This window comes from Triticum aestivum, chromosome 3D, assembly GCF_018294505.1.
Source record: "Triticum aestivum cultivar Chinese Spring chromosome 3D, IWGSC CS RefSeq v2.1, whole genome shotgun sequence".
In the NCBI taxonomy this organism is placed as follows: Eukaryota; Viridiplantae; Streptophyta; class Magnoliopsida; order Poales; family Poaceae; genus Triticum; species Triticum aestivum.
Genome location: NC_057802.1, coordinates 300982657 through 301054745, shown reverse-complemented (window position 1 = coordinate 301054745; position 72089 = coordinate 300982657).

The window sequence follows — 72089 nt, the reverse complement described above, 5'->3', positions numbered from 1 at the left end:
GACTCTTTCACTCGCTTACCTTGTTCTTTTGGTATGGATTACTACTCTAACATTTTAAAAATCACTACTGTCAGGTTTTAGCTATCCTATTGAGTAAATCTCAATCAGTGTTTCCATATATGGCTAGGATCAACATTATCATAAATAGGTTCATATCTAGATGTGAGAGAACCAAGTTTCTATAGTATCGTAAAATTAAAGCTTGAAAAGCTTTTTTTCACATGTGATATTAGTTTCATCGCTTGAAAAATACTTAATAAGTGATCCAGTCCATTTGTTCAAAATTGGTGAAACAATATGCTCTGGGTAATAATTTACCGAGCAGAGCATTCCAGTAATCATATTTCAAGCATGGCTAGAGTGTGTTACAACTGAATAATTTCTTGTGTTAATACTTGGAGATCTGGATGCACATGAATAGTGAGCACATGTTATCCTCCACAAGTTGCACCACATGTTAACCTGATGCATGACAGAAGTGTAGCATTGATCTAAAAGTTGATCTTGCAATTAACATCTATCTTAATGGTAACATATTCTAGAGCTTATCCTTAACTTTTTTAGAATTTTGTTAAAAGTATTGCCTATTCATCATGTTTGTTAAAGATGGAGATTGAAAGGAAGGATAATTCTAATCATTAGTATCTTCATGGGTTCATTATCTTCATATTCATAACTTTAGATGACCAATTGCTTTCTTTAACTAGTAAGGATTATTAATTATTGCCAATGTCTTTTAACTCCCTATACATCATGTATCACTGTATTATGCTGATTTGAGACATAATGAGGTACACATATTCCTATGATTCATCTAGCAGTATGTGATTTCTTGACATTTTCCCAGCAATTTCACTTTGGTTTTCTTCTTTGCTTTTAGGTATTTGTGTGATTGATCAGAACTACATACATAACAATGCAAGGACACAATATAATATGGCATTTTCAATGCTAGCACATGGAGCGGCAAGAGGGAGGAGAGGAGCTACCATGGTGGCCAGGTAACTCTAGGATGGAGGGGAATTGGTGTAGAATAAGCCTGCACTCTTCAAGAAAATACATAGGATAATTATGAAACAAGGTATTGAAAAAAAACCAAGAAAATATAGGTGACCAAATACTTGAGGGGATGCAACTCTGCAAGACTGAAATTAATGAAAAGGTAAGCCTTTTCTTTTTTAGATGAACAAACAGCTAAGCCAGCTGAGTAGCGATCTCCAGTAGCTCCCCGATCGCCAGTGGTCAAAGATTGTCCGCTGAAAGATGAACAAGTGATCATGTTCTATCATTGTTGAAAGGAGTAGTGAATGCTGATGTATGTATATTTTTCGTTCAGTGTATTGGAAGGGTAAATTTGTATATACTTTACTGGCATTATTTAGTGGATTTTAACATATTTGATATATTGGATTTTATGTTGTGTTCTAATGGTGCTTCAAATATTTTTACAGAAGATATAAGAAAATACCAGAAACAAAATATTTAGCATACTATATGCATGTCTAGCATAGTAACTGAGGTGTAGCATGTCTGCATGTGTTTGTATATATGGTGGAGTTTGGTCATGGCAAGGTGCGACTTGCGGCGAGGTTTGTGGCTGGTGAGGGAGGCCTCTGAGGGGCGAGGACCTACATTGGACGCGTGCATGAGGGGAGTGTCTTTGATGTAGTCCGGGATACGCCTCGCGGAGGGAGGGGAGCGTGAAAAGTGGCGGATTGCAATTGTTTGGATGTACTCGATCTAACGACTGGTATGCATGCTTGAACAATAGTACATATGTTATGTGAGTAATGTATGATAAAGTGAAACATTGGTGGACATGGCATCGTGGCAGAGCTGGCGGAGAGATGTAAGGGGTGATGTTCAAGCCCACGGCAGAAGTGATGGCCAAACGGGGTTCCTTAGCGCTGGCGAGGAGGCCGATGAGTTCCGAGGACCAATGAAATATTGCAGTAACAATGTATTGGGTTCCATTTTCTGGCGGAGAAGAATTGATGAACGACATGTGTGAGATTGGTTTGTTCATTCATTTATCGATCCTTATTCCACTCAACTTAGATTCATTTACTTTTGTGCTTACCCACGGTTTGATGGATCGAGAAATTTAGTGATATTGATTGCAATGAGGAATATCATATATCCATAAACCTCGGATTTTTTCCCCGTAGAACATGATCATGATGAATCAGGAAGATTTAAAAATTCCCGTGGCAGCGCACGGGCATTCTACTAGTATTACTTGTAATCATCATGGTCTATTGTAGTGGTCCAGGTCTGAACTGAGACGGGGTTCCTCAGCCAGGACCACTAGGCCGAGAGTCGGTACGGCGAGGGACCCCCTATGTAGGACACCGTCAGTAGCCCCTGAACCGGTCTTCATGTTTGGCCGCAACTCAATTCATCAGAATTGCTTTGCTTTTTTAAGTGCCTATCTTGAAGCTGGTACACCGAAAGTACATCCTCGGTGTGCAGTCTAGGGCTGAGCCACTTCTGAAGTGTTTTGGACCTCCTCGGTTATGACGAGCGGCATGAAAATTTAATCCGAGGGCTTGCCAAAAATGTTCTCGCGCAGCTAGTCCGTGGGCGCGAAGTATTCCCGCGCATCGGGGTGGTGGTCATGTGGCCTAGTTCTGACAAGATAGACCAGTCTTGTCCATGGGCCCACCTAGCCATTTGCCATTTTAGCTCTGATGGTAAATGTGACATGTGAACGTGGTGTGGGCTCGGCCAAGGTCACGTCACGTCAAGTGAGATCATGCATATCGTAGCGCCCAATGACTAACTGGCTATCCCCTTGACTCCCGTGTGTAATTAATGTGTTAAAATGGGGAAACGAAGTGATTTACTACCACGTGGCGGTGTTATCCTGTCACCACTCCATTTCTACTCCCCCTATAAAACGGAAAGGGGAGACTGGGTGATTTTTTTATGCTTTCATTCCCCGCCTTCTTCATCCTCGGGCCTAGAACTCCTGCATCCCTCTCAGCACCTCACTCAAAAGCAGCGCCTTCCGCCCATGGTCACTCACGAGCCATGGCTGGAGACGAAAAATGGAGCAAGGGAGGGGAGGTAACCATGGCCGAGAAGAAACTAGCAACGGAGCCCAAGGCTCCTTCCTTGACCAAGGGCAAGTGGAATCCCTCCAACGTGGATTAGGCCCAACTGGACTGGTTGGTCGTGGTCGGCTGCTACTTGTGAGCAGCGTTGGGATTTCTTCGAAGAGGAGAGAATGAAGCAGTACACTATAGATAAGTATTTCCCTCAATTAAGAACCAAGGTAATCAATCTAGTAGGAGAACCACATAGAACCTCGTTAGCAACACCTACATACACAAAAAGCAAATTTTGCACCAAATGCAAATAAGGGGGTTGTCAATCCCCTCGGCAGTTATTTGCAAGGATCAAATCTCATAATGGTAGGTAAATAGGTAAATTGGAAAACAAAATAAAATAAAGAAAAGTGCAGTAAGGTATTTTTGTGTTTTTATATATGGTAAAAGTAGACTCAGGGGCCATAGTTTTCACTAGAGGTTCTCTCTCAAGCACATAACATACGATGGGTGAACAAATTACTGTTGGGTAATTGATAGAAAAACGCATAGTTATGATGATATTCAAGGCAATGATCATGTATATAGGCATCACGTCCTAGACAAGTAGACCGACTGCTGCCTGCATCTACTACTATTACTCCACTGACGTGGTTTGAATCTGCGTCGGTATTTCCCCAAAGAGGAAGGGATGATGCAGCACATCTACGGTAAGTATTTCCCTCAGTTATGAAACCAATGTTATCAATCCAGTAGGAGAACCAACAAACACTATGTAAACGGTACCTACACACAAAGAACAAATATGTCGGGGTACACGAACGGGGGCATATGTTTTCCCCTGACTTGTGCACGGACAACAAGCCACCACCCGGCAAGATTACAATATCCAAGACCAGACCAAGCACAAGAGATCAGCTCTTTGGAGAATTAGAGTGCGGATCAGGAAGACCAAGTCAAGTTAAAGAAGCAAGACACTACTAAGGGAAAACCTCCCTTGCCGGGCAGGAGAGCTTGGCGAGGTGCAGGTTACCCCAGAAGCCAACCTCAATACTGTCCCGGCAGGCCTGCCGGGGCCTACGGAGTTGAACTACCCCGCCAAGGCTCCACCGCACCACCTCACAACGACGCAAGTCATCGATCGGTGTGGTGTCAAGCCCTCAAGTGACTAAGTGGTTGTATCTTGCCACATGGCAGCAACTTCCTATGGAAATCACCTCCAAATGACACCCATCCACTGACGTGTCACGCAGACAGGAGAGAAGGTGGCCATGATGTGATGCTAAGCGGCGCATTTAATGCACTCTGCCCTTTCTGCAGAGTTAGGTATGATAGCACTGATCGCTATCTAATCAGCACACAATGACTGATTTGCCACTGTGGTGACCACTTGATCTATAAAAGAGGCCCATTGCAACCATAAAAGGGATTCAGACCCTTGTACGCTCATACGCGCGTAGTTGCTCTCGCCCCGAGGCAACCCTGCTGGGCAAGAGCGCTGCATTGCGACCACAATCCACCATCAATCCACCAAAGCAGGAGTAGGGTTTTATGCCTCGCGGCGGCCCGAACCTGGGTAAAAATGCCTGTGTGATCTCTGTCGTGTTGCGCAATGCTCTCCGGTCTTTGTGCTGTGCTCATCCCCCCTGCCGAACCACAAGGAGCTCATGGCCCCATAGGCGGCCGTGGTTTCCCATGACATCTTTGTCGCGCCAGGTAGGGGGATGCGCTTGCGCGAACCCGAGAAGCGTACGTAGCGCCTCATCTTCATCATCATTTTCTTCATCAACGGCTTCATCATCCGTGACACCCGAGAAAAGGCGGGAGGTGATGGGAACGGAGAGGGGGAGCGATGTCGCTTCCCCCACACCCCGTTTAATCTACATCGCTTCCCTCCGCTACAGCTGCTGCAGCGGCAAGAATCAATAATGGCGGTGGCAAACCAACCCCTGCAGTTCGGGCGGCGTGATCACCATGCAAGCCCCATCCAGGGGAAAGGGACAAAGTGCATAGGTACAAGGTTTCTCTTTCCGCCACCCTCTCTTATCAACGATCCAACCACTTTGGGTTTTAGCATCATCAACATCGATGAGTACCGCGCGAAACTCGGTTCAGTATTTACCCTGCTTAGGGAAATCCTGAGTGGAGCGCTGGTGCAAATCCGTTGATCGACTACCCGGCAAGTGTGCTCCGGCAAGGCCGTCCGCATTAGCGTGACTTCTATGCGAGCCGCCACCAGATTGTTTGAAAAGTATGGAGTGGGGGAGAGAAAAACTGGTCGTACCTTGCACCGCGTCCTGCCACCACAAGATACATATGATTTTCCTTATCGGCCCCTGCCGGGAGCCTGAGAGCTACGCACACGGCATCAATCCTTCCCGAAGCATGCAAACGCGGCAAGCGCTCGCTGAAGGGGATGGGAGGAAGCGAGGACGAAAGCTAAGTCCATGCAGTCATTGCTCTCTTATGAGTTTAAGATTCGGCATTTGTTTATCCCTAGGGTATTGAAGTGTTCGTATGAGGAAATCCCTCATGTGATGGCACCTTGATAGTTTCTCTGTTTGCTCCCTCATTCTGTTTCGAGCCTGCTCGTAGAATAAGCGGCTGCGTCGAGAATTACCAAGGAAAAACCTGCCGGGATGCATCCACGCCAAGATGGATGCTAAGGGCCTACCCCTTACAACAATCACGACAAATATGATATCGGCAGGCAACCAAACCATGTGTCAGATTCGGGGCTCCACAGACCCAAGAAAGGTTCGAACTCAGGATCGTGTGCAAACAACTCAACCTCTCCAGCCAACGAATCCGTCGCTCTCACAGCCTAGCTCAATGAACGGGAAAGGAAAGAGACACGACAGTTTACCCAGGTTCGGGCCACCTTGCGGTGTAAGACCCTACTCCTGCTTTGCGGTGTATTAGCCTCGTGAGGGGCTGAGGATGAACTAGTACAAAGGAAACAACCTCAGGAGGTATGTTCTTGTGTGGGTGTGAGCTAGTGAGGGTTCGGATTCCGGATCCCCTCTTATGGTGGTGGCTAAGCTGTATTTATAGTGGCCTCAATCCTCTTCCTCCAAAACGAAGGCGGGAAGGGATCCCACAGTGGCCAAGTTTGAAGGGAGACAAGTAGTACTTATTATCCTGACGAAAGGTGGTCTTCGCCTGCAAAGCTTCTGGTCGTGACGTTGTGGTGGGCTCGGTGATGAAATCCGTCCTAGCGGTCTTGGTCTGCTTTCACGGGAATGGAAACCTTTGGCTGATTCCCTGGGACCCCACGCCTGTGCTTGCCTCCTTACCACCAAAGAGGAAACCTGCTGCTCTGCTCCCGCTGGTGCCCGCCTGGCCTTGGTCGTCATGGCTTGCGTCACCTCAACCTCATGAGGTGAGCGCATGCATAGGAATCTCCGCTCCTCAGGAGCCAGCCTGGGGAGGCCGCTCCTCTGGAGGTCTTGGTGTCGTCCGCCTCATGAGGCTTGGCCCCTCGCGAGGGTCTTGTCTTGTCAATGTTGAAGATGGGCCGTACCAGGCCATCGATGGAGCCATGTCGTGGGCCGCAGGTAGGCAAGTCTAGGTACCCTGGTTCCCAGAACGCAGACAGTAGTCCCCGGGCCCAAGGCGCGCTTGGACTTGGCTTCGAGGCGAAGCCAAAGGGCAAGGGCGGAGCGTCGCGGGCCCCAATCGCCTGTGGACCGAGTAGACGTGTGGCGCTTGATGGGACGTGGGCGTCTCCACTTCCCCACGCTGCCTCGGCAACTGTTCGACTTGACGACTGCCTGCTGCATGCAGAAAAACTATCATTACTTGGAATCATGGGAGGGAGGCGGTTGGCCTCCCTCTGGCTATAAATGGGAGAGGGGGCGGAGCCCCCTGCTCATGTTCGTCTTCTCGCTGCTCACTCCTCCTTCTTCCGATTTGCCCCACCGTGTTGTCGAAGCATCCATGGCGCGAGTGAGGAGGTTTTCCGCTGCGGAGAAGGGAAAAACCCCTCGGGTGGAACCTGAGCTGCTCCCGTCGAAGAAGCGGCCCGATTGCTCCCGTGACGCCACCACAGAGCCCATGGTGACGCGACCTTGGCATGAACGGGCTCTGCCGGGCTTCCCGGTCCCCGTGCATGCCCGCGGCCGATGCCCCAATCAGCAGGGCCGTAGAGGAGAACAGGTGGTGGCTGTACGACTGCCTCACTCACGGACCCACGCTGAAGGCACGACCCATGAGTTTGTGGTGTGGGCGGCAATGCCGCCGCACACATGGATCCGGCTCCTGAGGTCTCTCGCAAGGGAGATACCGTCGAGGGGCCCATTGAGTCGTTGTTGCAGCACGACGGGTGTTGCGGCCAAGCTTCAGAGGCGGAAGTTGAGGTCGTCAACCCCGGCGATGTCTTCATGACTCGAGGATGGGGTGCGATCGCCTGCGCCTGCTGCCCGGAGGGAGGCCATGCCATCCACTTCGAGTATGACGAGGCGTCGACGCTCTTCTTCAAGGTCTCCGGCAAGGATGGTCGGCACCTGGAATGCTGCCCCAGGGGAGGCGATCGACGCGACGAGGCCGCCGGCGGGGAACTTGCCCTTGGCCTTGTCCGCGATTCTTCCGACAGCAGCAGCGCCTCCTCGGGGCACGGCTCGAGCGACGACGACAGCTACGAGCCGCCGTGCCTGAACCGCAGCAGCGGCATCAACCCGGCGTCGTCGGTGACGCCGCCAAGGCCGTAACTTCTTTAGGGGTTTTCCTTTTGCTTCATCTCTGCACGAAACCATGACGAGCCCTTGGAGGTATGTAAAAACTGTGATGCTTTTGTCTGGATGTTATTATTCCCAATCAATGTTGTGTTTATGTTTTTTGCTGTGGCACGGTTCCCCCTTTCATCCTTACGGTAGCTTAGTGCTCTACGTCGGTAGGACCCAGTCCCCAGGCAGGCTTCAGCCGTCGCTGGTATGCCAGGTCGCGATGCCGTGGTCAAGACCAGGTGGTGAGCGGCCTGAGGTCCGGTAAGAGCCCCTGAGGCGTGATGCTCAGGGGGTCCCCTTTGATGCGCAAGCGGTTTCCAAAAGACTGAAAGGGAAGTAGCCTTGACCGAGTGAGATCGCGAGAGGAAAAGTGCTAATCGTAAGGTTCACGCTCGCGGGTATGGGATGACTTATCTTGGCGAGCTTGTGATTATCCCCTTGTTGTGAGGGCAGCTTTTTGCGTGACGCCAGGCTGCGCCCTGGTGGTGGTGGTGCTCCCAGGCAAGACTCGTGCTGACCCCTTCTTACTCGCTCATCTAGATGCTCTACGTCCTCGGGTCCCGGCCCTCGAGAAAGGCTCAGCCGCCGCTGGTATGCCAGGTTGCGATGCCGTGGTCAAGGCCAGGGGTGAGGGCTCGAGAACCAGTAGGAGTCCTAGAGGCGCGATGCTCACGGGGGCCCCCTTTAACATGCAAGCGAATTGCGTGTAAAAGGAGTGGCTGGCCTCGCGAGGGTGCCTTGGAGGGGTCACGACTCGTGGTGCTGGCGGGGCCGCTCGTGGTCCCGACTCCGGAGGTCCCTGCGAGTTAGCTGAAGAAAGAAAACATACACTACTGCAGGATGGTCCAAACGCGACACTACGATCAGAGATCCTTCGACGAAACTGTGTGCGATGCCATAATCGCAAACAGTGGTGTAAAAAACCCGTCAAAAAAGGTGCAAAATGTTTGCGATGACGGATGCATCAAACACGGTTCAGATTTTAGTTGCATGTGCGATGCAGGGCATACGGTTCAGTTCTGTGGCTCGATCGTCTAGTCATCTACTTCTTGTGACGCTCCCGCCACTGCTCTGTGGCTCAATCCCTCGTCTGGGGCAGGAAGAAGACACTTCCTCATGTCAACGATCCGCCTGTAGATCTCGTAGCTTGTGTACGCGTCCATGGCCGCATACTTGACATGTTGTTCATCCAGTCTCTCATGCCACATACTGTGCCAGGCGTTCTTGTTCTTCTTGCTCTCATTCTTCATCTTCATGTAGTAGGGGTCGATGATGACCGAGGCGAGGTCAACCAGGGAGTTCAGTTTGTTTTTGTCGCTGCCCCAGACTTTGTAGTGGTGCTGGATGTTGACAAGATTCGGGCATTTCAAGTCCGATACCTTGAGCGCTTTTAGATCGTTAGTGGTGTCCACCGTAGCGAAACTGTAGTCGGAGCTGTTGATAAACCTGGAGAAATGCTCGCAAGGCCTTGTGGCAAGGTGGTAGTGGTAGACGAGGACGTCATGTCGCATGCACAACTGGGCGACGACAACCTTCTGATCGTACCCGGCGCGACCGATGGTGTACTCGAGGTCGAAGCCGACCACTCGGTACTTCTCCTCGGCAAGGAACTGCTGGTACTCTCCACCGAGACTAGATCGCTCGTGTACACCATCGAGAGGGCCTTCCCCCTCACGTGGGTGTCCACTATGTCATGCGTGGTGAACTGCCCGCCGTTGTTGTTGGCGGCCGCTGGCAGCGCCATTGGAACCGCTGGATGTCCTCTCTGTATGTGTCGTTGTGGGTGTGCTTATATATTGTGTTGTGTGACGCGAGAGATGAAGGTAAATGGCCACAGGAATAAATGGGGGCCGGGCAGCCTGGATTCTCTGCGCGTCCACATGACAGTTTTTGCAGCGGGTAACTACAGTGTGTTGATGATGAACTCCTTGCTCTTGTGCTTCAAATGATAGTATCCCCAACACTCAACTATATCTCACGGATTTGGATTTGGTGGAAAGAAGATTTGAGTGGAAAGCAACTTGGGGAAGGCTATAGATTAAGATTCTTGTGCTTGGATTGGAATGTCTTGGTCTCAACACATGAGTAGGTGGTTCTCTCTCAGAAAATGTATGCTGGAAGTGTAGGCACGTTCTGATGGATCTCCTCACGAATGAAGAGTGGGTGGAGGGGTATGTATAGCCTCCACACAAAATCTAACTGTTACACACAATTTACCAAATTCGGTGAGACCGAATCATGAAACTCGGTGAGACCGATTTAGTTCAAAATGTGAACGTTAGGCTATTCGGTCGGACCGACCTGTCAACTCGGTGGGACTGATTTCACTAGGGTCAGGGCATAACGTAATCTCGGTGAGACCAATCACATAAACTTGGTAGGACCGATTTCTGTAATAGGCAAACAAAGAGTTGGCCGGGCAAACTCGGTGGGACCGAATCTCTCATTCCGGTGAGACCGAAACGTTACGAAAGGGAAACAGAGAGTTTGCATTGCGAACTCGGTGGGACCGATCGCTCATCTCGGTTGGACCGAAACGTTACGAAGGGAAACAGAGAGTTTGCAATCCCATCTCGGTGAGACCGAGATCCCTATCGGTGATACCGAACTGACTAGACTTTCTGGCTATGGCTATGTCAAATGAACTCGGTGGCGCCGGATAGATCAAATCGGTAGGGACAATTTTGACTTTTGGTTTGAGACATATGTGGAAATGAGAAAGTGGTTGAGGGCTTTTGGAGCATATCACTAAGCATTTGAGCAAGCAAGCCATTAAGCAACACCTCATCCCCTTTTAATAGTATTGGCTTTTCCTATGGACTCAATGTGATCTTGGATCACTAAAATGAAAATGTAGAGTCTTGAGCTTGAGCCAATACGTGTCCTTAGCATTTTGAGGGGTCGACATTCCTAGTCCATGCCATGCCAATCATTGAATTCCTGAAATGATCATCTTCAAAGAACATTAGTTCAATGAGCTATATGTTGTTAGGAATTACTAAAACCACCCAGGGATAGTTGCAGTTTCAATCTCCCCCTTTTTGGTAATTGATGACAACATATAGATCAAAGCTTCAACAAATGATAATAAGAATTAAACACATTGTCGCTTTGAGAAGTATGTGATAAGTAGGAGCTCCCCCTAAATTTGTGCATTATTTAAAATTTGCTTTTGAATGCAAATGCACAATCGATTAGGATCATGGGTTACTCTTCCATGTCACATACATCTTGGTGGAGCGCTCAAAATGATAGAAAGTAAAAACATGCACTCATCACCAAGCAAAGTGAATGATCATACAAGAGATATAAAAGATAACATCATCCAAGCAAGCATTAAAGTAGGATATGATCAAACACATGATCATACAGGTATCTCACACACATAGACATAAAGTATTAAGCAAGCACACAAACGTATCAACCAAATAGCAAAAGAGACAAAAGAGGCAAAACACTCTCTCTCGAAGCCTATGATCTATACATTTCTCCCCCTTTGGCAACAAGTGACCAAAAAATTTGAAAATGCATAGTGCTATGCGTCTCTCTAGGCTTGATCTTCGGGAGGAGGTGTTGAGAGGACTACAAGGACGAAAGCATCTGTAGAAGTTGTTGGAGCTGGTGGAGGAGCAACTAGAGGTGGCACTGAAGCTGTGGCTGCAGGTGCTAATGTAGTAGCTCTAGTGTCAGCCATGGGCACTGCAGCAGACCTCTGACCTCTGGGCACTCTCTAAAAGGCATCTGTGGTAGCCTGCCCTTTCCTCTCCTCAGCTTCTTCCTGGAGCTGCTCAATAGCTGTCTGCATCTCTGTCACTTTCAGATCAAGATCATAGAACTTTGTCTCAATGATCCTCTCTAGGCTCTCTTGGTTCTGAGTCAGGGTGGCCAAGCCCTTCTCAATCCTCAAGGTTGCTTGAATCAGATAAGCAAGTTGATCTTGTTTGCTCTTCACAAACACTTGAGATGCCTCTTCAACACTTGGCATCTTTGCAGCTTTTTCAGCCTTTGACTTCTCTCTCTTTTCTTGTGCCCGCACAGATGTGGGATCTTCTTCATTCATGACAACAGTGTTGTCCTCAAAGTCTGGTCTCAATGGTAGATGCTCCTTATCCAACAATTAGGTGCCTGTGCCCATCTTGGAGTTGATGAGCACCTGAATATGTGGTGCATACCCACAAGATCTCTTCTGGCCTGCAGCTGTCCTCTTGATTGTTTCCACAATCAGGCTCATGATTTTGAATTTTTAGGGCACATCAAATATCTGCAGCAAGTTGATTGAATGACCTCTGATCATCATGTGATCTCCAGATTTTGGCAACAATGTATGCCTCAGAATGGTGTTGATTGTAGCTAAGCCAGACAACAAGTAATGAACAGACCCAAGCTTATGAGTTTCCAATGCTTTGTCTGGGATTTCTTTGTACATATTGGCCATTGAGTTGTGGTCTTTCTTCTTCTTGGCATAGACATCTAAGTCATCTTCATGCTCTTCAGGGGCACTGATCAATTTTGCCCACTCATCAACAGTTGATTGGTACTTTGTACCCTCAGACATCCAAACAATTCTACCATTTGGATAAAAATGAGCTGTAGAGTAGAATTGCACGATGAGTTCATCGTTCCATTTGGTCAGCTTCTGACCCACAAACTTTTCCACACCACATTGCCTAAAGCTCTCATGTACACCTGGAAAATGGTCTTCATTCTCATCAATGTATTTCTAGTCTGCCCACTTCATATCACAAACAATGGGCTTCTTGTCAAGCAATATGGTTTCATAGAAATCATGCCGCTCTTTGGTATGGAACCTGTAGTCCACAGCAGTCCTCCTCCTCACAGCATATGGATCACTTTGTATCCAAAGTCTGAGACATGCATCCTTCCTGATGCTCATATCTTCTGCCACTGGATGGTTGTCATCATGATCTGGAATTTTTGGTTTGAGCTTCCTAAGCACTTGGGCTTCAGCATCTTCTTCTTCCTCCATCTCAGGAACTGGGGCCTTGTTCTTTTCTGCAGCTGGAATGTTCCTAGTGCTCCTCTTGGGCTTTGAAGTCTTTAGAGCTTGATAAGAAGCTTTGGGGGCAGTCTTGGGCTTGGAAGGGGCAGCCCCAGACTTGATGGCACCCCCATCAGCTTTTGAGACTTGGGTGCTGGTGCAACATCCTCTTCCTCTTCATACTCAGCTAGATCTCTCTTCATAGAGGATCTCCCAATAACTCTGGCAATGGTCTTCTTGACCCTTTCTTTCCTCTTCTTGCCTTCACCAGCCTCCTTTGGTTCAAGAGTGAACTCCATGGTTTCTTGTGTTGAGGCTCTGGCTTTTGACATAGGAACTCTCTTGGCAGGTGCCTTCTTGTGCATTCCAGGTTTTATTGCAGCAGCAACTCCATATTCCTTCTTCAGCACTTTCTTCTTGGAGCTCACTTCCTCCTCAGCAGCCACATAGTCCTCATCCTCTAAGTCTGAGTTTCTCTTCTTCCTTGCTCTTGTAGCTACCTTGGGAAAATTGCTTGGAGTGCTCCTGCTGCCCTCATCATAGCTGCTTGAGGGAATAGTGCCCTCACTCAGGTTCATTTGCTCTTCTGACTTATTTTGGCTATCACTCTGATCAGACATATTGGCAAAGCAAACTGACAGCAGACCCTATGAATAGATATAGATGAGGTAGAGTGGATAAGCATCACAAAGTGCAAAGTTTTTGCAAAACAAATGAGTCAAAAACTTAGTTTTAGTTTTCCACAGAAAGCATTTCAGAGCTACCGATTTGTTAAACTCGGTGACACTGAAGCAACTTTTGTAGTCTAAACTAGTGAAATTGGTCAGACCGAGTCATAGTTTGGTGACTCCAAGATTGCTAGCGTTTCACAGAGAGTTGAACTCCGTCACACCGATTTGCAATTTTTGGTCAGACCGAAAAGAGCACGTGCAATGGCCTAAGCCAAATCGGTGAGACCGATTTCCACAACTCGGTCGGTCCGAGATGAGTTCGGCGAAAACCTAACCCTAAATTTTCGAATCTAATCTAATCAAAGGGATGTTCTTGCTAGACAGGATGATCTCATACGTGGTAAAGAACATGGCATTTGCTTTGTGCTAAGAATCGGAGGTAAGAACATCACAAAGTTTCGAACTCATACCCTAGTTCGGCGGTGAGTTTGCTACAGCGGCAACGGCGGGGTTGAATCCTGTTGACGGCGACGGAAACCAGTGGCGGGAGGTCGCTGTCGACGAGAAGACAATCCGAAGACCCGAGGCGGCAGAGCAGGACACGCGCGGGATGAAGGGTTTTGGAGAGATTTCCAAAATTCAACCTGTCGGTATATATATCCTGACCCTGTCGGTGTGACCGAGTGGAACTACTCGGTGGCACCGAGATGCAGAATCGCAAGCGGTTACTGCAACTCGGTGTGACCGAAAAGTTCTAATCGGTTGCACCGAGATTGAAAACCTAGATCAAATTAGTGAACTCAGTCAGACCAAAAAGGATGAATCGGTCAGACCGAAATGCAGAGAGAGGTTTTGGAAGTTTAAGTCTATGACGAATCGGGACTCTGAGTGCTCCTCACACAGAGTGTTCGAATCTGACTTGATCAAACTTTGTGATGTAGCATGAATAAAGTTTGAGACAAGAAAATCATAGATAGCTAGATGAAGTTCTTAGGCATTCTTGTCCATCCATTTGGCAAAAGAGAAAAAGCCAAACAATCAAAGCAACAAATGGATGTCCTCGAATGAGTAAAATATGCAACCAACATGCTCTCACAATAAAATGGCAAATGAAATATGTGACAAAGCATGCACAAACACTCTAGCATCTATCAAGCAATTGACAATGACTAGGTCATCTATATATGAGAATATTGACTTAGGAGTCAAATGAGAACATTTGATCATAGGTCATACTCATCGTTTAAGCTCAAGTGGGGTTACCACTTTTACATAAAGCGTTGTTGTGTTCATACCACTAGAGTTGCTTTAGCTCAATATTTAGAGTAAAGCTCCCCCTATATGTGATATCCCCCCTAAGAGGGATGAACTAACCTTGGGTTTTGTCGATGATGACTTCATGTAGATGTTGAAGATGTGGATGCTCAATGTTGATGTAGATCATTTAGAGCAATCCATTGGAGTGAGTTGCACTTTCAATACCTACACGGGTTAGTCCCACAAGGAACAAACAAGCATATCCATAGACATAGAGTGATGTTCACACAAGATGATGTCCATGAAAGCATTAGGTTACCTTGTCCCTTGTCTTACCAACAAGAGGGTTTGTGACTCCTTGAACTACTGTAAGATGTGGAAGTTGTTTGCACTTGTCCTCGCCAAGATGATATGAGTGAAGTATGTTGGCGAAGTCACCATCAAGAACTCTCTAGTTCTTCTTCTTTAGGATCCACATCATCTTGATGGGAATCCTTGGAGTTGTAGTCATACTTGATGAAGTAGAACTTGATGTAGTCTTGGGAACCCACTTGACCAAGGCCTTAGGAGCCTCTTCGAATGCATCAATCTCCTCTTGAAGCTTGTCCTTGCCCTTTTGCTTGTGGTGTTGTGGTGGAAGATCATCTTGAGCTTGCGTCCCTTGGAAATAAGTAGGATCATACTTCTCTTGTTGAGGAACAAACTTCGTCTTGGGGTATTGATCTTCTTCCCACTCAACTCCATTGGCATTGAACTTTCGTGCAAAACCAACACCTTGATTCTTCCGGTGTCTTCCTTGCTTGCGTACAATTTCCTCAAATTGCTTACTCCCGGCAAGGCTCTTGTAAACACCTTTCTCTATAATTCCCTTCAATAAGCTATTTTCTTGCTCAAGCGTAACTTGGCTAAGAGAATCATTAGTGGAATCATGAGAACTACTAGAAGCAACAACATTGGATTTAACATGATTATTTTTACTACTAGAGGAAGAATCTTTCTTGCTCTGGTTGCTAGATTTTACTTGTGGCATGTAAGTAGACAAGAGTAAACGCTTGGCAATGTAAGAAGAACTTTTCTTGCGAAGATCATCATTGATTGCTTTTAAGAACCCATGTTGTTGCTCAAGGTTGAGCTTGTCAAAGCGTAGCTTCTCATGAGTCTTTAAAAGTTCTCGATGATCTTCCAAGGTAGTTTCATGAGCTTACTTAAGAGTATTTCGTTCTTTAGTTAGTCACTCAATCTCCTTCTTATCATCATCATTCGTTTTATCTTGATTAGCATGATTAATAGCAAGTTCATAATAGTTTTCATCACTAGAGTTTTCAACAAGTAAATCATCATCACCTAGCAAATCATCTTCATCACTATTGAAATCAACATACTCGGGGTGTGACACCTTTGGGCCTTTAGCCATGAAGCATCTTCCAATTCCTTCATTTGGTGAGTCAAATATGTCATAGGAGTTGGTTGACACAAGTGCTAGACCAGCAACACCTTCATCTTGAGTATATTCGGAGTCGCAGTGATAACTTCTTTCAGAGTGATGGTCGGAGTCAAAGCCGGATACCCATTCACCAATGTGAGCTTGATGTCTTCATTTTTCTAGCTCTTTGATGATTTGTCCTTCCTTTTCGAATCCTTGCTTCTCCGAGAGGTTCTTCGTTCATAATGATCATCTCTACTCCTTCTCTCCCTTGGAGGTGATTCTTCTCTTCTACTTCTCCTTTTGGGTGAATCTTCTCTTCTTTTGTAGGGAGACATACACTCATTGGAATAGTGTCTGGGTCTTCCACAATTGTAGCAATTTCGCTCACAACTCGAAGATCTTTTGTCATTGTAGGACCTTGACTTGGAACTTCTTTCCTTGCTTCTACTCTTGTAGAACTTGTTGAAGTTCTTCACCATTAGGATCAATTCCTCATTGAAGGTTTGTTTCTCACTTGATGATGTAGGAGCATCACATGAGGCTTTGTAAGCACCACTTGACTAGTTGCGAAGCTCTTCCTTATCCTTGAGTGACATCTCATGAGCAACAATTCTTCCAATGACTTCCGTTGGCTTGAGATCTTTGTAATTGTGCATCATTTGGATCAATTTGCACACAGTATCATATTTTCCATCCAAGGCTCTTAGCATCTTCTTGATGATGAATCTATCGGTCATCTCTTCCCTTCCTAAGCCGACAATCTCATTTGTGATGAGAGCAAGCCTAGAGTACATTTCAGCGACACCTTCAGCATCCTTCATTTTGAAATTGTCAAGTTGACTTTGAAGCACATACAATTTGGATTCCTTGACGGAGTCGGTACCCTCGTGCATATCAATCAAAGTATCCCAAATTTCCTTTGCATTCTCAAGACGGCTGATTTTGTTGAATTCTTCGGGGCACAATCCGTTGAAGAGGATATCACAAGCTTGAGTGTTGTATTGCAGCATCTTCAACTCTTCCGCGGTAGCTTCACGGTTTGGTTCTCTCCCATCAAAGAATTCACCTTGCAAGCCAATACACACAATAGCCCAAACGGCGGGGTTATATCCAACAATATGCATTTTCATCTTATGCTTCCAACTAGCAAAATTAGTACCATCAAAGTAAGGACCTCTACGGTGATAATTTCCCTCGCTAGACGCCATACTCTCCTAGGTTGGGAAACCAAGGCTATGATCACCAAAAGCTATGGAAATCAAGGCAAATGGGGACCAAAGCTCTGATACCACATGTAGGATTCAAAGTATGTCTAGAGGGGGGTGATTAGACTACTTGACCAAATAAAAATCTATCCTTTTCCAATTTTAAGTCTTGGCAGATTTTAGCAACTTAGCACAAGTCAAGCAATCAACCTACACATGCAAGTCTAAGAGTATAGCAGCGGAATGTAAAACATTTTCATATGAAGGTAAATGGATGATTTTGGAGGGAGCAAACACAATGTAGACACGGAGATTTTTGGCGTGGTTCCGATAGGTGGTGCTATCGTACATCCACGTTGATGGAGACTTCAACCTACGAAGGGTAACGGTTGCGCCAGTCCACGGAGGGCTCCACCCACGAAGGGTCCATGAAGAAGCAACCTTGTCTATCCCACCATGTCCATCGCCCATGAAGGACTTTCCTCACTAGGGTAGATCTTCACGAAGTAGGCGATCTCCTTGCCCGTACAAACTCCTTGGTTCAACTCCACAATCTTGATGGAGGCTCCCAAGTGACACCTAACCAATCTAGGAGACACCACTCTCCAAAAGGTAATAGATGGTGTGTTGATGATGAACTCCTTGCTCTTGTGCTTCAAATGATAGTATCCCCAACACTCAACTCTCTCCCACGGATTTGGATTTGGTGGAAAGAAGAATTGAGTGGAAAGCAACTTGGGGAAGGCTAGAGATCAAGATTCTTGTGGTTGGATTGGAATGTCTTGGTCGCAACACATGAGTAGGTGGTTCTCTCTCAGAAAATGTATGCTGGAAGTGTAGGCACGTTCTGATGGCTCTCCTCACGAATGAAGAGTGGGTGGAGGGGTATATATAGCCTCCACACAAAATCTAACCGTTACACACAATTTACCAAACTCTGTGAGACCGAATCATGAAACTCGGTCAGACCGATTTAGTTCAAAATGTGAACGTTAGGCTTTTCGATGGGACCGACATGTCAACTCGGTGGGACCGATTTCATTAGGGTTAGGGCATAAAGTAATCTCGGTGAGACCGATCACATAAACTCGGTAGGACAGATTTCTGTAATAGGCAAATAGAGAGTTGGTCAGGCAAACTCGGTGGGACCGAATCGCTCATTTCGGTGAGACCGAAACGTTACGAAAGGTTAACAGTGAGTTTGCATTGCGAACTCGGTGGGACTGATCGCTCATCTCGGTTGGACCTAAACGTTACAAAGGGAAACAGAGAGTTTGCAATCCCATCTCGGTGAGACCGAGATCCCTATTCGCGAGATCGAACTGACTAGAGTTTCTGGCTATGGCTATGTCAAATGAACTCGGTGGCGCCGGATAGATCAAATCGGTAGGGCCGAGTTTGACTTTTGGTTTGAGACATATGTGGAGATGAGAAAGTGGTTGTGGGCATTTGGAGCAGATCACTAAGCATTTTGAGCAAGCAAGCCATTAAGCAACACCTCATCCCCTTTTAATAGTATTGGCTTTTCCTATGGACTCAATGTGATCTTGGATCACTAAAATGAAAATGTAGAGTCTTGAGCTTGAGCCAATATGTGTCCTAAGCATTTTAAGGGGTCCACATTCCTAGTCCATGCAAGGCCAATCATTGAACTTTCTGAAATGATCATCTTTAAAGAACATTAGTTCAATGAGCTATATGTTGTTAGGAATTACCAAAACCACCCAGGGATAGTTGCACTTTCAATGTGGCGTCACGTGAATGCTTAACAGAACGCACACGGTTTGAATTATACAAACGTTAGAGATATTAAAGTGGCAGCTATTTTTCAAAATGCCTTTGTTGGTTGTTCTTCGAGTGCGCCTTCTCTCAAAATGGACATGAAAAATAACACAGCAAGTCGGGTGCCATTCCATGATAGCGTGCCAAGTTTCGTGAATTTCAGACGAGTTTTTGATTTACTAGAATTTAAAAACAAAGTATCTCAATGTTTTGCCGGCAATCAACGGTGCCCTGTTGTTTGAAATTCATTCTTATTTCTTGCATGGGACCTAAGCATGCAACCAAGGACACAGATTTGAATTTTCAACCAATTTATATGCATTAGATCATGTGCATGTAGTTCAAATTTGAATTATGCACATAAATGCATTGAAAACTCAATTAATGCATAAAAATGTCCAAACGAACCCCGAAAAATCACAAAAATTGACACAACACTCCTGTTGTTCTACGTTGACTTGAGAATTTTTTTGAAAGCAATAAGAGGCAATGGATATCGTTTCATCCCCAAAGGTGGGACGTTCCCTACTGAAACCATCATGCTTGTTGTGAGAAGCACTGGTTTGTGAGAAGCATATACACAAACCTATCCCCAAATGGGACAAAATTTTTACCACGGCATGTTGATGCTGCTCCATGATAGCATGCCAAGTTTCATGAATTTTAGATGAGTTTTGGATTTACTAGAATTTAAAAACCAGGTATCTCAATGTTTGCGGCCGAGTAACGTGGCATGGTGTTTTGACATTCATTCCCATTTCTTGCATGTGACCTAAGCATGCAACCAAGGACACATATTTGAACTTTCAACCAATTTATGTGCATTAGCGCATGTGGATGTAGTTCAAATTTGAATTATGCACATAAATGCATTGAAAACTCAATTAAGGCATAAAAATGTCCAAACGAACCCTGAAAAATCACAAAAATTGACACAACACTCCTGTTGTTCTACGTTACATGAGAATTTTTTTGAAAGCAATAAGAGGCAATGGATATCGTTTCGTCCCCAAAGGTGGGATGTTCCCTACCGAAACCATCATGCTTGTTGTGAGAAGCTCTGGTTTGTGAGAAGAATATACCCAAACCTGCCCCAAATGGGACAAAAATTTTACCATGACATGTTGATGCCGCTCCATGATAGCATGCCAAGTTCCATGAATTTCAGATGAGTTTTGGATTTACTAGAATTTAGAAACCAGGTATCTCAATGTTTGTGGCCGAGTGACGGTGGCAGGGTGTTTGGAATTCATTCCCATTTCTTGCATGGGACCTAAGCATGCAACCAAGGACACAAATTTGAATTTTCAACCAATTTATATGCATTAGAGCATGTGCATGTAGTTCAAATTGAATTATGCACATAAATGCATTGAAAACTCAATTAATGCATAAAAATGTCCAAATGAACCCCGAAAAATCCCAAAAATTGACACAACACTCCTGTTGTTCTATGTTGACACTAGGAAAAAAATTGAAATCGAGAAGAGGCAATGGATATCTTTCGTCCCCAAAGGTGGGACGTTCCCTACCGAAACCATCATGCTTGTTGTGAGAAGCCCTCATTTGTGAGAAGCATATACCCAAACCTGCCCCAAATGGGACAACATTTTTACCACAGCGTGTTGATTCCGCTCCATGATAGCATGCCAACTTTCATGAATTTCAGATGAGTTTTGGATTTACTAGAATTTAAAAACCAGGCATCTCAATGTTTGCGGCCGAGTGACGGTGGCAGGCTGTTGGACATTCATTCCCATTTCTTGCATAGGACCTAAGCATGCAACCAAGGACACATACTTGAATTTTCAACCAATTTATATGCATTAGGGCATGTGCATGTAGTTCAAATTTGAATAATGCAGATATATGCATTGAAAACTCAATTAATGCATAAAAATTCACAAACGAACCCCGAAAAATCCAAAAAATTGACACAACACTCCTGTTGTTCTATATTGACACTAGGAAAAAAATTGAAATCAAGAAGAGGCAATGGATATCTTTCGTCCCCAAAGGTGGGACGTTCCCTACCGAAACCATCATGCTTGTTGTGAGAAGCATATACCCAAACCTTCCCCAAATGGGACAAATTTTTTACCACGGCAAGTTGATGCAACCAGGTATCTCAATGTTTGCGGCCGAGTGATGGTGGCAGGGTGTTTGACATTCATTCCCATTTCTTGCATGGAACTAAGCATGCAACCAAGGACACAGATTTGAATATTCAACCAATTTATACGCATTAGAGCATGTGCATATAGTTCAAATTTGAATTATGCACATAAATGCATTGAAAACTCAATTAATGCATAAAAATGTCCAAACGAACCTCGAAAAATCCCAAAAATTGACACAACACTCCTGTTGTTCTATGTTTCCACTAGGAAAAAATTGAAATCGAGAAGAGGCAATGGATATCGTTTCGCTCAGAAAGGTGAAACGTTCCCTACCGAAACAATCAGTCTTGTTGTGAGAAGCTCTGGTTTGTGAGAAGCATATGCCCAGACCTTCCCCAAATGGGACAAAAAATTACCACGGCATGTTGATGCTGCTCCATGATAGCATGCCAAGTTTCATGAATTTTAGATGAGTTTTGGAATTACTTGAATTTAAAAACCAGGTATCTCAATGTTCGCGACCGAGTGACGGTTGCAGGGTGTTTGACATTCATTGCCATTTCTTGCATGGGACCTAAGCATGCAACCAAGGACACATATTTGAATTTTCAACCAATTTATATGCACTAGAGCATGTGCATGTAGTTCAAATTTGAATTATGCACATAAGTGCATTAAAAACTCAATTAATGCATAAAAATGTCCAAACGAACCCCGAAAAATCACAAAAATTGACACAACACTCCTGTTGTTCTACGTTGACTTGAGAAAAATTTTGAAAGCAATAAGAGGCAATGGATATCATTTCATCCCCAAAGGTGGGACGTTCCCTACCGAAACCATCATGCTTGTTGTGAGAAGCTCTGGTTTGTGAGAAGCATATACACAAACCTGCCCCAAATGGGACAAAATTTTTACCACGGCATGTTGATGCTGCTCCGTGATAGCATGCCAAGTTTCATGAATTTCAGATGAGTTTTGGATTTACTAGAATTTAAAAACCAGGTATCTCAATGTTTGCGGCCGAGTAACGTGGCAGGGTGTTTGACATTCATTCCCATTTCTTGCATGTGACCTAAGCATGCAACCAAGGACACATATTTGAACTTTCAACCAATTTATGTGCATTAGCGCATGTGCATGTAGTTCAAATTTGAATTATGCACATAAGTGCATTGAAAACTCAATTAATGCCTAAAAATGTCCAAATGAACCCTGAAAAATCACAAAAATTGACACAACACTCCTGTTGTTCCACGTTACACGAGAATTTTTTTGAAAGCAATAAGAGGCAATGGATATTGTTTCGTCCCCAAAGGTGGGACGTTCCCTACCGAAACCACCATGCTTGTTGTGAGAAGCTCTCGAAGCATATACCCAAACCTTCCCCAAATGGGACAATTTTTTTCCATGGCATGTTAATGCCACTCCATGATAGCATGCCAAGATTCATGAATTTCAGATGAGTTTTGGATTTACTATAATTTAAAAACCAGGTATCTCAATGTTTGCGGCCGAGTAACGGTGGCAGGGTGTTTGACATTCATTCCCATTTCTTGCATGGGACCTAAGCATGCAACCAAGGACACAAATTTTAATGTTCAACTTATTTATATGCATTAGAGCATGTGCATGTAGTTCAAATTTGAATTATGCACATAAATGCATTGAAAACTTAATTAATGCATAAAAATGTCCAAACGAACCCCAAAAAATCGCAAAAATTGACACAACACTCCTGTCGTTCTATGTTGACACTAGGAAAAAATTGAAATCGAGAAGAGGCAATGGATATAGTTTCGCCGAGAAAGGTGAAACGTTCCCTACCGAAACCATCAGTCTTGCACTCATTGCACTCAAGGAAATGTTGGATGTTTTCTATGCTTCAACTGGTCTCAAGGTGTCTACAATGGTGCCCCTTAACGTTGACAATGAGGAGGCCATTAGGCTTGCGGCTGTGTTTGGATGCTCATTGGGGACGCTTCCTTTCACTTACTTAGGCCTTCCCATGGGAACTACCAAGCCACGGATTATTGATCTCATGCCTTTGGTTGATAGGATGGAATGAAGGCTTTCTACTAGCTCTGCCATGCTGAACCAGGGCTCCCGGCTCCAGTTGCTTACCTCTATGTTGTCCTCTATGCCCATTTATTTCCTCTGTACCTTGGACATCCCAATTGGCATTATTAAACAACTGGAACGAAGTGAAAGACAATGCCTTTGGCATGGCAACTCAGACACCCCCAAACAGTCACTTGCGGCATGGGATTTGGTTTCCGGGCCAAGGATAAAGGTGGTCTTGGCATAATCAACTTGCACTTGCAGAATCAAGGCTTACTCATTAAGCATCTTCATAAATTTTACAACAAGGAAGACATCCCTTGGGTCTCTCTTATCTGGAGTACTGGTGTTGTACCCCAGGCCACGGTGTTGTGTGGCTCATTCTGGTGGAGGGATGTGTTCAAGTTGGCTGATTCTTACGGAGCAACCTCTACAACCACCGTGAATCAAGGAGATTCTATTTTGTTTTGGTCTGATAGTTGGATATTACACAATTCAAACAGACCACTTCGGGACCGTCTGCCTCACTTATTTTCCTTTGTCAAGGATAACAAGATCTCTGCCATGGATTTCTTGGATTCTGAGGATGTGACATCAATGTTTCATTTACCAATCTTGAATACAGCAGCTTCAGAACTTGAGCACCTCCTTCATTGGGTCACTATGTTGCAAAGAGATGTTGCTGCTCCTGATGTGTGGTCTTGGCCTTCAAAATCTGGTTACTCTACTAAGAGCTTCTACACCATCATGCACACACACCATCCGACAATTACTCCTTGTGTTTGGCTTTGGAGATGTTCATGCACGATGAAAATCAAGGTTTTTGGTTGGTTTCTCTTCTTTGATCACCTGAACACTCGAGACCTCTTTCTCAGGAGACATTGGAGGACTGACCAAGATGAAATTTTTTGTGTGCTTTGCCCTGCCCGTCTGCATGAAGATAGGTTTCATCTTTTCTTCAACTGCACTTTCAGTCAACGGGTATGGTCTTGTCTGCAGATTGACTGGTTGGGGGGACAGGATGTGACCTCCTGCCTATTGCACTCCAAGAAGAATTTTCAGCACCCTTTCTTCTTTGAGGTAATGCTCACCGCGGCCTGGTGCATTTGGACTACCAGGAATGGGAAGATATTCAGATCAAAGAGGGCTTCGTTTGGCATGTGGAGGTGTAAATTTGTACATGATATCACCTTGTTGTACCATAGAGTGAGGGAGAGTGTTAAACCTGTTTTCTTATCTTGGGTTAATAATCTCCCTTAGATTGTTGTATATTGTAACATAGGTAAGTAGGTAAGTTTTTCTCTTTCTTCACAACCCTTTTCTAGTTTGTAATTAGGTGGACTTCTCTTCTTTTATTTGAATAAAAGACTGTGGAGCTGTTGCTTCATAGTACATAGTCAAAAAAAACTATCAGTCTTGTTATGAGAAGCTCTGGTTTGTGAGAAGCATATCCCCAAACCTTCCCCAAATAGGACAAAAAATATACCACGTCATCTTGATGCCGCTCCATGATAGCATGCCAAGTTCATGAATTTTAGATGAGTTTTGGAATTACTAGAATTTAAAAACTAGGTATCTCAATGTTTGCGGCCGAGTGACGGTGGCAGGGTGTTTGACATTCATTCCCATTTCTTGCATGGGACCTAAGGATGCAACCAAGGACACATATTTGAATTTTCAACCAATTTATATGCACTAGAGCATGTGCATGTAGGTCAAATTTGAATTATGCACATAAGTGCATTAAAAACTCAATTAATGCATAAAAATGTCCATACGAACCCCAAAAAATCACAAAAATTGACACAACACTCCTGTTGTTCTATGTTGACACTAGGAAAAAAATTGAAATTGAGAAGAGGCAATGGATATGTTTCGTCCCCAAAGGTGGGACGTTCCCTACCGAAACCATCATGCTTGTTGTGAGAAGCTCTGGTTTGTGAGAAGCATATACCCAAACCTTCCCCAAATGGGACAAAAATTTTACCACGGCATGTTGATGCAACCAGGTATCTCAATGTTTGCGGTCGAGTGACGGTGGCAGGGTGTTTGACATTCATTCCCATTTCTTGCATGGGACCTAAGCATGCAACCAAGAACACAGATTTGAATTTTCAACCAATTTATATGCATTAGAGCATGTGCATATAGTTCAAATTTGAATTATGCACATAAATGAATTGAAAACTCAATTAATGCATAAAAATATCCAAACGAACCCCGAAAAATCCCAAAAATTGACACAACACTCCTGTTGTTCTATGTTGACACTAGGAAAAAATTGAAATCGAGAAGAGGCAATGGATATCGTTTCGCCCAGAAAGGTGAAACGTTCCCTACCGAAACAATCAGTCTTGTTGTGAGAAGCTCTTGTTTGTGAGAAGCATATCCCCAACCTTCCCCAAATGGGAAAAAAAATTTACCACGGCATGTTGATGCCACTCCATTATAGCATGCCAAGTTTCATGAATTTTAGATGAGTTTTGGAATTACTAGAATTTAAAAACCAGGTATCTCAATGTTTGCGGCTGAGTGACGGTGGCAGGGTGTTTGACATTCATTGCCATTTCTTGCATGGGACCTAAGCATGCAACCAAGGACACATATTTGAATTTTCAACCGATTTATATGCACTAGAGCATGTGCATGTAGTTCAAATTTGAATTATGCACATAAGTGCATTAAAAACTCAATTAATGCATAAAAATGTCCAAACGAACCCCGAAAAATCACAAAAACTGACAACACTCCTGTTGTTCTACGTTGACTTGAGAAATTTTTTGAAAGCAATAAGAGGCAATGGACATCATTTCATCCCCAAAGGTGGGACGTTCCCTACCGAAACCATCATGCTTGTTGTGAGAAGCTCTGGTTTGTGAGAAGCATATACACAAACCTGCCCCAAACGGGACAAAAATTTTACCACGGCATGTTGATGCTGCTCCATGATAGCATGCCAAGTTTCATGAATTTCAGATGAGTTTTGGATTTACTTGAATTTAAAAACCAGGTATCTCAATGTTTGCGGCCGAGTAACATGGCAGGTTGTTTGACATTCATTCCCATTTCTTGCATGTGACTTAAGCATGCAACCAAGGACACATATTCGAACTTTCAACCAATTTATGTGCATTAGCGCATGTGCATGTAGTTCAAATTTGAATTATGCACATAAGTGCATTGAAAATTCAATTAATGCCTAAAAATGTCCAAATGAACCCTGAAAAACCACAAAAATTGACACAACACTCTTGTTGTTCAACGTTACACGAGAATTTTTTTGAAAGCAATAAGATGCATTGGATATCGTTTCGTCCCCAAAGGTGGGACGTTCCCTACCGAAACCATCATGCTTGTTGTGAGAAGCTCTGGTTTGTGAGATGCATATACCCAAATCCTCCCCAAATGGGATAATTTTTTACCACGGCATGTTAATGCCGCTCCATGATAGCATGCCAAGATTCATGAATTTCAGATGAGTTTTGGATTTACTATAATTTAAAAACCAGGTATCTCAATGTTTGCGGCCGAGTGACGATGGCAGGGTGTTTGACATTCATTCCCATTTCTTGCATGGGACCTAAGCATGTAACCAAGGACACAAATTTGAATGTTCAACTTATGTATATGCATTAGAGCATGTGCATGTAGTTCAAATTTGAATTATGCACATAAATGCATTGAAAACTTAATTAATGCATAAAAATGTCCAAACGAACCCCGAAAAATCCCAAAAATTGACTCAACACTCCTGTTGTTCTATGTTGACACTAGGAAAAAATTGAAATTGAGAAGAGGCAATGGATATCGTTTCGCCCAGAAAGGTGAAACGTTCCCTTCCGAAACCATCAGTCTTGCACTCATTGCACTCAAGGAAATGTTGGATGTTTTCTATGCTTCAACTTTTCTCAAGGTGAATTTTCAGAAATCTAGAATGGTGCCCCTTAACGTTGACAATGAGGAGGCCATTAGGCTTGCGGCTGTGTTTGGATGCTCATTGGGGACGCTTCTTTTCACTTACTTAGGCCTTCCCATGGGAACTACCAAGCCACGGATTAGTGATCTCATGCCTTTGGTTGATAGGATGGAACGAAGGCTTTCTACTAGCTCTGCCATGCTGAACCAGGGCTCCCGGCTCTAGTTGCTTACCTCTGTGTTGTCCTCTATGCCCATTTATTTCCTCTGTACCTTGGACATCCCAATTGGCATTATTAAACAACTGGAACGAATTGAAAGACAATGCCTCTGGCGTGGCAACTCAGACACCCCCAAACAGTCACTTGCGGCATGGGATTTGGTTTGCAGGCCCAAGGATAAAGGTGGTCTTGGCATAATCAACTTGCACCTGCAGAATCAAGGCTTACTCATTAAGCATGTTCATAAATTTTACAACAAGGAAGACATCCCTTGGGTCTCTCTTATCTGGAGTACTTATTATGATGGTGTTGTACCCCAGGCCACGGTGTTGTGTGGCTCATTCTGGTGGAGGGTTGTGTTGAAGTTGGCTGATTCTTACAGAGCAACCTCTACAACCACCGTGAATCAAGGAGATTCTATTTTGTTTTGGTCTGATAGTTGGATATTACACAATTCAAACAGACCACTTCGGGACCGTCTGCCTCACTAATTTTCCTTTGTCAAGGATGACAAGATCTCTGCCATGGATTTCTTGGATTCTGAGGATGTGACATCAATGTTTCATTTACCAATCTCGAATACAGCAGCTTCAGAACTTGAGCACCTCCTTCATTGGGTCACTATGTTGCAAAGAGATGCTGCTGCTCCTGATGTGTGGTCTTGGCCTTCAAAATCTGGTTACTCTACTAAGAGCTTCTACACCATCATGCACACACACCATCCGACAATTACTCCTTGTGTTTGGCTTTGGAGATGTTCATGCACGATGAAAATCAAGGTTTTTGGTTGGTTTCTCTTCTTTGATCGCCTGAACACTCGAGACCTCTTTCTCAGGAGACATTGGAGGACTGACCAAGATGAAATTTTTTGTGTGCTTTGCCCTGCCCGTCTGCATGAAGATAGGTTTCATCTTTTCTTCAACTGCACTTTTAGTCAACGGGTATGGTCTTGTCTGTAGATTGACTAGTTGGGGGGACAGGATGTGACCTCCTGCTTATTGCACTCCAAGAAGAATTTTCAGCACCCTTTCTTCTTTGAGGTCATGCTCACCGCGGCCTGGTGCCTTTGGAGTACCAGGAATGGGAAGATATTCAGATCAAAGAGGGCTTTGTTTGGCATGTGGAGGTGTAAATTTGTACATGATATCACCTTGTTGTACCATAGAGTGAGGGAGAGTGTTAAACCTGCTTTCTTATCTTGGGTTAATAATCTCCCTTAGATTGTTGTATATTGTAACATAGGTAAGTAGGTAAGATTTTCTCTTTCTTCACAACCCTTTTATAGTTTGTAATTAGGTGGACTTCTCTTCTTTTATTTGAATAAAAGACTGTGGAGCTGTTGCTTCACAGTACATAGGAAAAAAACTATCAGTCTTGTTGTGAGAAGCTCTTGTTTGTGAGAAGCATATCCCCAAACCTTCCCCAAATGGGACAAAAAACTATACCACGACATATTGATGCTGCTCCATGATAGCATGCCAAGTTTCATGAATTTTAGATGAGTTTTGGAATTACTAGAATTTCAAAACCAGGTATCTCAATGTTTGCGGCCGAGTGACGGTGGCAGGATGTTTGACATTCATTCCCGTTTCTTGCATGGGACCTAAGCATGCAACCAAGGACACATATTTTGAATTTTCAACCAATTTATATGCACTAGAGCATGTGCATGTAGTTCAAATTTGAATTATGCACATAAGTGCATTAAAAACTCAATTAATGCATAAGAATGTCCAAACGAACCCCGAAAAATCACAAAAATTGACACAACACTCCTGTTGTTCTACATTGACTTGAGGAAATTTTTGAAAGCAATAAGAGGCAATGGATATCATTTCATCCCCAAAGGTGGGATGTTCCCTAGAGAAACCATCATGCTTGTTGTGAGAAGCTTTGGTTTGTGAGAAGCATATACACAAACCTGCCCCAAATGGGACAAAAAATTTACCACGGTATGTTGATGCTGCTTCATGATACCATGCCAAGTTTCATGGATTTCAGATGAGTTTTGGATTTACTACAATTTAAAAACCAGGTATCTCAATGTTTGCGGCCGAGTAACGTGGCAGGTTGTTTGACATTCGTTCCCATTTCTTAGGTTGTTTGACATTCATTCCCATTTCTTGCATGTGACCTAAGCACGCAACCAAGGGCACATATTTGAACTTTCAACCAATTTATGTGCATTAGCGCATGTGCATGTAGGTCAAATTTGAATTATGCACATAAGTGCATTGAAAACACAATTAATGCATAAAAATGTCCAAACAAACCCTAAAAAATCACAAAAATTTACACAACACTCCTGTTGTTCTACGTTACACGAGATTTTTTTTTGAAAGCAATAAAAGGCAATTGATATCGTTTCGTCTCCAAAGGTGGGACGTTCCCTACCGAAACCATCATGCTTGTCGTGAGAAGCTTTGGATTGTGAGAAGCATATACCCAAACCTGCCCCAAATGGGACAAAAAATTTACCACGACATGTTGATGCCGCTCCATGATAGCATGCGAAGTTTCATGAATTTCAGATGAGTTTTGGATTTGCTAGAATTTAGAAACCAGGTATCTCAATGTTTGCGGCCGAGTGACGGTGCCAGCGTGTTTGACATTCATTCCCATTTCTTGCATGGGACCTAAGCATGCAACCAAGGACACAGATTTGAATTTTCAACCAATTTATATGCATTAGATTATGTGTATGTAGTTCAAATTTGAATTATGCACACAAATGCATTGAAAACTCAATTAATGCATAAAAATGTCCAAACGAACCCCGAAAAATCCCAAAAATTGACACAACACTCCTGTTGTTCTATTTTGACACTAGGAAAAAAATTGAAATCGAGAAGAGGCAATGGTTATCTTTCGTCCCCAAAGGTGGGACGTTCCACCGAAACCATCATGCTTGTTGTGAGAAGCTCTGGTTTGTGAGAAGCATATACCCATACCTGCCCCAAATGGGACAAAAAATTTACCACGACATGTTGATGCCGCTCCATGATAGCATGCCAAGTTTCATGAATTTCAGATGAGTTTTGGATTTACTAGAATTTAAAAACGAGGCATCTCAATGTTTGCGGCCGAGTGACGGTGGCAGGGTGTTTGACATTCATTCCCATTCTTGCATGGGACCTAAGCATGCAACCAAGGACACAAACTTGAATTTTCAACCAATTTATATGCATTAGAGCATGTGCATGTAGTTCAAATTTGAATTATGCACATAAATGCATTGAAAACTCAATTACTGCATAAAAATGTCCAAACGAACCCCAAAAAATCCCAAAAATTGACACACCACTCCTGTTGTTCTATGTTGGCACTAGGAAAAAAAATTGAAATCAAGAAGAGGCAATGGACATCCTTCATCCCCAAAGGTGGGACATTCCCTACCGAAACCATCATGCTTGTTGTGAGAAGCTCTGCTTTGTGAGAAGCATATACCCATACCTGCCCCAAATGGGACAAAGAATTTACCACGACATGTTGATGCCCCTACATGATAGCATGCCAAGTTTCATGAATTTCCGGTGAGTTTTGGATTTACTAGAATTTAAAAACCAGGCATCTCAATGTTGCGGCCGAGTGACAGTGGCAGGGTGTTCGACATTCATTCCCATTTCTTGCATGGGACCTAAGCATGGAACCAAGGACACAAACTTGAATTTTCAACCAATTTATATGCATTAGAGCATGTGCATGTAGTTCAAATTTGAATTATGCACATAAATGCATTGAAAACTCAATTAATGCATAAAAATGTCCAAACGAACCCCGAAAAATCCAAAAATTGACACAACACTCCTGTAGTTCTATGTTGACACTAGGAAAGAAAATTGAAATCGAGAAGAGGCAATGGATATCTTTCGTCCCCAAAGGTGGGACGTTCCCTACCGAAACCATCATGCTTGTTGTGAGAAGCATATACCAAAATTTTTACCACGGCATGTTGATGTCGCTCCATGATAGCATGCCAAGATTCATGAATTTCAAACGAGTTTTGGATTTACTATAATTTAAAAACCAGGTATCTCAATGTTTGCGGCGGAGTGACGGTGGCAGGGTGTTTGACATTCATTCCCATTTCTTGCATGGCACCTAAGCATGCAACCAAGGACACAGATTTGAATTTTCAACCAATTTATTTGCATTAGAGCATGTGCATGTAGTTCAAATTTGAATTACGCACATAAATGCATTGAAAACTCAATTAATGCATAAATGTCCAAACGAACCCGAAAAATCCTAAAAATTGACACAACACTCCTGTTGTTCTATGTTGACACTAGGAGAAAACTGAAATCGGGAAGAGGCAATGGATATCGTTTCGCCCAGAAAGGTGAAATGTTCCCTAACCGAACCATCAGTCTTGTTGTGAGAAGCTCTGGTTTGTGAGAAGCATATCCCCAAACCTTCCCCAAATGGGACAACAAATTTACCACGACATTTTGATGCCGCTCCATGATAGCATTCCAAGTTTCACGAATTTTAGATGAGTTTTGGAATTACTAGAATTTAAAAACCAGGTATCTCAATGTTCGCGGCCGAGTGACGGTCGTAGGGTGTTTGACATTCATTCCCATTTCTTGCATGGGACCTAAGCATGCAACCAAGGACACATATTTGAATTTTCAACCAATTTATATTCACTAGAGCATGTGCATGTAGTTCAAATTTGAATTATGCACATAAGTGCATTAAAAACTCCATTAATGCATAAAAATGTCCAAACGAACCCCGAAAAATCACAAAAATTGACACAACACTCCTGTTGTTCTACGTTGGCTTGAGAAATTTTTTGAAAGCAATAAGAGGCAATGGATATCATTTCATCCCCAAAGGTGGGACATTCCCTACCGAAACCATCATTCTTGTTGTGAGAAGCTCTGGTTTGTGAGAAGCATATACACAAACCAGCCCCAAATGGGACAAAATTTTTACCACGGCATGTTGATGCTGCTCCATGATAGCATGCCAAGTTTCATGAATTTCAGATGAGTTTTGGATTTACTAGAATTTAAAAACCAGGTATCTCAATGTTTGCTGCCGAGTAACGTGGTAGGGTGTTTGACATTCATTCCCATTTCTTGCATGTGACCTAAGCATGCAACCAAGGACACATATTTGAACTTTCAACCAATTTATATGCATTAGCGCATGTGCATGTAGTTCAAATTTGAGTTATGCATATAAGTGCATTGAAAAGTCAATTAATGCAAAAAAATATCCAAACGAACCTTGAAAAGTCACAAAAATTTACACAACACTCCTGTTGTTCTACGTTACATGAGAAATTTTTTGAAAGCAATAAGAGGCAATGGATATCGTTTTGTCCCCAAAGGTGGGACGTTCCCTAGCGAAACCATCATGCTTGTTGTGAGAAGCTCAGGTTTGTGAGAAGCATATACCCAAATCTTCCCAAAATGGGAGAAAATTTTTACCACGACATGTTGATGCCGCTCCATGATAGCATGCCAAGTTTCATGAATTTCAGATAAGTTTTGGATTTACTAGAATTTAGAAACCAGGTATCTCAATGTTTCCGGCAGAGTGACGGTGGCAGGGTGTTTGACATTCATTCCCATTTCTTGCATGGGACCTAAGCATGCAACCGAGGACACAGATTTGAATTTTCAACCAATTTATATGCATTAGAGCATGTGCATGTAGTTCAAATTTGAATTATGCACATAAATGCATTGAAAACTCAATTAATGCATAAAATGTCCAAACGAACCCCGAAAAATCCCAAAAATTGACACAACACTCCTGTTGTTCTATGTTGACACCAGGAAAAAAAATTAAAATCGAGAAGAGGCAATGGATATCTTTCGTCCCCAAAGGTGTGACGTTCCTTACCGAAACCATCATGCTTGTTGTGAGAAGCTCTGGTTTGTGAGAAGCATATACCCAAACCTGCCCCAAATGGGACAAAAATTTTACCACGGCATGTTGATGCCGCTCCATGATAGCATGCCAAGTTTCATGAATTTCAGATAAGTTTTGGATTTACTAGAATTTAGAAACCAGCCATCTCAATGTTTGCGACCGAGTGACGGTGGCAGGGTGTTTGACATTCATTCCCATTTCTTGCATGGGACCTAAGCATGCAACCAAGGACACAGACTTGAATTTTCAACCAATTTATATGCATTAGAGCATGTGCAGGTAGTTCAAATTCGAATTATGCACATAAATGCATTGAAAACTCAATTAATGCATAAAAATGTCGAAATGAACCCCGAAAAATCCCGAAAATTGACACAACACTCCTGTTGTTCTATGTTGACACTAGGAAAAAAATTGAAATCGAGAAGAGGCAATGGATATCGTTTCGTCCTAAAAGGTGGGACGTTCCCTACGGAAACCACCAGTCTTATTGTGAGAAGCTCTGGTTTGTGAGAAGCATATCCCCAAACCTGCCCCAAATGGGACAAAACATTTACCACGGCATGTTGATGCCGCTCCATGACAGCATGCCAAGTTTCATGAATTTCAGACGAGCTTTCGATTTACTAGAATTTAAAAAGCAGGTATCTCAATGTTTGCGCCCGAGTGACGGTGGCAGGGTGTTGGACATTCATTCCCATTTCTTGTGTGGGACCTACGCATGCAACCAAGGACATATATTTGAATTTTCAACTAATTTATATGCATTAGAGCATGTGCCTATAGTTCAAATTTGAATTATGCAGATGAATGCATAGAGAACTCAGTTAATGTGTAAAAATGTCCAAGCGAAGCCCGAAAAATCCCAAAAAATGACACAACACTCTTGTTGTTCTATATTGACACTAGGAAAAAATTGAAATCGAGAAGAGGCAAAGGATATCGTTTCGTCGAGAAAGGTGAAACGTTCCCTACCGAAACTATCACACTTGTTGTGAGAAGCTCTGGTTTGTGAGAAGTTTATACCCAAGCCTACCCCAAATGGGACAAAAATGTTACCACGTCATGTTGATGCCGCTCCATGATAGCATGCCAAGTTTCATGAATTTCGGACGAATTTTGGATTTAATAGAATTACAAAAGCAAGTACATTGACGTTTGCCGGAGAGCCACGGTGCCATGGTGTTTGAATTTCATCCCCGTTTCTTGCATGGGACATAATTAAGCATAAACCCATGGATACATATATGATTTTACAACCCATGTTGGTGCACCGGAGCATGTGCATGTAGTTTAATTCTGAATTGTGCACCTGAAATGGCTAGAAAACCAATTTAATGTGTAAAAAGTTCAAACGAACCCTGAATAATTCCAATTCTTTTACGACACACATCTAGTTGCATGTTCACTGCAGATAAAAGGTCTAGCAATTCAAACACCGTCCATTGCCGCTGTGTCCCCATTATGTAATTCAAATCATGATGAAAAATCAAGTAGATCCCACACAGTTTATTATCACCAACCGTGCGGGATGCCGCAAAAAATATCCTGGAGCATCGTCGGTGTATAGTACGCCTATGGCTTACGCGAGAAGGTGCGTCGCTACAGTCCACAGCCGGCGTGTCAAGCACACTAGCTCGCTCCCCAAATATCATTTCACTGTTCAATCGTCGCCGGTGAAAGATGGGCACGTGGACCCGCGTCATGAGGGCAACTTCGGTGGCCCACTCCGGTGAGAGCGCAGTCGCAACCGCCATGCACGTGCTAACAAGGTGCATGAGCGCGGCCGCAATCTATGATCGGGCGGCGAAGGCAGCCCAAACGGCCGCTGTTGCTTCTCAGGTGGCGGCAGCAACATCTGCCTCGGGGATAGAAACTGGCGAGAGCGGCACAATAGTTGTCCGTTTCACAGCAGTGGCCTTAGGCCTGATGGAGGCTGCCCACGACCATGTCGAGGCCGCCCACGCCCAGCTCGTGGCGGTCGTCGCACAAATCGAACGAAGCTTCTTCGACAACGGTCGGCAACCCATGGCCGAAGAGCTTCCTCCGCCGCATACCTTGCGACGACGGAGCCCGTCCAAGCCCAGATCGCGGCCGCCCATGCCCAGCTCGTGGCGGCCTTTTCCAGAGAGATGGCGGACGCGGATGGCGAGATGCTTGTCGAGTATGGTGCGATGGATGCCATGGAGCCCCTTCTCGAGGAGACCGTCGGGCGCGAGCTGGACATGGAGGCGGCGGCGGAGATCGACGAGCACCAGCCGTAGTAGTACTCTTTGTTTTGTTTAATTAAGAGCGCCGGTCTTTAATTTGTTAGAGTAATGTTTAGGTCAGCTAGCTCTATTTAATTGCTGAACTTGCTCGATTAAGAAGTGTGGGTCTGTTGTAGTCTTCTTTGTGTACCCAAATTATGCAATGACGTGGATGACCACTGTAACCAGGGAAATTTGAACCAAAATTTTTGACGTTCAAACTCATCACACATGGGTTAAGCTATGGGAATCGTTTGTGATGTTCACATATCATACACAGTTCTGAATAAGGGACCATGTCTGATGACACTTTGTGCGCCAGTTTTTTCGCTGAAGCGATTCCAAATTTTCGGCTTCCGCGGAAATATCTACCTCCCCGCCCCCTCCCCCTTACCAAAATCCACATTTCCCCTTTTCCGCCTTACTTTCCAAGTTGAAACCTTCACTCCTTGCTTGCAGCACCACCTCCTCGCCGGCGACCCTCCTACACGCTGCTCGGCCTCGTCTATCCCGACAGGTAATCCACACCCGACCCCCATCCTCCTCCTCCTTCCATATCCCACATGCCCCGACCGTCGGCGTGACACCTTCCACCCAAATCACCAACACCTCCACCAAATAAGCGCCGCCCTAAGCCATGGTGCACGCAGTATAGCCAGGATCTCAAGGAGCATTTGGCAGCGGAGAAGCAAATCGCGGCCGCACACACGGATGAGGTCGCGATGGCTGCCATTCGTGCCGACCCCCAGATCTTGGATGAGCACCTTGCCATTTGCTAGCTACGCCGGTTAAGCATGCTCGGTTTACCCATTGCGTGTGCTGCTCCTGCCTTTCGTTCACAAATTCTAGTGAATTGTGCTATCTAATTTTACCATGCAATCTGTTGCTCTAGTGTATATGTTCTATATGTCGTGCAGTGTGGTGCTCACTTAGTTGTCATCTTTAGTTAATTGTTTGGTTCAATTCTACAAATTTGATGTTCAATTCTCCAGGCTACAATTTTGTATTGTCTTCCATGTGAGAAATAAATCGAATTTATCTTTACAAAATACATGAGAAATGAATACAATTGCTATATTTCCAAGTTGTCAAGCATGCTTGGTTTGGTTATACGTTGTGCAATGTGGTGCTCAGTTAAGTTTGGTTCATTTATGTTGTGGAGTTTAGTTAACTGTTTGGTTCAATTCTGCAATGCAACGTTCAATAGTTGTGGGTGCATTCTGTTATAGTATACCATGTGAGGAATAAATTGAATTTGGCTGTAGTAAATACATGAGAAACAAATACAATTGCTATATTTCCAAGTTGTTAAGCATTCTTGGTTTGGTTAACTGTCTGATCTTCTATTAGGAGTATGTTATATTGTGCAATGTGGTGCTCAGTTAATGTTTGGTTCATTTGTTGTGGTGTTTAGTTAGCTGTTTGGTTCAATTCTGCAATGCGATGTCCAATTGTCGTAGATAGAATTTTGTATTGTTGTGCATGTGAGGAATAAATCGAATTTGGCTGCACTTAATACATGAGAAACATATACAAGTGCTATATTTCCTAGTTCTTAATCATGCTTGGTCTGGATAAATGGGTTTTCCATGTGGCTTGAATTAATCTGATGAATATGCAATGTGCTTATTTTTCATCAACATATTTTACTGATAGCATGCGAACCCTTACTTCACCTGATGACTAACTACCTTATATGTGTTGCAGGGAAACAATGGGAAGCACTGAGGTTTACAATCGAGGTTAGCACGTGCATGGTCCGTTGTCTAATAGCACATTATTATGCAATTGCAAGAACCACTCTAATATTTAGGTTTTTAACAATTTGGTCTTGCACATGTAGGTCCTGCTATCAGAGGTTTTGACCCACTATTCGACCCTTTTTGCATATGGGGAAATGAGTTGTCCATGAATATCAATCAAGTCAAGAAACTCAGAAAGATTGTTAGGATAAAGAAATTAGCGACAAAAAACAATAAGATCTTTGTCTGCACAATGAAGAAGACAGCAGTTCACTACAAGATGGTACTAACTATTATACCTTGCCTTTTTTCTTCCTTTGGCCCATTTCCAATATAGAGAAGATATTTATGCACATCCTTGTTTTCAGGCCTTTCCAAAGCAGTTCACTGATGATTACCTCTCAAACCACCTCTATGGTCAGGAGGCGAGGAAGGTTTTCATACAACACCCACGGTTCAATATTGAAGTGTTCCTGAAGAGGATGAAGGACTGACGGTCAATCATCCACAGGCACTGGCCTAAAGTTGCAAAGACCTTCAACATGAATGAAGGCTTAATATTCGCCTTCCGCTTCAGCAGTTTTCCAGATGAGATGCATCTTCCATATACCGTCTATGATGCTAATTTCGAAAGGTTCTACATGTTGCATGTGAAACTTGGTGCTGGTGCAGTTGTGTAATGGGGTAGCTGAGTGCTGAAGCTATATCATGTTGTACTCTGATGTATTTCAATTATGAAATCCTGCTTCCTTAATATGGAAATGAAATATATTATGTGCTTAATATGAATGTCAATTAGATTAATAAATGGATTATTAATAATAGGGCAATTAGCCTGCTAATGGCGAATTAGCCTGCTAGTTGGGTTTGCAAACGGTTATTCAGAAAATACCGTGGGTGATGACCTCAGGCAACGCACACAGTTTCTAGGAATAAACCGTGTTGGATCAATGAACAATCACACACGACCTTCTCTTGAAAACTGTTTGCGTTAGGCCACCTTGCGCAAACGTTTACCACATAAAAACTGTGTGTGATGGACAACCTTTGCCACAGGGTTTCTTCTACGCACAGTGCGTGATGCATTCAATAACGCAACCCATAAAATTGTTAATATCATGTGCAATGGCAACGCTATCACAAACGATTTAACGGGGAAAATTATGTGTGATGTACCTGTGAATGGAAACGTTTTGCTTGGAGCGACAGTGTGGGATGTACATACGAATGGAAACGTTTAGCGGGGACTGACTGTGTGGGATGTACTTGCGACCGAAAACAATTTCGCCTGTATAATTGTATTTTTTAGCTCTACTATACGTATTTCCGTATTTGAGCACTCGCCGGTCGCACACGAACTCATTTTTCCGAGCGTGTGTGCCAGGAGGGCATATCCTCGACGGTTTCTGGGGCGTGTGGGAAGGACCCCCCTATCGCTGTCACTCACTAGGCGATGGTTCCAAATGCCGTTGCGGAAAGGGGTTAAAAACCGTTTGTATAGCACCGACGCATACCAGTGATAGCACATAGCCGCGCTTGCTGTCCTGCCGGTGATCTTTCCGCAAGAAGACGAAGGCACTGAGGACCCGGTGAGGTGACGTGCGTGGGGCAGGACGCGAGCCAGAGCTCGGTCTCTCAGGTTTATTAGCGCTCCAGGGACGGACCTGAGCACAGACGCCGTGCCAGCAGCCCCCATTGCGGGATGAGCAAGAGGCAGGTTAGCAACGCGCGGAGGCCGCGAGGGTCGACTCCATAGATAATGGGACAGCAGGGATAATGTCAACAACCATGATAACATAGGCAATCATACTGGTCTGGAGTAGATGAATCAAAATGGTGCGGTTGCGGGCCAGATTGGCCCTGGCAGCTTGAGGATAATGCAGCCCAAGGGCCACCCTCAATTGAACAAACCAAAAAGTCACCTAGCACCGTCGCTGGAGAAGTGTTGGGGAGGCTGAAGATGCATGCTGAAGAGGTCGCTCCTCATGAGTCGTCTGGCTCCTGGGTCTCTTGAGGCTCCGGACTTTCGGGAGGCTCGCGAGGGTCTGACGCCTCCTCTGATAGGATCGCCTGGTGCCTGGCCTCGTGAGCCGCCAGGATGCCTTGCATGTAGCGCTGGTGCGTGGCCGCCATGTTGAGCAGGCCGAACGGCATGCAAAGATGGCTGCGGGGGCAGCCCCCACTCCTTCCAATGCGGGACGGCCAGAAGAGCTCCTGAGAAGCAGCCCTATAAAGGCCCGGGATATTGACGCAGACATGCAGCTCGCCACCCATGTCCAGGGCAGCAGCTGCACCGAGTGATGCGGGGCGGCGCTCGCCGCGCATGGCTTGAGCCTCCTCAAGCTCTTCAATTGCCTTGGTCATGAACTCCTGAGCGCCTGGTGCCTCACGCCTTGCGCCCTGCTCCTGGAAGCGCGCGTTGAAACACGCCTCCACATGGTGCCCAAATGCCTCCCTCATGACGCTGGTCAGGTCAGAGGCCCTCCAGAGGAGAGCCCCCGAGCCCAACCTAAGAGGGGCGCCGGGCGCGCCTTGCTATGCGAGAGGGAAGGGCGCCCCGGCAGTGGGCGTGGGGCTTGAGGCACGATCATCAGACGCCCCAGCCTCCTGAGGGCCCCTGAGGAGGAGCTGCTTCTTCTTGGGGATGACCTCATGAGGGTGGATGCACCCTCGTCATCTGAGTTCTCGACTGATACGTCTCCAACGTATCTATAATTTATGAAGTATTCATGCTATTATATTATCTGTTTTGGATGTTTATGGGTTTTACTAAGCACTTTCATATTATTTTTGGGACTAACCTATTAACCGGAGGCCCAGCCCAAATTGCTGTTTTCTTGCCTATTTCAGTGTTTCAAAGAAAATTAATATCAAACAGAGTCCAAACGGAATGAAACCTTCAGGAGAGTTATTTTTGGAACGGAAGCAATCCAGGAGACTTGGAGTAGACGTCAGGGAAGCTTCGAGGAAGCCACGAGGCAGGGAGGCACGCCCTACCCCCTGGGCGCGCCCCCACCCTCGTGGGCCCCTCTTGGCTCCCCTGACCGACTTCTTTCGCCTATATATATCCATATACCGTAAAAACATCGGGGAACAGAATAGATCGGGAGTTCCGCCGCCACAAGCCTCTATAGCCACCAAAAACCAATCGGGACCCTGTTCCGGCACCCTGCCGGAGGGGGGATCCCTCACCGATGGCCATCTTCATCATCCCGGCGCTCTCCATGACGAGGAGGGAGTAGTTCACCCTCGGGGCTGAGGGTATGTACCAGTAGCTATGTGTTTGATCACTCTCTCTCTCTCTCTCGTGTTCTTGAGGTGGTACGCTCTTGATGTATCGCGAGCTTTGCTATTATAGTTGGATCTTATGATGTTTCTCCCCCTCTACTCTCTTGTAATGGATTGAGTTTTCCCTTTGAAGTTATCTTATCGGATTGAGTCTTTAAGGATTTGAGAACACTTGATGTATGTCTTGCATGTGCTTATGTGTGGTGACAATGGGATATTCACGTGATCCACTTGATGTATGTTTTGGTGATCAACTTGCGGGTTCCGCTCGTGAACTTATGCATAGGGGTTGGCACACGTTTTCGTCTTGACTCTCCGGTAGAAACTTTGGGGCACTCTTTGAAGTTCTATGTGTTGGTTGAATACATGAATATGAGATTGTTTGATGCATATCGTATAATCATACCCACGGCTACTTGAGGTGACATTGGAGTATCTAGATGACATTAGGGTTTTGGTTGATTTGTGTCTTAAGGTGTTATTCTAGTACGAACTCTTGAAGAGACCAATCCGAAAGAATAAATTTGAGGTGGTTTCGTACCCTACAATAATCTATTCGTTTGTTCTCTGCTATTAGTGACTTTGGAGTGACTCTTTGTTGCATGTTGAGGGATAGTTATATGATCCAGTTATGTTGTTATTGTTGAGAGAACTTGCACTAGTGAAAGTATGAACCCTAGGCCTTGTTTCCTAGCATTGCAATACCGTTTACGCTCACTTTTATCATTAATTACCTTACTGTTTTTATATTTTCAGATTACAAAAACCTATATCTACCATCCATATTGCACTTGTATCACCATCTCTTCGCCGGACTAGTGCACCTATACAATTTACCATTGTATTGGGTGTGTTGGGGACACAAGAGACTCTTTGTTATTTAGTTGCAGGGTTGTTTGAGATAGGCCATCTTCATCCTACGCCTCCCACGGATTGATAAACCTTAGGTCATCCACTTGAGAGAAATTTGCTACTGTCCTACAAACCTCTGCACTTGGAGGCCCAACAACGTCTACAAGAAGAAGGTTGCGTAGTAGATATCAAGCAGTTTCTGGCGTCGTTGCCGGGGAGATGAGCGCTTGAAGGTATATCTTTAGATCTTGCAATTGAATCTTTTAGTTTCTTATTTTATCACTAGTTTATTTTATAAAAGAAAAATACAAAAAAATTGGAATTGAGGGTGCCTCATATGCTTCATCTTTTTAATATCTTTCATGAAAATAAGGATTCCGATAATTGTGCCAAAATGTTAGAAGAAGAATGCATTAGAATGTTTGGCACTAAATATTTGAATGATGAACATGATTGCAATGTTTTCAGTATGAATTCTTTGAATACCCATGATGCTAATGATATGAAAAGCCACAAGCTTGGGGATGCTATGTATGATGAAGATGATATGTTTAGTCCCCCAAGTTTTGATGAGCAAATTTATTATGATGAAAGCATGCCTCCTATCTATGATGATTATTGTGATGATATGTATGCTATAAAGAATAATGATAACCATGGAACTTGTCATCTTGATTTCAATTTTCAATCCCATGATAGTTATTTTCTTGAATTTGCTCCCACTATTCCGAATGAGAAGAATTTTGCTTATGTGGAGAGTAGTAAAATTTATATGCAAGTAGACCATGAAAAGAATGCTTTATGTGCTGGTTATATGGTTGAATTCATTCATGACGCTACTGAAAATTATTATGAGGGAGGAACATATGCTTGTAGGTGTTGCAATAATATCAAGTTTCCTCTGTATGTGCTTAAAGTTTTAAAGTTATGCTTGTTTTACCTTCCTATGCAAGTTGATTCTTGTTCCCATAAGTTGTTCGCTCAAAAAATCCCTATGCATAGGAAGTGGGTTAGACTTAAATGTGCTAGTCATATTCTTCATAATGCTCTCTTTATGTTTCAATTCTTATCTTTTATGTGAGCATCATTGAAATCATCATGCCTAGCTAGGGGCGTTAAACGTTAGCGCTTGTTGGGAGACAACCCAATTTTATTTTTGTTCTTTACTTTTTGCTCCTGTTTAATAATAAATAATTCATCTAGCCTCTGGTTAGATGTGGTTTTATGTTTTAATTAGTGTTTGTGCCAAGTAGAACCTTTGGGAAGACTTGGGTGAAGTCTTTATGATCTTGCTGTAAAAAACAGAAACTTTAGCACTCACGAGATTAGCTGCCATTTTTTACTGGAGAGCGCTTTTAGGTTGATTGTTTTTGCAGATGATTAATAGACAAATTCCTCAGGTCCACAAATGTATTTTAGAATTTTTGGAGTTCCAGAAGTATATATTTGATACAGATTACTACAGACTGTTCTGTTTTTGACAGATTCTGTTTTCAGTGTGTTGTTTGCTTATTTTGATGAATCTATGAGTAGTATCGGAGGGTATGAACCATAGAGAAGTTGGAATACAGTAGATATTACACCAATATGAATTTAGAGTGAGTTCACAACAGTACCTAAGTGGTGGTTTTATTTTCTTATACTAACGGACTTACGAGTTTTCTGTTGAGTTTTGTGTTGTGAAGTTTTCAAGTTTTGGGTAAAGATTCGATGGACTATGGAATAAGGAGTGGCAAGAGCCTAAGCTTGGGGATGCCCAAGGCACCCCAAGGCAATATTCAAGGACGACCAAGAGCCTAAGCTTGGGGATGCCCCGGAAGGCATCCCCTCTTTCGTCCTCGTTCATCGGTAACTTTACTTGGAGCTATATTTTTATTCACCACATAATATGTGTTTTGCTTGGAGCGTCAATTTATTTTGTTAGGATTTGCTTGCTGTTATCTAGACCAATGTTTTGCATCTTTTATTTCAATAAAAGTGGCATTGATAGCCTTTACTATGCTTATTTTACAAGTCTACATGTTGCTGTTTGAAAACAGAAAGTTTACCACTGTTGCAAAAATTCCCTAGAAAAGTCAGAGTGTGATAAAATGTTGAAACCTTTTGCATAATAAGCTCTGATAAATTTACTACAGTGGGAATTTTCTTTCATAATTTTTGGAGCTAGGGAAGTACGGATCTTGCTGCATTCTTCACAGACTGTCCTGTTTAGGCAGATTGTTGTTATGTTTGCATTGTTTGCATATGTTTGCTTTTTTAATGATTCTATTTGAGGATAGGACTATTAAATATGTGGAGGCATTTAGTATGCAATTTTGATTAATAATTTTAGTGATTTGCTACAGAAGAGTATGATAAGGTTTTTGCATTGGTTTATACTAACTTATCTCACGAGTCCTTGTTGAGTTTTGTGTGGATGAAGCTTTTGAGATTTAGGGAGACCGTGATATGAGAGGAATTAAGGAGACACAAAAGCTCAAGCTTGGGGATGCCCAAGGCATCCCAAGATAATATTTCAAGAAGTCTCAAGCGTCTAAGCTTGGGGATGCCCCGGTTGGCATCCCACCTTTCTTCTTCAACAACTATCGGTTAGTATCGGTTGATCCTAAGTTTTTGCTTCTTCACATGATGTTTGCTATTCTTAGATGTCATTTTATTTTGTTTTGCTTGCTGTTTGAATAAAGTATCAAGATCTGAAATTATTAAATGGGAGAGTCTTCACATAGCTAAATAATTATTTAACTACTCATTGATCTTCACTTATATCTTTCGGAGTAGTTTGTTATTCATTCACGTGCTTCACATATATCCTATGAGTAAATGGTTGAATGAATTGAATATAATAAATCTGAAATTATATATGTTTCATATGCTTATCCCATGGGGAGTAATGACTTCACATATAAGAAGTAGAGGTGGTAAATTTATTGAAGGTTAGCAAACATTGTATTGGTCACTTGAACAATTCATGAAAGAATATTGAGGGAAGAGAGATTTCACATATAAATATACTATCTTGGACATCTTTTGTAATTGTGAGCACTCATTAAAATATGACATGTTAAAATGTTGATGTTGGACAAGGAAGACAATGTAATGGGTTATGTTTTCTTATATCTGAAATAAAGTATATTGTCATGGATCATTCAACATGCTGAGCTTGCCTTTCCCCCTCATGCTAGCCAAATTCTTTGCACCAAGTAGAGATACTACTTGTGCTTCCAAACATCCCTTAAACCAGTATTGCCATGAGAGTCCACCATACCTACCTATGGATTGAGTAAGATCCTTCAAGTAAGTTGTCATCGGTGCATGCAATAAAAATTGCTTTCTAAATATGTATGATCTATTAGTGTGGAGAAAATAAGCTTTATATGATCTTGTGATGTGGAAGCAATAAAAGCGAAGGACTGCATAATAAAGGTCCCTATCACAAGTGGCAATATAAAGTGATGTTCTTTCACATTAAGATTTTGTGCATCCAACTATAAAAACGCATGACAACCTCTGCTTCCCTCTGCGAAGGGCCTATCTTTTATTCTTGTCTTATACCTTATGCAAGAGTCATGGTGATCTTCACCTTTCCTTTTTACATTTTATCCTTTGGCAAGCGCATTGTGTTGGAAAGATCCTGATATATATATATATCCAATTGGATGTAAGGCATCATGAACTATTATTGTTGACATTACCCTTGAGGTAAAAGGTTGGGAGGCGAATCTATAAGCCCCTATCTTTCTCTGTGTTTGATTAAAACTTTGAACCCATAAATATCACGTGAGTGTTAGCAATTGTGAAAGACTAAATGATAGTTGAGTATGTGAAGTTTGCTGAATCAAAGCTCTGACATAGACCCTTCCTGAAAATAAGATGAATTGTAATTGTTTGATGACTAATAACAAGGTTTGTTAGTTTTCAAGAAAGTTTATGATTCATACTTTAACATGTGAATGGCTTGTTACTTGATCATGAGAAGTCCTATGAGTTGAGCTACTGTTATGATATATAATGATGCTATAAAAGGTGATTGAAATTATCATTGATAAAACTTGTGCACCTGCTAGCATTCACACTTCATATATTCTTTCTTTTATCATTTACCTACTCGAGGACGAGCAGGAATTAAGCTTGGGGATGCTGATACGTCTCCAACGTATCTATAATTTATGAAGTATTCATGCTATTATATTATCTGTTTTGGATGTTTATGGGCTTTACTAAACACTTTTATATTATTTTGGGACTAACCTATTAACCGGAGGCCCAACCCAAATTGTTGTTTTCTTGCCTATTTTAGTGTTTCGAAGAAAAGGAATATCAAACGGAGTCCAAACGGAATGAAACCTTCGGGAGAGTTATTTTTGGAACTGAAGCAATCTAGGAGACTTGGAGTAGACTTCAGGGAAGCTTCGAGGAAGCCACGAGGCAGGAAGGGGCGCCCCCACCCTCGTGGGCCCCTTGTGGCTCCCCTGACCGACTTCTTTCGCCTATATATATCCATATACCCTAAAAACATCGGGGAACAGAATAGATCGGGAGTTCCGCCGCCGCAAGCCTCTGTAGCCACCAAAAACCAATCGGGACCCTGTTCCGGCACCCTGCCGGAGGGGGGATCCCTCACCGATGGCCATCTTCATCATCCCGGCGCTCTCCATGACGAGGAGGGAGTAGTTCACCCTCGGGGCTGAGGGTATGTACCAGTAGCTATGTGTTTGATCTCTCTCTCTCTCTCTCTCGTGTTCTTGAGGTGGTACGATCTTGATGTGTCGCGAGCTTTGTTATTATAGTTGGATCTTGATGTTTCTCCCCCTCTACTCTCTTGTAATGGATTGAGTTTTCCCTTTGAAGTTATCTTATCGGATTGAGTCTTTAAGGATTTGAGAACACTTGATGTATGTCTTGCATGTGCTTATGTGTGGTGACAATGGGATATTCACGTGATCCACTTGATGTATGTTTTGGTGATCAACTTGCGGGTTCTGCTCGTGAACTTATGCATAGGGGTTGGCACACGTTTTCGTCTTGACTCTCCGGTAGAAACTTTGAGGTACTCTTTGAAGTTCTATGTATTGGTTGAATAGATGAATCTGAGATTGTTTGATGCATATCGTATAATCATACCCACGGATACTTGAGGTGACATTGGTGTATCTAGGTGACATTAGGGTTTTGGTTGATTTGTGTCTTAAGGTGTTATTCTAGTACGAACTCTTGAATAGATCGATCCGAAAGAATAACTTTGAGGTGGTTTCATACCCCACAATAATCTCTTCGTTTGTTCTCCGCTATTAGTGACTTTGGAGTGACTCTTTGTTGCATGTTGAGGGATAGTTATATGATCCAGTTATGTTATTATTGTTGAGAGAACTTGCACTAGTGAAAGTATGAACCCTAGGCCTTGTTTCCTAGCATTGCAATACCATTTACGCTCACTTTTATAATTAGTTACCTTGCTGTTTTTATATTTTCAGATTTCAAAAACCTATATCTACCATCCATATTGCACTTGTATCACCATCTCTTCGCCGAACTAGTGCACCTATACAATTTACCATTGTATTGGGTGTGTTGGGGACACAAGTGACTCTTTGTTATTTGGTTGCAGGGTTGTTTGAGAGAGACCATCTTCATCCTATGCCTCCCACGGATTGATAAACCTTAGGTCATCCACTTGAAGGAAATTTGCTACTGTCCTACAAACCTCTGCACTTGGAGGCACAACAACGTCTACAAGAAGAAGGTTGCATAGTAGACATCATCGACCGCTGCGGCCTGGTAGGCGCGCTCGAGGGAGCACACCGCATCCTTCTCATCACAGGCGACCGTGATGATGTCGTAGCTTCCTGGCATCTTGAGGACGTTGTAGCTGTGGTGAGTCACTGCCATGAGCTTAGCAAGGGCTGGATACCCAAGGATGGCGTCGTACGGGAGACGAATGTCGGCGGCATCAAAGTCGATGAGGTTGGTGATGACCCACAAGTATAGGGGATCAATTGTAGCTCTTTTCGATAAGTAAGAGTGTCGAACCCAACGAGGAGCAGAAGGAAATGACAAGTGGTTTTCAGCAAGGTAATGTCTGCAAGTGCTCAAATTGTAAGTAGCGGAGTAGTTTGATAGGAAGATAATTTGTAACGAGCAAGTAATAGTAGTAGTAACAAAAGTGCAGCAAGGAAGCCCAATCCTTTTGAGGCAAAGGACAGGCCAAAACAGTCTCTTATGATAAGCAAAGCGTTCTCGCGGGTACACGGGAATTTCATCTAGTCACTTTCATCATGTTGGTTTAATTTGTGTTTGCTAATTTGATAATTTGATATGTGGGTGGACCGGTGCTTAGGTGCTGTTCTTACTTGAACAAACCTCCTACTTATGATTAACCCTCCCACAAGCATCCACAACTACGAGAAAAGTATTAAGAATAAATTCTAACCATAGCATTAAACTTTTGGATCCAATCGGTCCCTTACCGAATAGCGCATAAACTGGGGTTTAAGCTTCTGTCACTCTCGCAACCCATCATCTAATTGCTACTCCACAATGCATTCCCTTGGGCCCAAATATGGTGAATTGTCATGTAGTCGATGTTCACAAGACACCACTAAGGGAATCACAACATTCATACTATCAAAATATCAAACACATATCAAGTTCACATGATTACTTGCAACATGATTTCTCCCGTGACCTCAAGAACAAAAGTAACTACTCACAAATGATAAACATGCTCATGATTATAGGGGTATTAAATAGCATATTGGATCTGAACATATAATCTTCCACCAAATAAACCATATAGTAATCAACTACAAGATGTAATCAACACTACTAGTCACCCACAAGCACCAATCTATAGTTCTGGTAATAACAAGATTGAACACAAGAGATGAACTAGGGTTTGAGATGAGATGGTGCTGTTGAAGATGTTGATGGAGATTGCCCTCCCCAAGATGGGAGAGTTGTTGGTGATGATGATGACGATGATTTCCCCCTCCGGGAGGGAAGTTCCCCCGGCGGAATCGCTCCGCCGGAGGGCAAAAATGCTCCTGCCCAAGTTCCGCCTCGAGACGGCGGCGCTCCGCCGGGAAAGTCCTCCCCTTATTTTTTCTAGGTCAAAATTACCTATATACCATAAGATGGGCACCGGAGGTGGGCCTGGGTGAGCACAACCCACCAGGGCGCGCCTGGGCTCCCTGGCGCGCCCAGGTGGGTTGTGCTCACCTGGTGGGCTCCCTATGGTAGTTATTTGCTCCAATAATTCTTAAATAATCCATAAAAATTCCTCGTGAAGTTTCAGCTCATTTGGAGTTGTGCGGAATAGGTGGCGTGACGTAGCTTTTCCAGGTCTAGATTTTCAGCTGCCGGAATTCTCCCTCTTGGTGTGTACCTTGCAAATTATGAGAGAAAAGGCATTAGAATTACTTCAAAAGCATTATTATGGATAAAAACATTATAAATAACAGTAAGAAAACATGGTGCAAAATGGACGTATCAACTCCCCCAAGCTTAGACCTCGCTTGTCCTCAAGCGAAAACCGAAATCGAAAAACATGTCCACATGCTTTGAGAGAGAGGTGACGATACGAACATTGAAGCATCATGTTGATTATTATAACAGCAACAAAATTAAACATAAGACTCTTATCATAGAACTTTTATCATATACTTCTCATGAATAAGTAATAGTTCATCACACAATCGAAGTATAAAGCAAAAACTCTATTAGAAACCAACAAACTATGTTCTCAGTCAACTTTGCAACTACAATTCATCATCTTTTCAAGACGGGTCACGTGTCAGAGCCTTTAGGCAAGTCCACATACTCAACCATCATATAGTCTTCTATGATTGCTAACACTCACCGTGTACACATGAGCAAAATGTTTCAACCAGACACATAGAAAGATAGGGGCTTATAGTTTCATCTCCCTACGTATTCACCTCAAGGGTGATGTCAAGAATAATAACTCATGCTATATATATTCAACTGAACATATGTGCCTAGATCTTTCCTCACCACATGATGCTTGCCAAAGGAGAAAATTAAAAAGGAATAGAAGGAAAACTTTGACTCTTTGCATAAAAGTAAATACATAAAAGTAAAAGATAGTGCCTTCGCAGAGGGAAGCAGAGGTTGCCATGCACTTATTTGTTTGTATGCTCAATCCCTTAGTGCAAAAGAACGTCACTTATATTACCCCTTAAGCTGACAACCTTAATTATGCAGTCTGTCGCTTTTATTCTTTGTCATCCAAGTTCGTACAACGCTCAATTTTCTCTTGCACCAAATGCTCTCACACATTTAGAAGCAATTTTTACTGCCTTTTTGCACCGATGAAAACTTACTTGAGGGATCTTGCTCAATCCCTAGGTAGGTATGGTGGACACTTGAAAATAAGATTTGAGTTTAAGGGTTTTTGGATGCACAAGTAGTATCTCTACTTAGTACGGAATTTTTGGGTAGCAAAGATACGGGCAATCACCTCATGTTGAAGGATCTATGACAATATGACTTCTATGTGAATATAAACAAACATAAACCATTAAGTTGTCTTCCTTGTCCAACGTCAACAATTTTGGCATATTATATTTTGATGAGGGCTCACAATCACAAAAGATTTCTAGGATAGTATATTTATATGTGAATCTTCTCTGCCCTTATTAATTCTTTCATGAGTTGCATCATTGACTAAGGCTATGTTTGTCAATCTTTAATAAAATTTTCCACTTATACTTTTCCTTATGTGGTGCTATCACCTACCATAGGATTAGTATATGATCTTATTGATTTATTTCCTTTCCCCTTTTTTTATTTCCTTTCTCTTTTTCTTTATTATTTCTTTTCTTTATTTCCAACAAGAAAGTAAAGAAAACAAAAACTCAAGCTAAACTTTATTATATAACTTGCACATGGTTAGAAGGATAGATCACTAAGCAAACTCTCAAATAAGAAAGGATCGAACTAAACTTTTATTTATCTAAAGCAAAAGATCGAACTAAAATAAGTAAAAGCAAAAAGATAGTGGGATGATACGATATCGGGGCACCTCCCCCAAGCTTGGCGGAAGCCAAGGGGAGTGCCCATACCCGATACTCAGTTCTCCATTGGTGGTGAAGAAGATGGTGGTGGTGATGAAGCGATCCTATCCTTAAGGATCAAGAGATTGTCCAACCGACGGATGACGCTCCGGAGATAGATGATATGCTCTTGATGCAGAATATTTTTGCGAGTGAGATACTTATTTTGTATGCGAACTATTTCAATGACGCGAAAAGCTTCAATCTCAGCAGGAGTAAGGTGAGTAAGGTAGGGCTTAAGGATATCTTCTTCCTCCTCCTCGGGCAGCAGTGCTTGTGCTGCCACCGGGGATGGATCTATGGTAGCTTCCTTGCCCTTGTCTCCCTTGACAGCGTCCGTAGGCTCCTCCTCTTCGTCTCGATCTTCATCAGCCTAGCATCTTCTTCCATGTTGTTGGAGGAGCAGGAAGACATGATGCCTGGCTTGATAAATCTGACCGAAAACAGCAAGAAAAGAGAACAGAGGATTCCTCCGCGATACTGTGATCAACAGGTTTGGGAAGTATATATAGATTTTTTTTTATCTTGGAGGACAAGAATACAGAAGAAAAACACCTGGGGGCGCCAGGTGTCTTGTGCCCACCAGGGGATGCTTCCTGGAAGTTTCTTTATTTCCTAAATTTTTAAATATTCCAAAACTGATAAAAAATATTTTTTGTGGATTTTTCGGAGTCCGATTACTTACCGTATCACGTACCTCCTTATTCTCACTATTCTGGAGTGTTCTTGAAGGACTCTTTTATATGTTCTTCCGGTGACAAAGTTTGGATAATATTACTTTCAACATTAATGGGCGTACCCGAGATATAATGCTTTATTCGTTGCCCATTGACAACCTTCAGATTTAACCGACGTTGGTGATCAACAATGGGTTTAGCATCAGGTTCCATATTAATTTTGTGCTGACATAGAGTGGGACTAATGCCCTTTAAATCATCAAGAGTATATCCATAGCAGCTCGGTGCTTCCTTAGAACTTTCAATAATCTTTCTTCTTCATGCTCTGAAAGGTTAGCACTGATAATAACAGGATATATATTCTTTTCATCTAGATAAGCATATTTCAAAGTGTCTGGTAATTGTTTTAATTCAAACACAGGATCACCTTTAGGTGGAGGTGGACCTCCTGGAGTTTCAATAGGCAAATTGTGTTTAAGCAGAGGACGTTGTTCAAAGAAAATATTATCTATGTCATTTCTTTCATGTATATGTAAATCATTTTCATGGTCTAGGAAATACTGTTCTAAAGGATCAGTAGGAGGCACAACAATAGAAGCAAGACCAATTTGTCGGATTCGGGGTTCCGCAGACCCTTGAGAGGTTCAAACTCTAGGGTGCGCACGAAGACCACTCTCTCCCCAGCCTGCCCGCTTAGCGATCCCACGGCCAAGCTCGATGAACCCAAAGAACAAGGGACACAAGGATTTATCCTCGTTCCGGCCACCTTGCGGTGTAATACCCTACTGCAGCTTTGTGGTGGATTGCCTCAAGGGGCTGAGGACAAACTAGTATAGTGGTGGAACAGCCTCAGCAGGTGAGGTGTTCTTGAGCTCGATGAGCTAGTGAGATGGCTTTGGGTGGAATGGATCCGTCCCAAGATGCCCCTCTATGGTGGTGGCTAAGTCCTATTTATAGTGGCCTTGGTCCTCTTCCCAAATGTAGGCGGGAAGGGATCCCACAACAGCCAAATTGGAAGGGAGACAACTAGTAGAAGCTATCCTGACAAAAGTAGTCATCGCCTGCGAAAGGCTCTAGTGGTGACACTGCAGTGGGCTCCACGATGACCTCCGTCCTGCCATCCTGGCTGTCTTGGTCTTGTTGCACCGGAGTGGAAACCGTTGACTTATTCCTCGGGACTCCGCGCCTGCGCTTGCCTCCTTAGCACCAAAGAGGAAACTGGTACACGGCGCCCGCTTCGCCTTGGTCGTCATGGCTCACGTCATGTGAACCTCACGAGGTGCACCTTGCATAGATATCTCCGCTCCTCGGGAGCCAGCCTAGTGAGGCTGCCCCCAGGGAGGTCTTGGTGTCGTCTGCCTCGCGAGGGTCTCGAGTTGTTGCTACTAAAGCCAGGTCGTACCGGGCCGTTGATGGAGCCACGCTGCAGGCCGCAGGCAGGCTAGTCTGGGTACCACCGTTACTAGGACGCCGATAGTAGCCCCCGGGCCCAAGGCACGCTCGAACTTGGCTTTGAGGTGAAGCCAAAGGGCAAGTGCGGAGTGCCGCGGACCCCAACCGCCCGTGGCCTCGGTCGACGCGTGGCGATTGACGGGATGTGGGCGCCTCCGCTTCCCCAGGCTGCCTCGGCAACCGCTCTTGACTTGATGAGACCCTGCTGCATGCAGAGAAAAAACCATCATTATGTGCGATTGTGGAGGCCAGCGGTTGGCCTCCTCCTGGCTATAAATGAAGAGAGGGCGGAGCCCCCTTCGCTCATCTCCTTCCTCTCGCCGCCAACTCCTTCTTCTTCCTCCTCACCTCGCCGCCTTGCCACGGCACTCATGGCGCTGATAAGGAGATTCTTCGGCGCCGAGAAAGGGAAAACCCCCCGTGAGGAGCAGGGGGCTCTTCCGCCGAAGAAGAGGTTCGGCCGCTGATAAGGACATGAAAACCATTCAACCCTTAGAGTCGAGGACGACTCCTTTTCAAGAGGGGGAGGATGATGAGCACATCCCGACCATGGGTACCAGACCAACAATCGTTAACGGTCCAATCACAAGAAGTCGCACAATGCAAATACATGATCAGGTGAACGCTAACTTAAGTTTATCATTTGACCTTGAAAACATGGTTGTGCCTTCACCTCCTTTGTTGTTGGTTGAACTCAGGTGCAATATCGAAGAAGGCCAAGCACATTTAAGTCCGTGCAAAACAATGTTTTATGGCGAAGAAACAAAGTTAGAAGTTCATGAAGAAATGAGTTGTCTGCTGAAGAAACATTGTTCCGATTCTGACGAAACAATGTTTTGCACGAGTTTGGATATCCCAACTTGCGAAAGGTTCCTAGAACTCGAGTTTGCTGCTGAAGGAAACATTGTTCGACTCCAGTGAACAATGTTTTGTCAGGAACTGCCAACCACCTCCAACGAGAGTCTTCCAGAAGCTACCTCATTAAGTCTCTAAGCCATTTAGTCAAACCAAAGCTGGTTCTCTTTCACACCTAAGCTGGTTCCAGATGCTAGTTTGTTTTCACACCTATCCAGGGGGGGTTGTCCCGATTATAAATAGGCTAGCTCTTCCCTTCGTTGGGGACTTTTGCCATTTCTATCAAAGACCAAAGACATAGACTCCTCTTGAGATTGCAGAGCTCTTGTTATCCTTATTCTCGTGATTCCTTGAGAAATTGCTCCTAATTCGGGCTCCATGACTAGATCGTGTTGTGTGGATTAGAGTTTGTGGTTTCCCTTGCGGATTGCACCTATCCCGTGCTCCACGACTTGAGCGTGGTTGTGTGGTGTAGTATTGCGGGTTGTGGATCGGCGAATGTTCGGATTGTAAGCTTCGGTGAGCATCCTCCTCGTCGGGTCATAATCTCTTATTTTCCATTTTTCGGCTGCTTGCAGCTAGTTATCCCCATCCGTTTATCGATCCTACGCCGTGAAGAGCGGACCTCCCCTTGAACACCCTCTTCTCTGAAGACGGTGTCGCATCATCTGGTATTCAGAGCAAGGTTTACACGGTAGGATCTGTATCTTTGTTGCTAGATCTATCCTTTTTAGTTTGGTTTTCCCCATCCTAGAGTCCAAAGCCAAAAAGCCACAAAAAAATCCAAGCCTTTGTTTGCTGAGATCTAGTTGTTTGGTTTCCTCTTTGTGTGTGCACCAAGTTCTATCCAAAGTTGCTGCTGTTTTTCTTCGAGTCTTGTTGTTGGATCTATTGTGCTGCAAAAAAAGAGAGAGAAAAAAGAGTGAAAAAAGAGAAAAAAAAGAGAAGAGAAAGTGTTGAGCAAGTGTGCAATCATATTCAGTTTGGTGAGAAATTTCAGAAGTTGAAGTGGCAAGTGTCGCAGCTCAAACGTGGTGCAAGGATCTACAAATTTTTTTCTTGTTCATTTGGTTTGCATCGATTGGATCTCAGCACTAGCCCTCCCTTTTTACCCCACCCAGATCCACCTAGAAACCGTCAGCTTCCTTCCTTTCATTCGCCCGTCCACTCCTGATTTGCTACTTCCGCACAGCCGCCAAGGAATCATTAGAATTTGGGTAAGCAAGAAGGTGAGCTGAGTGTTTTCCACATATAGTTTTCTTTCATCCACTTGTTTGCAAGAGTTAACATGACAGGATCCAACTCGAGTATACATGGACATCAACATGTGGAAGATGATCTCCCAAAAACTCGCGCATCACTTGGTGATATGATTGAGGAGAGTATAGTTGCAGCTATGCGAAGGATGTTCGATGGTCGTCTTCCTATCGCGGGTAATGGGGATCAACACAGCCCCGCTGCCTCGCTGGCCGCCGACAACCGGCAACGTTAAGAACAGAATGATCACCATGTTGGTCGTGGAAGAGCGACAGGAGCTGCTGCCCACGGTGCCCCTGGTGTTGGTGCTGAACGGAGGCGTGGCGACTTTGCTGCCCCCCGTGAGGGTGGGTTGCATGGAGGAGAAGCTTGCGGGCGAGGCCATGACCCCCGCGGGTTTGCTGCTGATCACCGACGATGAGCGGCACATGATGGTGATGCCATCTTCCTTGAAGATCTCTCTGAGCATGCTGACAAAGATGAAGGCATGGGGGACTTTGAACCCTACTCCCCGCCTCGCCGTGGTGCTGTTTTTGGTCGCAATGGTCATCATTATGGCCGTCGTGATCAGGATGACCGTGACAACCAAGCGAGAGTGAAGCTACATGTACCATCATTCACGGGAAAGGAGGACCCGGATGCATATATTGAGTGGGAAGAGAAGCGTGATCAAATATTTTGCATCCATGGTTTTTCTGAAGCCAAGAGAGTTGATGTGACGCCCGGATAATTAAGCTACAGTAATCCCATGTTAACGATGCCATGTCACCCCGTTTACTGTTGCTAATCTCGCGTTAGTTCAGAACTGATCCAAATTCATATTTGAATTAAAGTCGAAACAATTAAAGCTTTCAAAAGTCAAAACTAAATTGTTCCTAATGTGTCAAATAATCCATAATAAATGTAGGTGAAGAAATCAACTTTTAATAAAATACTTAAATGCACTAAATAAACTAAAAACAGCTATAAAACAATAATCTAAAATGCTTTTTAAAATAATAAGCAAATGCAAAATACTTTATTTAAAGTGCCGAAATATTTGGGGCTGTGACCTTTAATAACACCAAATCAGTTGTCATTTTTAAATTTTATAAAACTAAAATAAAAGGAAATAGAAAAGTAATAGAATAAAGAAAAAGAAAAACACAACATAAAAAAAGGAAGAACCCCCCCCCCCCCACTGGGCCATGTGTGGCCCAGCTGGCCAACCCAACTGGGCAAAGGCCCAGCTGGCCAGCCCAACTGGGCAAAGGCCCAGCCGGCCGGCCCACCCCGCCCCCACTCCCTTATCCCCTCTTCCCCCGTAACCCTAACCCACGCACCACCCCCCACTCGCGCCCCCACTCTCCCCCTCCCTCCCCCGATCCAGATAGGATCGGGCTCGACGCCGCCGCCTCGCCCTCATCCGTCGCCGCCCGGAGCACGACCTCGCCGGCGCCTCCTCCGCGCCGGACTGCCTCCACGTCGCCGTCGTCCCCATCAACCAACCCAACCACCGTTGCCCCGAACCCTACTAACCCGCCATGAGCCACGCCCCTCCTCTCTTTCCCTTGTCCCGTGCTAGTCCCCTCCCTTGCTCGCCGCTCGGGGCCGCGCCCTACCCCCGCGTGCGCGCCCGTGCCTCGCCTCGCTCTGCCGCTCCACTCGTCGCGGCCACCCGCACGCACGGGCGCCCCTCCTCCCTGCGCTCACCTCGCCCCCCTGCACCGCTCCACACGCCACGGTCGCCGCGCCCCGCGCGCGCGCTCGGCCGCGCTCACCGCCGTAGCCTCTGCCACTTTGCCCCGCGGCCACTTCCTCCGCCCCGCACGGCGCTCGCCGCTCGCCCCGCCCCGCCCGCGTGGCCCTGCTCCGCCTTGCCGCCCGCTTCCCCTGCTGCTGCCCGCATGCGCTGCCCCTCCCCACCGCTCCGGTCTGCCGCGCCTCGCGCGCCCCGAGCCCCGCGGCAACTCCGCCTGCACCTGCCGCCGAGCCCGCCACCATTGCTGCTGCTCCACCGCTGCCCCGCGCGCCCACGGCTCCGCGCCTTCCCTCGCGCTTGCCGGCGGCCGCCGCTCCCCGCGCCCCAGGCAAGCCCCCCCTTGATCACCAGATATCGCCTACTCTTCTCTATACTGCTTGCATTAGAAGAGTGTAGCATGTTACTGCTTTCGATAAATCCTATTCTGTTGCATAGCCTGTCATTGTTGCTACAGTTGTTACCCTTACCTGCTATCCTACTGCTTACTATAGGATGCTAGTGTTCCATCAGTGGCCCTACACTCTTGTCCGTCTGCCATGCTATACTACTGGGCCGTGATCACTTCGGGAGGTGATCACGGGTATATACTATATACTTTATATACATGACACATGTGGTGACTAAAGTCGGGTCGGCTCGTTGGGTACCCGCAAGTGATTCTGGTGAGGGGGCTGAAAGGACAGGTGGCTCCATCCCGGTAGAGGTGGGCCTGGGTTCCTGACGGCCCCCGACTGTTACTTTATGGCGGAGCGACAGGGCAGGTTGAGACCACCCAGGAGAGAGGTGGGCCTGGCCCTGGTCGGCGTTCGCGGTTACTTCAAATAACACGCTTAACGAGTTCTAGGTATTTGATCTGAGTCTGGCCATTTGGTCTATACGCACTAACCATCTACGCGGGAGTAGTTATGGGTATCCCGGCGTCGTGGTATCAGCCGAAGCCTTCGTGACGTCAGCGACTGAGTGGCGCGCGCCGCATTGGACTGTAAGCTCGCGCTTGTATTAAGGGGGCTAGGTCTGCTTCCGGCCGCGTACGCAACATGCAGGTGTGCAATGGGCGATGGGCCCAGACCCCTGCACGCATAGGGTTTAGACCGGCGTGCTGACCTCTCTGTTGTGCCTAGGTAGGGCTGCGACGTGTTGATCTTACGAGGCCGGGCATGACCCAGAAAAGTGTGTCCGGCCAAATGGGATCGAGCGTGTTGGGTTATGTGGTGCACCCCTGCAGGGAAGTTTATCTATTCGAATAGCCGTTTCCCTCGGTAAAAGGACGACCCGGAGTTGTACCTTGACCTTATGACAACTAGAACTGGATACTTAATAAAACACACCCTTACAAGTGCCAGATATAACCCAGTGATCGCTCTCTAACAGGGCGACGAGGAGGGGATCGCCGGGTAGGATTATGCTATGCGATGCTACTTGGAGGACTTCAATCTACTCTCTTCTACATGCTGCAAGATGGAGATGGCCAGAAGCGTAGTCTTCGACAGGATTAGCTATCCCCCTCTTATTCTGGCATTCTGCAGTTCAGTCCACTGATATGGCCCTTTACACATATACCCATGCATATGTAGTGTAGCTCCTTGCTTGCGAGTACTTTGGATCAGTACTCACGGTTGCTTCTCTCCCTCTTTTCCCCCTTTCCTTTCTACCTGGTTGTCGCAACCAGATGCTGGAGTCCAGGAGCCAGATGCCACCGTCGACGACGACACCTACGGCACTGGAGGTGCCTACTACTACATGCAGCCCGCTGACGACGACCAGGAGTAGTTAGGAGGATCCCAGGCAGGAGGCCTGCGCCTCGTTCGATCTGTATCCCAGTTTGTGCTAGCCTTCTTAAGGCAAACTTGTTTAACTTATGTCTGTACTCAGATATTGTTGCTTCTGCTGACTCGTCTGTGATCGAGCACTTGTATTCGAGCCCTCGAGGCCCCTGGCTTGTATTATGATGCTTGTATGACTTATTTATGTTTTAGAGTTGTGTTGTGCTATCTTCCCGTGAGTCCCTGATCTTGGTCATACACATTTGCGTGCATGATTAGTGTACGGTCAAATCGGGGGCGTCACAAGTTGGTATCAGAGCCGACTGCCTGTAGGAATCCCCCTTTCCACACTCCTTGGCCGAAGTCGAGTCTATACATTACAAAACTTTTACTAACATGGTTGTGTGTCTTACGGGCCCACGTCGCCATTGGGTAGTATTAGGATGTTTTACTCCTTGTCTATACTCTGGGACTCTAATCTCTCTTCTATTCGGGTTAAGTGAATTTTGCTAAATCTAACATTAGGATCTCGTTATCACTTTCACCCGGAGAGCCCCTTATTACTGATGATCGTCTGCCGCACGTGAAGACCCTGAAGATACTCTCCGCTGATAACCCGAGAACTTGTGTTCATCGCTTTTGCAATTCCCTTTCATCGATAAAATCCTATGGATAACCGCGTATACTCACCATTCATACAATGTTTCCCAGTTGATTTTGTTATTACACGATACCCCGAAATTATCTCTGTTGTTTCGAGAATTCTTGAGCTTACTGCCTTGCTATTCTTTGTCACCTGAATACCCCTACGGATAATTCTCGCACTTACCGAGTATCCGCTCATCCCCAGTTGATTCAAGTATTTCACAAAAGTGTTCAAAATACCATTCGATCTTTCGAAAATCCTCAGGAGCCTTTTTGCTCTTGAAATTCTTGCTTACTTGCTTTATGATTAATCTTGTTGACATCCATTGTCATTATCATTTTGAGTCCGTTAATTCAATTTGTTGCGGATGCTCGCAATCCTCAAACAAATCCTAGAATTCATCCTTGCGACTCAGACGTCATTTTAAACATGAGCTGGTTCTCGCCAATCAAATTGTCGTCGATTGTGCCCCTAAGTCTATTGAACTTACCCATCCTTGATCAGAGCGTCTGCTTCTGATCCTTCGCTTTGTAAGTCATAATTCCTTTACAATTGAGCTCTAAGTTATTCAGTTGTTTCTATAATCCAATGTCTTTGCATTGATTCTTCCTCTGGTTGTGTGCCGATACTCACATCAGATCCTTTTGTGGACCACCAGATCCTTTGTTGGATTTTATCCGACAATGTCCTTCATATTAAATAAGCTTGTGAGCTTTTCCTCTGATACATAATGCCTTTGGTAAATCCTATTCCTTGATTTGGCCAACCATGCTCTGCTTTCGAGCTGGTGATATTTACTATTGAAGCTTGTGGTATATGTTTCCACGATGCCCCGATGGGTTGAACCTATGCCTTCCATAATATGTGTGCACTCAAAAGTTTTCAGGAGTCATACTCTTCTGGTATTTTGCCAGATAAAATTTCAACACTACAACTTCTTTGAAAAATGAGAAGTGAATGAAAGCTTATGCATTGGAGAAGTGGGAGTCGACCTTGAACCTTTGTGTTCATGCCCATGGACACAATGTAGATCCTATCATGGAAGCTTCTTATAATAATTGCTATTTCCCTGGTATAATATCATCTGGTATCGGTGAATTGATCCTTTGCAATCGTGGTTCCGACCATGTTTCTCCTTGATTCCGTTTCTCGTGCAAGTTTGAGCACTTGTCTTGTGCAGAGCAATACCCTAGTCCAACCTCTACCTTGATCTGTCGTCGAGTATTACCCCCTGGTATCTCGAGGTTATCATGGAACTGCATAACTTCTTATGAGTTCTTCATCAAGTGCTACATTCTCACTGATTCCAATTTTCCACGGGCTCTGAGTTATTAATCACGCAAAGACACCGATAACTGAACCGAGTCCGCACTATGGTTCAACAACTCTTAGTAATCTTCTTTAAGTACGAGTTTGTACCCGATCACGCCATTCCTAGCCTGTTTGGCTATATCATTATCTTGATGATTTTAACTGTGCTACCTGGTCCTTATTCCCGGAGCACCACTTTCGACGATGAGCTAAGCTTACGTCAATTTTCCTCGTCATATCGTTTCACCTCGAACAACAAACTTGACCCCGAGTTTGTGTAGTATCTGTGGCTCCAATAATCTTTTGTTGCATCAGTCCTTTTGCTTGATGCAGTCGCTGATCAATTGCTTCTTCGTGGATCCCCTCGACAACAAAATGTCGTGATTTTCATCAACATTTTGACTCCTTCCAGGATATCAATGGAATTCTTGATGATAAGTGCCATCCTCGTTCCTTGGTAATTTGAGTTACCATCGACAACATCCTTACATTCCTTTCATCACAAACTTGATCATGTTATGGAGCTCCTTGCTAACCAGCTTATGTTATGTTCTACCTTGGAGTATTACCATCCTTTATGTCAAGGATATTGTGAGAATTTCTCCACCTCTTGAGAATTCTTGATATAGTAATACTTCTCGCCATCTCCATTTGTTTTCTGATCCCCGTGTTGTTTCTAACCTGAATACCGACAATTGAACTGTGATGCGTGAATTCAAAACTTCTAGCAATCCTATTGCTTTGGAGTTAATGGTTGATAGTTCATGCTTAGACTATTGGTTATCGAATCACCGTTCCAACATTGATCATGCTACCTAAGCCCATATTTTTTGTGCAGCTTTCCACCAATGTTTAATTGGGTATGTTTTCCTTGAGCATACCTCATTATATCATTCGATCTAGCTAATGTTATCTCCTTGGTCACATAGTTGTGGAAATCCAACTTTTGGAAATCTCAATGGATTGTCGCTGAGTCAATCTGTCACCTCACCTCCCCTTGATTTAATGATGAACCCTTGTTCGGAACTCGCTTCCATAATTCATTTCCCGAGAATCTTACAATGTCGTCTCGTCAATTTGTTTTGCACCTTTTCTTCTCAGGCACCCTGAGTCTGAGGTATCCAAACATCGATCATATCTGAATCTCGGTCATATATGATGGTTGGAACATTTTTCCAAGAGTTATAACACTGGTCTATTATGACCCAGTAAGGTGATGATACCCAGCACACCTGGCGGGAGGACCTATTGTTATAAGTTTTCCTTTTTAGCAAGGTTAGCTATTCTTCCATGAGGAAATTGTAAGACTTATTCTATAAGTTGTTCCTGATGGATCCTTTTTGTTTCCAAATTCTGATCTTCGCCTGTTGACCATGTCAATGCTATCTCGAAGCATGTCTATGGTACTCCGATTTTCAACAGGAACATTTGAAGCCCAAAGCTAATTGTTTCCTACTCAATTATCCAGACACCGTTGTATGGGTAATGTCATGAAATTTCTCTCCCCTTACCTAAAGGGTTTTCTGCATTATATCCTGTCATGGATATCATGCTCTGCTTGACCTTGGAAAGGTTATACCCTTGAAATATGTGTTTAAACACATTTTCCTTTCCATTGTTCTATTTACTCTGATAATCATATTTTCCTTTCCATTGTTTTGTTTAACCTTTCTTGTAATCTGACTTAGCTGAGCAGAGATAATTCCCTGCTTAGTTGAGCACCTCGTTGTACCACTCTCTCAGTAGACCATGTTACTTTTGTTGAGGACATTTCGGTAGCCACCGATGGATGAGAACTTGCCTATTGGTCCGCCTCGTTTCAACGAGCAGGAAAATGGTTCTCTTCGTCCCTCGCCCTTGGTACCAACGTGTCGCCGACATAACTGACAGGGTACTCTCTGACATGCCTTGCTATCATGACCGTGCAAGATGTCACTGCTCCTATAAAAAAAACCCACATGGTGGGCCCATAACCCACAGTTCCACAGGATCGAAACCTGACTCTCTTGTACACCCCCAATTCCCAAGGTTATTTCTCACGTTTGGCTTTGTATGTAATTCACGTGCCACCTTTCGTGAGATCATCAATTTTGGTATCAGACACAATACTTATTCCCGTTGCTCTGAACCCTTCAGGCATCGAACGATTGCCTGCCCGCTCGAAACTTCCCCACGATACCTCCTTACTTTGCTCCCGATATTGTCTTAAATTTCCATTCGAGAGTTACTTTCCGCCACCTTCCCCGATGTTATCAACCAGATAGTCAACCGTTCAGAGGTCTGTTATTCCGAAGTTACCCCTTGTCCTTCGTAAGTACGATGGAGTTCCCGAAGAAAGGACGACGACTTCATCATGATGCATTGGAATAAAGAATTGAAGACATCAACCAAATGATTAACTTCTTCGAGAAGATCCGTTAGAATATCGTAACCAGGACTTTCCCCCTTACTACACTCTTAAATCTCGGGACGAGATTTCTTGTAGTGGAGGAGAATTGTGACGCCCGGATAATTAAGCTACAGTAATCCCATGTTAACGATGCCATGTCAACCCGTTTACTGTTGCTAATCTCGCGTTAGTTCAGAACCGATCCAAATTCATATTTGAATTAAAGTCGAAACAATTAAAGCTTTCAAAAGTCCAAACTAAATTGTTCCTAATGTGTCAAATAATCCATAATAAATGTAGGTGAATAAATCAACTTTTAATAAAATACTTAAATGCACTAAATAAACTAAAAACAGCGATAAAACAATTATCTAAAATGCTTTTTAAAATAATAAGCAAATGCAAAATACTTTATTTAAAGTGCCGAAATATTTGGGGCTGTGACCTATTTAATAACACCAAATCAGTTGTTGTTTTTAAATTTTATAAAACTAAAATAAAAGGAAACAGAAAAGTAATAGAATAAAGAAAAAGAAAAACAGAACATAAAAAAAGGAGGAACCCCCCCCCACTGGGCCATCTGTGGCCCAGCTGGCCAGCCCAACTGGGCAAAGGCCCACCCCGCCCCCACTCCCTTATCCCCTCTTCCCCCGTAACCCTAACCCACGCACCACCCCCCCACTCGCGCCCCCACTCTCCCCCTCCTTCTCCCGATCCAGATCGGATCGGGCTCGACGCCGCCGCCTTGCCCTCATCCGTCGCCGCCCGGAGCACGACCTCGCCGGCGCCTCCTCCGCGCCGGACTGCCTCCACGTCGGCGTCGTCCCCATCAACCACCCCAACCACCGCTGCCCCGAACCCTACTAACCCGCCGTGAGCCGCGCCCCTCCTCTCTCTCCCTTGCCCCGTGCTCGTCCCCTCCCCTGCTCGCCGCTCGGGGCCGCGCCCTGCCACCGCGCGCGCCCGTGCCTCGCCTCGCTCTGCCGCTCCACTCGTCGCGGCCACCCGCACGCACGGGCGCCCCTCCTCCCTGCGCTCACCTCGCCCCCCTGCACCGCTTCACACGCCACGGTCGCCGCGCCCCGCGCGCGCGCTCGGCCGCGCTCACCGCCGTAGCCTCTGCCACTTTGCCCCGCGGCCACTTCCTCCGCCCCGCACGGCGCTCGCCGCTCGCCCCGCCCCGCCTGCATGGCCCTGCTCCGCCTTGCCGCCCGCTTCCCCTGCTGCTGCCCGCATGCGCTGCCCCTCCCCACCGCTCCGGTCTGCCGCGCCTCGCGCGCCCCGAGCCCCGCGGCAACTCCGCCTGCACCTGCCGCCGAGCCCGCCACCATTGCTGCTGCTCCACCGCTGCCCCGCGCGCCCACGGCTCCGCGCCTTCCCTCGCGCTTGCCGGCGGCCGCCGCTCCCCGCGCCCCGCTCCGATGCCGCCCGGCGCTCCTCCCGTCCCTCCCGTGCCAGCCACTGGCGGCCGGCCTCGCCGCGGCCCCCCTCGTTGGCCGCCGCCCGGTTCCGCCCCTCGACTGCTGTCGCGGCTTCACGCCGGCGCGCCGTCACCCGCGCCAGTTGGGCGCACCCGCGAGGGCCATCGCCCGTTCGGGTTGCGCCCGTAACCCGCACGCCCGCAAAGGCCCCTGGGGCCTATGACAAACGGGGCCCAGCCCCAGAACGTTTTAATAAAGAAAAATGATTTTAAAAAATTAATTAATAAAAACAAATAAATAAATAAATAATTAAGATAATTAATTAACTTAATTAATCCTGTTAATATCAACTAATTAAGATTAATTAACCTAATAACTAATTAACCTAATTAACTACTGTTAATTAGCTAACAGCCCCTGACAGGTGGGACCCACCTGTCAGGCTGACCAGGTCAACGGTCAACGTTGACTGCTGACGTCATGCTGACATCATGCTGATGCATTAATTAAATTTCGAATTAAATTAATTTATTAAATTCTAAAAATGATTTAAATCTTTAAAATTTAATATAAAATAAACCGTAGCTCGAATGGAAAAACTTTGTACATGAAAGTTGCTCAGAACGACGAGAAGAATCCGAATACGTAGTCCGTTTGTCAGCCACACGTCCCTAGCATAGCGAACCTGGAACTTTCCCCCTCCGGTCCGTCTGTCTAAAAACGCGAAACATCGGGAATACTTTCCCGGATGTTTCCCCCCTTCGCCGGTACCACCTACTGCCGCGTTAGGGCACACCTAGCGCCGCTCATTGTCATGTCACGCATCGTCATGCTTCTGTTTGCATTGTATTTACTGTTTCTTCCCCTCTTCTCTCCGGTAGACTATGAGGCCGACGCTGCTACTGTCCAGTTTGACTACGGAGTTGACGATCCCTCCTACTTGCCAGAGCAACCAGGAAAGCCCCCCCCCTTGATCACCAGATATCGCCTACTCTTCTCTATACTGCTTGCATTAGAAGAGTGTAGCATGTTACTGCTTTCGATAAATCCTATTCTGTTGCATAGCCTGTCATTGTTGCTACAGTTGTTACCCTTACCTGCTATCCTACTGCTTACTATAGGATGCTAGTGTTCCATCAGTGGCCCTACACTCTTGTCCGTCTGCCATGCTATACTACTGGGCCGTGATCACTTCGGGAGGTGATCACGGGTATATACTATATACTTTATATACATGACACATGTGGTGACTAAAGTCGGGTCGGCTCGTTGGGTACCCGCAAGTGATTCTGGTGAGGGGGCTGAAAGGACAGGTGGCTCCATCCCGGTAGAGGCGGGCCTGGGTTCCTGACGGCCCCTGACTGTTACTTTATGGCGGAGCGAGAGGGCAGGTTGAGACCTCCCAGGAGAGAGGTGGGCCTGGCCCTGGTCGGCATTCACGGTTACTTCAAATAACACGCTTAACGAGTTCTAGGTATTTGATCTGAGTCTGGCCATTTGGTCTATACACACTAACCATCTACGCGGGAGTAGTTATGGGTATCCCGGCGTCGTGGTATCAGCCGAAGCCTTCGTGACGTCAGTGACTGAGTGGCGCGCACCGCATTGGACCGTAAGCTCGCGCTTGTATTAAGGGGGCTAGGTCTGCTTCCGGCCGCGTACGCAACGTGCAGGTGTGCAATGGGCGATGGGCCCAGACCCCTGCGCGCATAGGGTTTAGACCGGCGTGCTGACCTCTCTGTTGTGCCTAGGTAGGGCTGCGACGTGTTGATCTTACGAGGCCGGGCATGACCCAGAAAAGTGTGTCCGGCCAAATGGGATCGAGCGTGTTGGGTTATGTGGTGCACCCCTGCAGGGAAGTTTATCTATTCGAATAGCCATGTCCCTCGGTAAAAGGACGACCCGGAGTTGTACCTTGACCTTATGACAACTAGAACTGGATACTTAATAAAACACACCCGTACAAGTGCCAGATATAACCCGGTGATCGCTCTCTAACAGGGCGACGAGGAGGGGATCGCCGGGTAGGATTATGCTATGCGATGCTACTTGGAGGACTTCAATCTACTCTCTTCTACATGCTGCAAGATGGAGATGGCCAGAAGCGTAGTCTTCGACAGGATTAGCTATCCCCCTCTTATTCTGGCATTCTGCAGTCCAGTCCACTGATATGGCCCTTTACACATATACCCATGCATATGTAGTGTAGCTCCTTGCTTGCGAGTACTTTGGATGAGTACTCACGGTCGCTTCTCTCCCTCTTTCCCCCCTTTCCTTTCTACCTGGTTGTCGCAACCAGATGCTGGAGTCCAGGAGCCAGACGCCACCGTCGACGACGACACCTACGGCACTGGAGGTGCCTACTACTACGTGCATCCCGCTGACGACGACCAGGAGTAGTTAGGAGGATCCCAGGCAGGAGGCCTGCGCCTCGTTCGATCTGTATCCTAGTTTGTGCTAGCCTTCTTAAGGCAAACTTGTTTAACTTATGTCTGTACTCTGGTATTGTTGCTTCCGCTGACTCGTCTGTGATCGAGCACTTGTATTCGAGCCCTCGAGGCCCCTGGCTTGTATTATGATGCTTGTATGACTTATTTATGTTTTAGAGTTGTGTTGTGATATCTTCCCGTGAGTCCCTGATCTTGGTCGTACACATTTGCGTGCATGATTAGTGTACGGTGAAATCAGGGGCGTCACAGTTGATATTGCTGTTATGGAGTTCTGTGGTTATGCTCTTACATGGTGGAATCAGCTGCAAGACGATCGGTTGATGTCAGGCAATAATAATATCCGCAGCTGGACTTTGATGAAGGGAGTCATGAGGCGCCATTTTGTTCCATCCTACTATGAGAGGCAATTGTACAAGCAGTTGCAGGGGCTCACTCAAGGTTCCCGCACTGTTGAGGAGTACTATAAAGAGATGGAGGTGCTGCTAATTCGGACAAGAACCCGTGAAAGTGATGAGGCAAAGATGGCAAGATTTTTACATGGGCTGAATGATGAAATATCAGATTTTGTGGAGATGTTTCCTTATGATACATTACAAGATGTGGTACGTCAAGCTATAAGAGTTGAGAAGAAGAATATGCGTAATGGTCGTACTCGTGCTTTCCAAGGCCACACTACCACACGCTCATCGCAGCAAGCACAACAGCCATATGGTTCTCAGTTTGAGGGTGCACCACCTAGACACCCACATGCCTTGATGGCTTCCTCACCTGCTATTCGCAATCAAGATAAGCGGTCATCAGCTACAACAGGAGTATCATCTGCTCCACCTCCAAAAAAGAGTTCTTCACGTAGCAGCGACATTCAAACAAGTGCAAAGGAAGAGGCAATATTTCTTCGGAATGCCCAAGCAAAAGAACTATGATCATCAATGAGCGAGGTGAATGGGAGTCTGAAAGTGACCCTGAAGGTGTCAATGATGAAGTGGAAGAGGAGCAAGGTTGGGAAGCAGGAGGAACTATTTTATCTCATGAGGAACTTGATGGAGAAGCGCTGGTTGTATGTCATTCACTTAACGCCCAGGTTGTGGAGGAGCAAAAGGGGCAGCGGCATAATCTTTTCCACATACGTTGCCTTATCAACTCAAATATATGTCGAGTGATTGATAGTGGCAGCTGCAATAATATTGCAAGCACGGAGATGGTCGAGAAGCTTCAATTGCAAACAAAACATCACCCACACCCATACCGCATGCAATGGTTGAATGATTGTGGCGCAATTATGTAGCGACCAGACCTCAAATGGCCTGTGCTGCTGTGCACCAGTGTCATCCCTGGATCAGTAATGCTGACACGCACAGTACAAATGGAGGATTTATAACAGAGTAGCAATCACACACTTATTACATCGAATATCTCCGAAGAGATTAAGTATGATAAACATGGCTTAAGGCCATCTAATAACGATAACAGCGGAAGACTTGGAAGATAAGTGAGTCCATCACTCCAGCGGCATCACTGAGTATAAGACCACGACCTAAGGCACCTTACTCGTCGTCTGAAAAGTCTGCAACATGAAAAGGTGCAGCCTGAAAACGGGTCAGCACATAGAATATGCTGGCAAAGTAACACATAGAGAGCAATGAACAATAATAATGCTATACTATATGCATATATGGCTGGTGGAAAGCTCTATGGTTATAGTTTTGCAAAAAGCCAATTTTATCCTACTGCAAAGGAATAAATTTTATTTAACTATCATGGTGGTTGTGAAACATTGATAAGGTACCTCCAACTCAATCCCAATTAGGTGTCATCATTAACCCAACAAAATTAATTATAAGTAACATGGTGATGAGATTCAAATGATAATCCAGGTACTAGATACTCAAGTTGTCCATAACCGGGGACACGGCTAACCATGATTAGTTTGTACACTCTGCAGAGGTTTGCGCACCTTTCCCCACAAGACTCGATCGCCTCCGCTTGATTCTCGCACTGCATGATGTTTGAGAAACGGATGACCGAGACACAGTCTTTCCGAAACAATCACTCTTTACTCTGGGTGGACCGGTACACCTACTTTCCCCTACATCTGCTAGTCCACCTCTTCAAGAGATCTTGTAACCTACTCAACTATGCTAGAGCCCATAATAGCTTGTGGCTGCACACGGAAGTTTCTAGCATGAATAATCTTATGATCCCTTTGAGCCTGGGTGGCGGACCTTATACATACAGACAACACTGGGTTCTCCAGGTGCCTCAATCCACCCAGATGTGAGTTTTAGTTGCCACCTTAAGTTGAACCATTATTAAGAATCTCACATCTGTCGTGAATATCACTCAAACCCAATCCACGTCTACGAGCATAGCATGGCAATAATAAAAGCAACGTAGAAGTAACTCCCAAGGGTTTGATAAGAAAAAAATAGGTAATAGGTACTACCTCAACTACTTCCCAATACCCACAATTTAATTAGATCCTAATCATGCAAGTGTTTGAGGAAAACAGATCTAATGCAGTAAAACTGGGTATGAACGGGATATGATCAAAGTGTTACTTGCCTTGCTGATGATCCGCAATACCTAGCGAGTCGAAGTAACAAGCGGCACACTCCGGGTACTCTATCGGAAACAAACAAGCATACAATCAGTAATCATCTAATGCACGGGTAAAACTCGAATGAAAGATCCAACCAGAAAGTTCAGCTTAAGAACTCCGGTTTGCAAAAAGAATCAACTCGAAAGAAACAACGAAAGTCAAACGACGAAAGAAAGAAACTTCGTTTGCTAATCTGGATCTAGGTCAAATTTTACTGTAGCAAAAACTTGTTTGAGTAGGTTAAACGGAAAGAGAATTTCGAGACGAAACTCTAGGTGCTTGAATCGCCTGATTCCGATAAACGAGCGAGAAGTTAAACAGAATCGAAGATTCTATCAGAAATCGAATCTGAGAAAATAACGAGAAAAATCCGACGAAAAAGAAAAACGGACGAACGGTTAAATAACGGACGTTCGTTAACAGAGAAAAACCGACGAACGCGTTCGTTAAAACGAACGGTTCGGTGAACGCTCGCAAAATAATAAAACCGAAAAAAACCGATCTAGGGTTTTTTTAAAACGAATGGTTTTTTTAAAAGAAAACCGGCAACGGCGAGGTGCGGCTACCTCGGGGACGGGCTCCGGCGACGGGGCTCGGGGCTCGGGCGGCTCGGGGGCGAGGGGCGGGGCTCCGGCGAGCGGCGGCGGCGGCGGCGCGGATCCCGTGCGGGCAGCGGCGGGCGAGGCGAGTGCGGCGGCGGCGGCTTGCGGTGAGGGAGAGGGGGGGGGCAGCGGCGGTATAAATAGGGGGGGTGGAGGTGACTTGGGGGAGGGGGTGGCCGGCGGGAGCCGTGCGGGAGCCGGACTCGGCCATGGCGGCGGCGGCGTCTCGTGCGCGAGGAGGAGAGGGGCGCGGGGTGGGCCGGCGGCCTGGCTGGGCTCCGGCCCGGTCGGGCGCGCGCAGTTTTTTTTAAATAAGTTTCGCGGAAAACAATTCGTAGAAAAATAAATAAAAATCAGAAAAATATGAAATAAATTTTCCCCGTCTAGTTAGAAAATCTAGAATAGGGTGAACATTGTTTTAAATCAAAATAAATATTTTGAAAACATGCAATATTTTTAATGCAATAAAAATTGCAAATAAAATCCAAATAAATTCCAAATAATGATTTTAACATTTTTCCTCCAGTATTTCAATTGTTTTGGAGAAGTCATATTTTCTCCTCTCGTTTATTTTAAAATGAAATATTTTTCCGGAGGGAAAATAATTAAAACCAAAATCCTCGTCTTATTATTTGATAAAAATCAAATATGAAAATTTAAGAAAAATCCCCAACTCTCTCCGAGGGTCCTTGAGTTACTTAGGATTTATCGAGGATTTGTCAAAATGCAATAAAACATGATATGCAATGATGATCTATGTATAACATACCAAATTGAAAATTTGTGATGTTACAAATTAAGGTGATTAGTAGCATGCAATACCAATTTCAGTTGGGACATATCAAGATGATGTTGAGTGTGATGTGGTGCCGATGCACGCTTGTCACTTGCTTCTTGGACGACCGTGGTTGCATGACCGTGATGTGCAAATCAGCGTGCGTGTGAGTCGCTTATGTTTTGTCCGTAAAGGAGAAAAGTTCACTTGGCTGCCCATGACACCCGAGGAAGTCTATCTTGATGAGATGAAAAGAAAAGGAAAGAAAAAGGGAGAGAGTGATCATACACAATGAGTGAGCCACCGACATAGTGAGGGAGTGTTTCCACAGCCAAAAGCTCCACAACCAAATATGACCAAGCCCGGGGAAAAACAGGGATTAGTTATGATGACTAGGAAAAGGGATATGCGGGAATTGAGAGAACCTAATGCTCCATTCTTTGTACCCATGTACAAGGAAACTTTATTGGCTGCTAACGACTTATCCTCAACTCTTCCTAGTGCTGTGTTGGATCTTTTGCAGGAGTATGGGGATGTGCTTCACAAGGAGGTGCCACCCAGATTGCCGCTGAAGCGAGGCATTGAACACCAAATCGACTTGGTTCCAGGCGCCCCGCTTCCAAAAATTCCACATATTGAGAGTGCTAAGAGGGGTGAGTTGAGTGACTCCACCAAATGTGAGGAAGAATGTCCATTTTCCAAACATCCACATATTGAGAATGATAAGAGATGTGAGATGAGTGACTCCACCAGATGTGAGGAACAGTGTTCACTTCCCAAAAGTCCACATAATCAGAGTGATAAGAGAGGTGAGGTGAGTGAGTCCACCAAATGTGAGGATCAAATTGTTCGAAATGAGATTAGAGAGATGGAATATCTCCACCATGCATACCCCACATTCAGCGAGAGAGTATAAGTGAGTTGTGTGAGTCCACCAAATATGAGCATGAGGTAATCCATCACAAGATTAGAGAAATGAGTGAACCACAACATATTATACCATACCATCAAAGTGAGAGGAGTAGCGAGTTGTGTGAGTTCACCAAATCTGAGCTTGAGGTGTTTACACACAATATCAAAGAGATGAGTGATCCACCAAATGAAAGGAGAGAAGACTATTCAACTACTAACCATTCACAAAGTTCTCTTTCTTTGAAGTATGTGCAGATGCAAAAATCATACTTAGCTGCCCTTCTACAGCGATGGGAGGATGAGATCCATGAACAATTATGGTGCACATGGACCACCATCAAAGAAACATCATGTGGGGTATGTGATCTTCAAAAAGGCATGGAGGTACTCAGTGAGGTAAAAGAAAAGAGATCATTCATCTTGAAGCACCCAGAGGTATGCACTTATGAGCTCTTGAAGCATTGGCGCGATGAAATTAGAGAAAAGATGATTGCTATGTCATCCATCAAACAATATCCTTTTGTTAATCATAATGAAACCATCAAGGAGCCAACAAAACTAAAAACTGAATATGCTTATTTGACTTTTACTTGGCCAATATATTTTGTATTGTCCTTGTGCTATTATTTTGTAGTCCGAAGGAAGTCGAGGGCGACTTTTCTTCAAGAGAGGGAGGATGATACAAACATGGATGTGCCTGATTACAAGTTTGTA